The sequence below is a fragment of the Calonectris borealis genome, chromosome 1, assembly GCF_964195595.1.
Source record: "Calonectris borealis chromosome 1, bCalBor7.hap1.2, whole genome shotgun sequence".
NCBI classification, from domain to species: Eukaryota; Metazoa; Chordata; class Aves; order Procellariiformes; family Procellariidae; genus Calonectris; species Calonectris borealis.
Window position 1 is genome coordinate 29,830,245 of NC_134312.1, and position 72,089 is coordinate 29,902,333.

The 72,089-nt window shown below is 39.3% G+C and overlaps 1 protein-coding gene across 1 annotated transcript; it reads left to right on the forward strand.

Moving 5' to 3' along the window:
* Positions 1–19,267: 19,267 nt before the first annotated feature.
* On the forward strand, positions 19,268–45,777 carry PPP1R3A (protein phosphatase 1 regulatory subunit 3A). The gene is made up of 4 exons (XM_075151882.1): positions 19,268–20,058; positions 39,841–39,899; positions 40,010–40,146; positions 42,365–45,777. Exons 1-4 carry the CDS (start codon positions 19,268–19,270, stop codon positions 44,915–44,917), a joined length of 3,540 nt encoding a protein of 1,179 aa, XP_075007983.1. The 3' UTR covers positions 44,918–45,777.
* The last annotated feature ends 26,312 nt before the right edge of the window (positions 45,778–72,089 follow it).

Here is a 72,089-nt window from a genome sequence, read left to right on the forward strand (position 1 = left end):
GGACACCATTCTTTTGCAATAGGTTTGCATATGTACTTTGCCTGGAAGAGTGAATCCCTAATGAGAAAAATCTTAGGTATTTTGTTAAGATACTATAGGTAAGTTTGCTGTCCTGCAGACAATGGGCTAATTTTGCTTTTCAGAGTAGCTGCTGTAATAGTTTTCAGAAAAAAACTTAATTTACTTTTAAAAAACAAAGTTTTGTTTTCCAGTAGAATTAAAATTTTGTTTCTTCTTTTAGTATTTGTACCCTGTAAGGTACTATTTAAATCACAGCATAAATTCACAGCAACATCTGCTGGCCATGTTAGGCCATATTTCTTCTTTGGTCTTTCCAGTGAGAGTATTCTATTGAAGTACAGTTAGAAAAATTAGCCTTTCCAGTTGCTTTTCAGATGTATACATCAAACTGCCATTCTAGGAGACAATTCATTGGCCTGGAGTGTTGGATCTTGGAAACTTGTCTTTGCTTTTGTTTGCTAACAGATTACTTTGTTAATTCCAAAGGTTAGCAAGCGCCTTATTTTTTTTCAGCAGAGTTTCATTCATCTGTTTTTGTTCTATATGAATGGATGTCTTCTGGTCACTGAGAGATAGGCCTTTGCTTTCACATTCATACATTTTCCCCTGGCTAATTGTTTGAAATATTTGATACCCCAGATGTACAAACAGTCACTGACCACTGTGGAGTTTGTCAGACTGCACATTGGCAATGGATTTAAAAAATGCATTTAGACATGTTTTGAATCTGTAAAACAAGGAATTCACTGTAATACATTGGGCCTGTTCTCTACTGCCCGTGTCATTCACATCGACACAAAAATCGGAGCTGACCTCGATGAATTAAGGATCAGGCTAGCAAGGAAAAAAAATCATAGTATATATTTGACAAATGGAATCCCGGGTTATATTCTCAGAGTTATCATGACCAAAGTGTTGTGGTTTGTTTTGTTTTTTTTAATTTTCTGTTGCTTAGATTCTTTTCTTAACAAGCTACAGTGCTACCGGCAATCTCAAACATTCACAAGTCGGGTCAGAAGACCAGAAGATTGTCTTGAATGTGGTCCATTTTGACTATAGTCTGAAACAATCAAAGAGGAAAGAGAATTGGAGAAAGGATAAGAACAAGTGAGAATCTGGCTTTGTGAATGTGGTTATGAAACTCCTTTGAGAGGCAGAGAAGATCTCTTCTCCAGATCCTGACCTACTGCGTATTTGGAGTAGTGAAGGATATGCTGCAGCAGGGACTGCATCTCAGACTTCCCTCCATGCTGGAAGCTGCCCCTTACCACTGGGCTGTGGGAACATACAATGTCTCGTTAAGCTCTTACTGACCGTGTGTTGAGTAGCTGCGCAATGCAGAGGAACAGCTTTGGCAGGAAGATCAGCGTGCCTGGGAAATATCCCGTGACTTGTTGGGTGGTGCACGTACCTCTAAACTGAGGTTCAAATCTTCTGGAGATACTAGGAATGCAGTTAAATGCTTTTGAAACCAAATTTTGATTTTTAATTTAAATAAATTGACACCAAAAAATAACACTATTTTCTCAGCTTTAAGGTACAGCAGGTTTACCTTAGTGTCTATGCTTGTGATTCACAGTAGTCATCAAGCTGGCTGCTGAATTATTTCCTTATAAGATCATTTAACTTCAAAACTTCATATTATACAGGTCACATGTTCTGGTGATATTCAGAAGGGAATTGTCACTTTCAGACAACTAATATCAGTCATTCTTCTATCTATATTTGGATTGCAGGCTCAGGAAAGTGTGATGGCAGTTATTAACTGCTCTCAAGAAATCCACTTGCAAGATGGGTTTATTTCTTGATTAATGATGGAGATTATTCAAGTATTAATTCCAGTTTTTTATATTGCAAACTTGATATCATCCTTGTTCTCTCCACCCTTAAAATTACTATGATTACTCTAATTGTTAGAAAGCTATTATTTGATTCAGATTTGCAAAGTAATTATCAGCTAGCAGCACATCTGCCATTTCTTACTAAATTTTGGTATGTATTGTTGTATCTCAATTAACAAAAGATCTACTAACTGAAGCATTGCTGTATGAATTCTAGTAAGGCTTTCAAGCATGACATAAATTTTGTCCTGATTGATTCTGACTCTTGCTGTGTGCTGTTTAATTTGTTGCTTTGCATTTCAGAATTGTTCTGTGAACCCAGTGCTTGATGTTTTATACAATTTCTTCGTCTGCAGCAATCAGATGTATATCTAGAGGAGCATCCTTTATGACATTATTTTTACTTCTGCTTTGTGAGTTGTATTCTCATTACCTTTTTTCTTTGGTTGTGTCATAGGCTACAGGGATTAAATAGAATTACCATTTTTAATCTCATCTTTGAGATGGTACTACTAATATAATGGGATAATTATCTCCACATGTCTAGCTTCTCTTTCATGAATATGAGGAGCAGTGAAGGCAGCAAACATATCAGCTATTAATACTGGAGCATCATTTATTTGCTTTTTACACCAGCTGTAATTCTTATATAAAGTCGTTCAACTTGTTGCAAAAATATAAACCATTTAAGAATGAGATTTTGAGCATTCATAAATATGCACACATGCTTATGTGCACACCCAGACACACACACATACTGCAAATGTCTGTGAACATTTCTATATTAGATAAACAATTTCAACAACTTATTACTGAGCTGTTTAAAATGTGTCTTGTACAGAAAATATATGAATAGTTCAGTTCATGTGCAATGTTGCTTTCTTAACACTGTAAACTCTTCTGGATTATGAAGTTCAGTTTATGTATATTTTCTGTAAAAATACTTTCACGACCTTTTTTAGAAGCCGTTATCAGACAAAATCAAAGTGTCTGCAGGCTTTTCTCAAACTCCTTCTAGTGTCCAGATTTAGAACAATCTCTGATTACAATGGTTTTCCTTTACAATTTCTTCTTATTTCAGTAATTTTACTTACTGGTTTTACACATAACAATAGCCATGAAAATGTTAATAGAAAGTTGAAAGTTAGAAAGAAAATTAATTTAATTTGTGGAAGTTATATGTAGGTTGGGAAGAGTGAAATATATGCTGTTTTGGTCGCGTTTAATGGCTGCTTTACTTGCTTATTTAGATAATTTTATTGTCCTTAGTATGTACATGTATTGCTGTCATACCAGGAACTCTAGCATGTTGCTTGTGTATTAGAATGACTAAATAATTCTGAAACCCTTGAACAGACTGGATTGTGATCCACAGTTTCAGAATTTTTATGGAAGAGGAGCAAAGAAGGATAGTAAAGTTTTCTCCTATAGCAGAGCTGTATATGCCAGGTGTTGTGGTTTAACCCAGCAGGCAGCTAAACACCACACAGCTAAACCACTCCCCCCGCAGTGGGATGGGGGATAGAATCGGGAAAAAGGTAAAACTCATAGGCTGAGAAAAAAACAATTTAATAGGACAGAAAAGGAAGGGAAAATAATAATAGTGATAAAAGAATATATAAAACAAGTGATGCACAATGCAATTGCTTATCACCCGCTGACCGATGCCACGCCAGTTCCTGAGCAGCGGCTTCGCCCCCCTCCCTGGCCAATTCCCTCCATTTTTTTGTTCAGCATGACATCGTATGTTATGGAATATCCCTTTGGCCAGTTTAGGTCAGCTGTCCTGGCTGTGTCCCCTCCCAACTTCTTGTGCACCTCCAGCCTCCTCGCTGGCAGGACAGTATGAGAAGCTGAAAAGTCCTTGACTTAGTGTAAGCACTGCTCAGCAACAACTAAAACATCAGTGTGTTATCAACATTATTCTCATCCTAAATCCAAAACCCAGCACTATACCAGCAACTAGGAAGAAAATTAACTCTATCCCAGCCGAAACCAGGCTATAAAGGTACTGCTTTTTTTGAATTGGAATCTAACCTTTTTATAATTTCTTGGGTTTTGAAACAGTACAGTATTCTAGTTATATATTTTGATTGTTAACATACTTTTTTTTTTTAATTGAATTGCATATTCTATTATTAAAAAATCCAGTCTGAGCACATGTGGTTAAGTCTAATCTGTTTACAGTACAGAAATACATACATATCTGTCAACATCAACAATAGAAGAATGGAGTATTTGAATTGCTTGCTGTAACACTAATTATTTCCTTTTAGACTTGTTGTGGAATTGGCTTCTAGAACAGCAAAATGTTTGAATTACATGTTAAGTCAGCTTATTTAGGGTGAAATTCACTTATTATCACATCATTGCTGTTTCTCATGTCCAAAATTCTGATGTGTAGCTGTGTGGAAGAGGAACGGTGCTCTCCTGGGCGTGGCGAGCTGGGCTCTCCTAGGGAAGGCCAACACGGGGGAGAGTGCTCAGGGTCAGGGGTCTTTGATTTCATAGTTCTGCACAACATTCAAGAGCTGCAGCTTCTGTTACAAGTTAGGTGGCCCTCTATTCCCTTGCCTCTCGCAAGTTGGAAAATCAAGTATATACTAACTGATACTTAGGGCTTTCCTTTTTTTTTTTTTTTGATTCTGGCTTTGTTAAGTGTCGTATCTTTACTAAAGCTTTCTCTTACACCCATTTGGACAGCATGGAAGCATGAAAACCCTTTTCCAGCAGGCAGATTAATGTCTTTTTTTCTTACTAATGAAAGTGGGGAAGCTGTTCTGTTGCAACTCACTGCTTAAAAAGGCAAATGTCTCCTTATCCAAAACAAAACCAATATTCTCTAAAAGAAGCCTATTCTCAGGCTATTTTTCACTACAAGTTCAAATTTATCTGATTTTTTTTCCTGGTGCTGAGGATTCCCCCATTATTTTTCTCTCTCTTCACTTGGAGAGAGGCAGCCATTTAAAAATCCAGCAGGCCTGGCACTTTGCCTTATTTCTACCTGATCAGATGTTCATTCTCAGCTCCAGACATACCAGACCTTAGAAGCACTAACACTTCACAAGTGTAGTGTAAACCACGTACTGTTTTCAAAGGACACAAGTAAGTGAGCTCTACATGCTGAAAATGCAGTTCTAAAATGAATGTTAAAACAGTTAAATAAAAATGCTGTGTTGAATGCTCCAAAGGGTTTTTGAATAGCTGACAGCTCTATCTGGAGACAAGAACTTCCCAGGAGCAAGTCCTTTAACTGAGACTTTGCTTGCTGAGCTATCATGTTGAGTCAAGTCTACTACAGAGTGTGCTGAGAAATCTGTCGGGCGCACAGGAAAATTAGTACGGTCTTATGATAGAAGTAAAGTCCACAAGACAGAGTTTTACTAACTTTATGCTCTGTTGCTTCCAATGAAATGAGTTCTTGTTTCCGTGGTTGTTGCTAGGATCAGAATCAGGTGCTGTATCATCTTTCTACATTGTTCTTACAGGAGTTGTTAAAGTCTTGCTCCAGTATGTTGACATAAGCTTAGTTCCATTTCTGATGAACTGGAAATATTGGGATCCAGGGTTCTGCTTTGACAGTGTTGGCTGAGCCATACGTAAGAAGGTAACAGAGTAGGGCCATGGGAAAACTTGAAGTGGGAAATTCAGACTGGAACTGGAAGACAGGAAAGTGAATGCAGACACAGAAGGACAGAGTAAACGCTGGAGGAGGAGGAGGAAGAGAGGATGAAATAATTAATGCAGCTGGCCAGATCCTCAGTTGTACTGGGAACAGGTAAGATGCAGAGGAGCCATTCATGGATGTTAGACCCAATTTCCTGCCTAAACATAATGTAAACAGACTGAAACAGCCTTAAAGATAACAGGAGAGTCTGACCTCCAGCTTCTTTCAGCCACATCCTCTATGCCAAAGTACTGTTGAGGCCAGGTGGTATGTGGGTGCTACGGTGGCCTTCTGCCATTTGAGGTGGCCCTACCAGGGCATTTCTGAGGTGCTTGGATGCACCTGGTGAGGAGTCTGTGTTGGCAACAAAGTTCAAAACTTTGTTCATGGTACAAAAACTGACCCATGTCCAACATGATCCATTTGGCATGACACTACACATTACTAACACAGATGGAATTAAATTTGCAAGTAATTATCACTATTTGGCGTATAATATAGATTAGGGATGTTACAATTGTTGCATGGTTTTAACATACACAGGCCAGGTGATGCAAACCTGGGAAGGTCCTGGTTACAATCACACTTCAAAGAAATTCAAAGGTTTAGGTACAGGAGGGCACATTTAAATCAATCAGCCATAGCTGTGTCCTACAGTGATGCTATATTCTTCCTGTGTGGTTGGGACATTTTCACTTTCATAATCTCATTTCCGATTACACCAACTCTCAAAGAGGTTTTGAGTGTTTCCTTTTTTTCTTTTTTTTCCCTCATGGTGTCACTACAGGCCAAACCTGACATATCCTCATGCATCCATGTACACAAGCCTCACCACGCTGGAAGAGGTATTTGTGCTCTGCTGCCTCCGAAGGGGAGAGTTGTCTTCCATGACCTGTTGCAGGGAGGACAAGAAATGGATAACTGTTGGGTGACCATAAATTAGTGTGCAAAAGTTTGAGTGGCTATACAGCTTAGAGGCTTCTTTTTCTACAAAGCTTTTATTTGTGTCCCTGGACAGTGGTTATTTTCAATATGAAAGAAGGCAAGTCTCAGAGTCAGCAGTTGTGCCGGGCAGCAAATGTATCAGAAATTGAATGGTGTACCAACTTTCTGGGCTTTATAGGCTGAGACATTTTATTGAACTTTTAGAATAAATATTTGTATAAACTGGTGAAGGTCAACTGCAAAGGCAATGTTATTATCTGGTTTAAAATTATTACCTGTAAAGTGTTGTTAACAAAAAGTTCTCATGTTCAGGCCTAGTTCTCTTACTGCTCATCATTAAGATACAGTTTATTGCAAATGTTAGCAAATGTGTGTTTCAAACATAATTTCATTATGCAGAAGTCATTTTCTTTAGTGCAAAAAGAAGAGGAGAGCAATTGGCAGTATGTATTTATGAGCGCATACGTGACCTCCATTCCAGCTATTTATGTCATACACTGGCATTTCATCTGTGTACTCCCAAAGTAGATCTGCTGTAAAAAGATGACCTCTGTCTTATTTATGGGCAGAACAGAGGTGACAATGGTCAAAATGCTGAGATTCTGACTTCCTGACATTTCTATCAACCCCGGTAATGCATTTCAGCTGGAAAATGCTGAAGCTGTCAACATGCAGTTTTTGGATATTGTGTTCACGTCAGATTTTCTGTAATTCAGCATTTGTAACTGTTGTTTTTACTTCTAAGGAGTCTCTTACACCACATGTACTGCCTCAGACATTCCTGTACAAGCATGTAATTCATCCATTTAATTTTCAGGAACCTTTCTGTCTTCTCATTAAATGGTAATTTTCTGTATCAGAAATTTAATGTCCTCTCTAGTTGTAGGATGATATTTCAAGATCAGAAAATTATTTATTTTTATATGCTAAGTGGATTTGGGGGTTTGGAAATCAGGTAGAATACATAACTTGATTTGTTTCTTATTGCTTTTAAATTTTTACTTTAGGTTGTTTGCAAATTAGTACTTTGACATTTTCATCACAAAATGACATACTAACCCTACCCCTTCAGCTGTGATGAAAAACATTATTAAGATTGCAATGTCAAGCTTTCAGCAGCTAGGGGGGAAGAAAAATGGCATCTTGTCTAAATTGTGCATTCCTAACTTGGCCCTTACCTCAGTTGAAGGCATTACAATATTGCCTTTAATTATATGAAAAAGTCTATTTTTCCCTTGCCTTATTTAATAACCAAAGTAGACCTGTTTTGTAGATGAATTTGAATTGCATAATGAAGAAATGCTGGGTTTTGTTGCAGAAGTTGGAAGGTATTTAGCAAACGCAGTTGGGGGTTGCAGGAAGAAAAAGGGTTGTCTATATTATGGCAGTTGAAGTTTGCCTTAAAGAGATGGATTCCTCTCTTTCATCTGCTGCAGTATTTCTGGACAACTTATTGAAATCAAACTTTTCACAGATGGTGACTGGTTTCCTTGTTGCTCGGGATCGTTGGGAATGTTCTGAACAGTCAGAGCTGAAAGCCAGGGCAATGGGAGCTGGGCTTTGAGCACATAAAATGCCACACAAAGATTTCACAAACGTGATGTCCAAAGTGCGCATGTAATTTTGACCTCAGTCTTTTTAAGCCTATGTTTCAAGATGTTCCCCATCTCTCAGAATATTTTGAAAGTAAATTATATTATGGCTTTCAAGGATAATAATCAAATCGTGATTGGGTAATTTTGTCTTCAGAGCAGTGTTTGAACTATGCACAGTGAGAAAGCCACAGGTACCCGCTGAATGATGAGGACAAAATAAATAGTTGCTTACTACATGAAAAGAATCCTCCTGCACTGCAGCATGCATTGAAAAAAAAAACATAAGAAAGCATACTGACAGCTACATAATCAGGCTGGAAATATCTAAGATGGGAGTTCTCAGGCTACGGTATGTGTACCACTAGTGGTATGAAAAATATTTCAAAGTGGTCTTCAAATAAAATCTGAGCGTCTGAGCAGAAGAATGTCTCCTCCTGCATGTGAGTTCCTCTTATCGCATTCCCACAGGAAACTGGGCGTATGGGTTGGTACATGCCACATTTACACCGCTGTCACTAATCTGATAAAATGTAATTCTTTTTCCAGAGCAAACTAAATGGTTACTCCAGGCTTAAAGGATGTCCTGTTAAGTGATAGGTCACATTACCTCAAGCAAAGTACCATGTTAAACACTTACTTCCTTCCTCCAACTCTTATTTAGCAGGGAAGACGAAGTCAAATGGCATTGTGTCCTTCTAGGAATATCCTCAGGTGCACTTCACAAGCTTTTGCCAAGTAAGCTAATGAAACCAGTGAGAACAAACAGGAGTAACTTGTTGTCTTGTGTAATTTTAAAGTAATTTGCTGACAGTGAAGAACTGTGAGTATTAAGTTCCATCCCAGGCATTCTAGTACATAAACTATAGCAGGCTGAGACTTTTCCCACCTGCTACTCCTTAAACCTGCCCGGACTCTTCTTATCCCTAGCTTTCATTCACATTTGATTGTAATTGCCTGGCATTCACAGTTTGTATTCCTCAGCTTCTCATAGCTCCTTGTTCCAACCCCAGTTATCTCCATCGTTTCCTCAGCCCAGTCTCCCCATCCGGCCAGCTCCTGAACCCCACCTTCCCCCGTCTTTGTCCAAGTCTCAGGTTTTGCCCATATGCTAGGGCTGTTTGTGACTAAGGCACAGCGGAGTCTTTACTACTCAACTCTACATTTTCAATGAGCAAATATTTCAAAGCAAGTTTTTCTGGAAGTTTAGAACTTAGCAAAAGCTGGATGTTTTCACCAGAATGCTTGCTAACTTTCCTGATTGAAAGTTCCTGTTACAATGAAGTTGTTGGATAGATACATACATTTAACAAATAGATTTAAGTGAGTGCTTTATATCATCGTGTGCTCTAAAACTATGTAAGCAACCATGTACATAAGACTATGTAAACTAAAAATATAGATATAAGCTTAAGCAATTTTGCGTAGGCGACATTATCTGAAAAATGAAAATTTCTTAAATTAATTATACCCAACTAATAGATAAACTTGTAATTAGTCATGCTGTCATTAACTAATCATTTAAGTAGGTTAATTAATATGTGGCTGTGCATTTAAGAAACAGATTTGAACTCAAAAATATATTAAAGATAATATTGCAGTCCTATTTCACTTGAAATATTTATCCATCTGAACATTTATTCAAACAGAAGCAAGTATCCACTTAACTGCTAAAGAGACATAAATATACAGTGATTTTTTGATCAATACAATACATTGGAATTAATAGTGCCAAGTGAGTCCTAACCAACATATAAAATTAAATGATTAGAAGAATAACTCACTCAGTATTTCCAACAGTATGGGAGGTGACAAGTAGCATTTCAAAGACATTCACAACTGACAAAGAAAAAATGTATTAATGTTTCATACTCAACAGAATATAAAAGTTAATATATGGGTGTACATGTTTGAATATGTAGTTATAAATACACATACATGTGTATTAATTTGAATCTAATAGAGCAGTAGTATACAGTAATGTGATTAATACAAGACAATTTAAAGATAATTTTATTGGGCAATCGGTGGTAATGGATTTACTCTTATACTAAATAATCTATGCATTGCCATTGATTAGTAGCATTATTAAAAACAGTATTCATTGTTATCATTTCAAAGCTAATACACTTAGGTAATAATCTTGGTAATCACTGGCTTACATAAGTAAGTAAGCTCTTTTGCTGTCTTTAAACATATGCAAATGTTCAAAACTGAGCAATATATATTAATATATTGTATCTTGACAGAGTTCCCAAACAGAGCTGCCTGTGAAGTTACTGCACTTCAAGTACTTTCTAGTACTTACAGATGTGTCTGAATGCTTCACTTTGCTGTTGCTGTTGAAAAGAGAAGAAAAGGGAATTAGGGAAAGCCTGTTGAATATTGAGGAAAATATTCTGCTGCATAACTGAAGTAGCAGGAGATCCGTAAAACCAGTCCACAGAAATGCTGTCTGGTTTATCAGTCTGTAGTGGAGGTGAAAACTTCCCCATGATTAAATCACTGTTTACATTCCATTTTTGGTATTCATGCACAAACTGCAGTCTGTCAGCATACAGCATTTTCCACAGAGGATCCATAAAATAATGTGTTTGGTAAAGCCAATTTGGTGCTGGGTAGGAAGGATGGTGTTCCCATGGCATGAAATAATTCACAGCAAGGCAGTGCTCTAGCTCCTTTTGACGCCCTCGCTTTCGTGACCTTCGATGTTGCCTGAAGTCCCCATGAACAAAGTCATTTAAATTTGATGGGTGGATACTCCAGTAGTTTCCTTTGCCATCCTCACATCTTCCCACCTTGATGAAACAATCATTTAGTGAAAGGTTGTGCCTTATACTGTTTCTCCAGCCTCGACCTTTGTTCTTGTAGAAGGGAAAATTATCTTCAATATATTTGTAGATAGCAGCTAAATTCAGTTTATTTGTAGGGGAAGAAAGAATTGCCTTTGCAATTAAGGCTATGTAAGATAGGGGTGGTTTTTCGAGAAATCTTGCTTCATCCACACTCACAGAAAGACCATTTTTGGCATCTATGTGAGAGCTGGGAATTCGGGGTGGAATCCTGTGAACCAATTTTCCTTCTTCTTTTTCTCCTATTGTACGGATGTCTGGACTTCCTTCATTGCTTTCAGAAAAGTCTTCACTCATTATAGCAGCATGAATTGTAGCATTTATTTTAAGTGTCCTGATATTTTACTGCAAGTAGTCAGTTGAATAATTGGTCCACTGAATATAACCAGCAGGAGAAATGAAAGTTGGACTTTAAATGTGCTACTCTCACGTACCCAGATTCCTATTTTATAGTCTGTTAAGTCAACATCCTTAACAATGAAAACTGAACTGCCTATGTTTACAAAAGTCAAGGTGCAAGTCCTAGCTGAATGAAAAAAAATACAAAATAATTATACTATGTTAAGTATGAAGATAAACAGACCATGACGTTAGCCTCTCACTTCATTATAATCTGAGAAAACACCCTTCAGTGTTCCCCATTGAAACATAATGATTAATGAAAAATTGATGGTGGCTAGATAGAGTTGTGAAAGGATTAGACCCTCCAGTGATATGCAGAACAAATTGAAACCAACATGTTGGTTCCTGTGTTCTACACTTAGACAAACATGTTGTATTTAGTACAATAAACATTTGTTTTACGCGCTAAAAGAAAGTGCTGTGTGAAATGAAACCTGCTATCAAATTTTGTCGCTGCAGGGTACTTATTCTTAGTGAAATTGAATTAAAGCACAAAACTCCCACAAACTGCTCCCCGTTTTTCTTATTAACTCTCTGATCCCAATTGTGCCACTAGTTTTCATGCTGAGTATGCATGTGACCGGTCCTGCTGACCCAGGAAACCACTTGAGGGAGCAAGTACCACTCAGAGGAAGTGAGTATTGTGCTCTGCGACCTTCAAAGCATGAACCGTTGCTTGAACTTTGACATTGCCCTCAGCCTCCTGAGGTCTGACACTGTTAGGGATAAGATACTCATCTCGTGATTAGTCAAGGAAGGTAATTAAATATGTTCTAAAGCAAAACAAAACAAAATGGTAGAAGCTTTCAAAGAAGACATATTGTCTTCTTTTAGGTCACTTCTGATGTTTCAAAATATGTATTCCCAAATGAGATCCATGTTTCGAGGCATCAACAACAGTCTCGAAGGTTTAACCTTATGAGGCTGAAGTTGATGTTGGTGGTGGTTCTGGTGGGTTCTGAAATAAACCTTGGTTGCTTCCTTCAGATGCTAATTCTGGCAAAGAGAGAGAGAGAGGGACTGGGGCACCCATTAAACTGATCCCTTTCCCTCTGAGCTTGAAGTTCACATCTGGCAGATCATCTTGATTGGGCACTTGCAAGCCTTTTCTCGGGCTTTCAAATCCACCAGCCTATGTTTCAGTTGGTAGCCACAATGTTTTTAGATCAGGAAACAAGACTCATAATGTAATGCTATAGTTCACATGGGTTATCCAGCATTTCTGTGTCAGGGCAGAATTGCCATCTACTTGCTTGCAAGATTTAATAGAGGACTTTTCCACTAACCATTGTGAATGGGATGTACCTGGTATTTTAACAGCCTTGGCTGTTCAAAAATCTTAGTGATGACATGATGAGCTACTAATTATTTTTCCTGGATCTGAAATTTCAGCAATGACTTCTTTTGAAGGCATTCATTTGACCTGCTCTATCCCTACCAGAAATTCTCTGCCTGGCACATCCCAAAGTTGCCATCATCTTTCCATTACTGGTGGCTTTTCATAACCTTCTGATGACTAATTTACCCAGTTTGTTCTCCTTGTCTCTTATTTGCAGCTGAATAGTTGCCAGATCATGGCAGAAATTATTGAGATTAACTCTGAAATGTGTGATCTGGCACTTTAGACTATTTATTAGAAATCATCCCATTTCTGTTGTTGCAACTGTAAGCAGGTCATGCCTAAAGGGGTTCCTACAATAATAACATCAAAAGTTTGATTTCAATTCAAAATACGGATTTGGAATAGATTATTAGGTTATTTCTACTGAGATTTGTGTTTTTATGGAACACTGCAATTGCAGACTGAAGAACAAATGCCGCCTACTGTGACAAGGACGATATATTCCTTCCCTCATATCTCCAACAAAGAAACAAAACATCAACCACATGTTCTGCTATTTTAGTAGCGACTTTGTAAATGGAGAGGATTTTAAAGAAGGACAAGGCACAGAGACTAGACTTTGAGTGCCTACAAATACCCAAATTAAATCAAGAATAAGCAAAACCATCTTATTAAGGTTTTCAATTTTAAGGGCAGGTTTTCAGAAACTGAGGAAACTGTGGTTATTAAAGGGAGCCAGACTGAAGAGTTCAGACATTTAAATGTAGTATATGCCCAAAAGTCGAAAACATGAAACTTGAGCTCAAATCCTAAGCAAGAAGAAAAAATGTGTAGGAAGGGCCTCTATACTTGAACAGATGAACAATCCTTTCAGTAAGTAAAGGAAGATTCTACAGGGAATGAAAGATAAAAGGGTGAGCAAAAAGAGCTACATTTGGAAGGGCTGAAAGCCGTGATCTCCTAAGTAAAGATTTTTTTTTCCAGATATGCCCTCAAAATATTCATCCCATACTTCTGGGCATCTTGCTTGTTCCTCCTTTCTCCATATTATTTCTAGAATTAAGTTTTGTTTTCCTCTGAGTCCTATCTTTAAATGTGAATGGGTGAAAATCTCGCTCTTTCTGCAAATCACGGTTCCTTCTAAAAAATGTAAGGTAAATTCCCTGTTTTACCCTTATTTGTGGGAATATTCTTGTCACTGCCTGAAATGTCTGCAAAGCTTTCACATCAGGGGGAGAACCACCTTCACGGGCTCAATGTTCAGTTTTATCTGAAAAGAAAAATCAGAGGCAGGGAAAGCATACTGTCTGGTCTTACTATACAGACTTTTTCCAATCTGGGGAAGCAGATTCTTCTTCAAATATCCACACACACCTTATTAAAGCAGCATTTTTGTTACTGCATTCTCTACAATACTGCTAAAACATTGGATGGTTAGAAATCTGAGATTTGCCACAAAACACCATAACAAAGAAGGCGCTAGCTTTATCAGCCAGACTAGTTAAATTGTTTATCATTTTGACTTGTCAATAAAGGAATGTTCTTCAAAAGATGAATGGGGAAACCAGAGTATTTGGAAATTCTGTTGCAGTAATTTAATCTGTTCTGAATTTTCACTGTGCAAAGATTGTCTTTTCCTCTGCCAGCGTTTGGCTCTCTGTCATTGTCCTGGTTTCGGCTGGGATAGAGTTAATTTTCTTCCTAGTAGCTGGTATAGTGCTGGGTTTTGGATTTAGTTTGAGAAAAATGTTGATAACACACTGATGTTTTAGTTGTTGTTAAGTAGTGTTTTACGCTAGTCAAGGACTTTTCAACTTCCCATTCTTGGCCAGGTGCACAAGAAGCTGGGACAGACCATAGTCAGGACAGCTAACCCAACTGGCCAACGGGGTATTCCATACCATATGATGTCATGCTCAGCATATAAAGCTGGGGGAAGAAGAAGGAAGGGGGATGTTCGGAGTGATGGCGTTTGTCTTCCCAAGTAACCGTTACGCGTGATGGAGCCCTGCTTTCCTGGCGATGGCTGAACACCTGCCTGCCGATGGGAAGTGGTGAATGAATTCCTTGTTTTGCTTTGCTTGCATGCACGGCTTTTGCTTTACCTATTAAACTGTCTTTATCTCAACCCACGAGTTTTCTCACTTTTACCCTTCTGATTCTCTCCCCCATCCCATTGTGGGGGGATAGAGGGAGCAGCTGTGTGATGTTTAGTTGTCAGCTGGGGTTAAACCACGACAGTCATTAATTTAGATTAAAAAGAGTTTTGTCAATGACTTAGCTGTGATTGTATGAATGCGGGCTATCCCCTTACAATAATTCTAATGTTTCTTTTTTTTTATATTTACAAAGACTGCAATTTTTCTGCTTGGCACTGTGAAAACAGCACAAATTTTAAAGAGTGAGCTGGTTTCTACTCTAGCTTACAGAGTAGATCAGTCGCAGTCATAGGACAAAGTTTCGTAAAAAAAATCTGACTGCTTACAATCTGTAAGAGCAGAAAACAACTGAGGGCAGCCTTTGTCCTCACTCAGCCTTTATTACTGATATTTAACTTCAATAATGTGTAATTTAGAGAGAAAATCTTGCTTAAGTGAAATGCTGTGCTTTCTTCCTTAGCTGCTATAGGAATGAATTGCTTTTTCAAAATACCTCTCGCAATATGCCAGCAATGTTTTTTTCTAAAGATATAACCTTTAAAATCTTTCTTCTACCTCTTGTTCAGCACTTTTGACCATTCAACAGTCAGCTAGAATAGTGTTCTCTGCAAGGAGAAAATGTTTTTATGCCTTATCCTAATAGATGTATTTAATAGCAGTGAAGTAAGTAATACATCTCATATTCTCAGCTGAAGAATTGCAGTTTTCTAGGGCTCTAGGGAATACACTGTTAGGAAGCCAAGTGGAACCAGATTTTATACTGCTCATCTTTAGTCCATGCTCAAGACATAATTGTTTTTCAGTTGACACTGAAAGGTATATTCTCCCTCCTTTCAGTTAAGGCCAAGAAAGATCAGCTGGCCAGTGTTAATAATAGATATGCCAAAAACATAGGCAGGTGCAAGTATTTTTTTTAATTAAAGGTCTGTTTGGCTATTGCTTTTGTTGCTCTGCTGTGTGTTTAATTAAGTCCCAAGCCTGCTAACTCTGTGATGTTCTGCCCTGTAATGTTTACTATGCTGTTCAATAGAGAAGCTATCCCGTATAGAGCTGTCTTATTTTCTACACAGTCTTCCTCAATTCTACCTGTTGTTTCCACTGTTACTTAAACAGTGTTTAAGAACACCTGGAAACCGTTTGTCTTGATTCAACATTTGAATTTGGTGTGTTCAAACACAGTAAGGAAGATGAGGCTTTAGAAAAGAAGTGATTAGAGAAGTTGTTCCATTAAAATCTTCTAAAATTACCTGTTGCTGTTACAGTTTGAAAGGAAATAATTACTCTGTTGTCTCATTTAGGTATTTTTGCAAGATGCAGAGAACAAATGATATCATTTTTCATTACAATATTTTCACTCACACTATTAATGCAATTCTTATATGTATAACTATGCTTGCTTTGGTGTAAGTCTATATACAGTTTTGATAAAATACTTGCACTGTCATGAAAAGTTGAATCCGGTGCAAACTGTCTAGGCAAGTCCTAAATCAGGTGGAAAACAGACATAAACCTCTACCCCTCTGCACTGAAGAAGATGAAGCTTGTGGATAGGAAATAGCTTTCCACAAGAGTGTGGCCTTCCTCTGTTCTCAGCTATGTTTGTTGGTCTCCACCCTTATATTTCTTTCTTGTGTGAAGGCAGAATCTTCTCCCTCTTTTCCATTGTTTATTTCTTATACCACATTTTTCTGTTTCTTATTTTAACCGACCTTGGTAAGTACACGTTGCTTCTCTCACTAGATAATGGCATGAGACCGAAGATTTTGTCGCTCAGTGGTAGCACTTAGGCTAAACTGCTAAATAACCCATGTTTCTTTAAATTCAGGACAGAAGTAAAGGATTTGAACTCAATGAATGGCAAGACAGTTATAGGTGCACAGAATAATCTGAGTCAATTAAAGTCACTGATATTACTTGGTTTAAAAAATAAATATTTGAATACATCTTTTTTTTCAGAACATCCTGCAGCCCTTGTCGTGGCATGTAGGGATTTGATGGCTTGGGCAGAATGTCTAACCTAGTGCCTGCTGAAGCCAATAGAAAGGGTCTCCTTGACTGAACTGGTGGTGGACTAGATCAAGACAAATCATTGCTTGGTTTCAGCAAGCATTAAGAAAACAAAAATTACAACAAAAAATAACCAACAGATCAAAACCCTCTTTAGCTGGACTTCAACCTATCTTCATACAGTCTAACAGCAATACCAGGTTCCATGGTTTTTCTTTTTCTGCTTTTCTCCTTCCATTTTCAACTAGAAATGAACCCGTTCTCAAAGCATGCCTTGGTCTGAGATACACCCTTCCTTCCCCGAGCACAACTGGTGGGCAGCCCTCCTCCTTCCTGCACCTTTTACCTCCGTGACCCACCAGAGTCCACTGGGGAAATTACCTTCCCATTTGCATTTTTCTTTGCAGATTTTTGTAAAGAAACATACAGAATGAAAAAGGGGAAATGGCTTTTCACAGAAATAGGTGTAACCATTAGGGTAACAGTGTCATAAAGAAGTTCTCCTTGTTTGCATAATTACTACAGTAGTATTTTCTTAGATTATGTTGACAGAAGAAATTGAGTTGCCATTAGAGCAAGAAGCCTCATTTCCCAAACTGTACCTAATTCACACAGAACAAAGCCAAAATGTGCATGTGGCAAATCAGCTCTGCAGCTATGTGCAGAGCAGTAAGTGGAGCAGGCAGAAGTGAAGCTTCTGGGATCTCACTGAGAAAAACTCTGGACTCTTCCATGGGAGGAGCTTTGGAGATCTCACTCCTTTCTTAGACATTCATGAATACATGGCTGGATAACACTACCATCTATCTTTGAACAAGAAATCTTGAATGCTTTTACTGTTGGCCCTTGTTGAAAAATACAACATGGTACAGTACAGGTTCAAAATCAGTAATATCCCAGAAGTTTATAGACTGTGGTAGGGGTTATGTAGTTTATGGTAGAAAGCTATTTTATAAATCTCTCCTTATATGCCATTGTCTCGCAGTGTGATGGTGCTAGGGTTGTATGAATGTTTTTACAATAGCAGGTGGGATGGGTATTGAGAGGTTAAGATGGAGAAGCATTGGTAAGGCCTGGAGATGCTCTCATGGTGTGGGAAGATGCCTCATCAGAAAAGGGGATTCATGGTAAGATGTGGTTTACCTTGTTGTCTGTTAATAGACATACCCAGGTCAGCTTTACAGTTACCAGTGACACTGTAACAACAGGAGGAAGGATTCAAAGTGGCCTGCAAGACCTGAGCCATTTGGAAATGTGAATGAAGAGTTAGGTTCTGGCCTGCGCTGAGATCTGTGATGATGCCACTAATGCTGTCAGTCTCTGACATGGCCAATTGCCAGCAAGTCCTGTTATATTTATTAGCTCTTACTGCACCATTAGATTATAGTGTAGGCTTATCCTTTGAGACAGACACAGGGAAAACAGGAGAGGTTAAGCAATATGAAGGAAAAAGGTGACATGTTGAGTTCATGATCTATGAGTCCCATAAAGACTGCATCTTTCCATGCGTGGAATGCCATAAAAGTAAAAGCCAAATGCTAACTGATTAAGTTGATTGAGAAGCCACGGTTTCATTTCATATCATGGGAAGATGTACTGCACAAAGGTTGAAAACCCTTTAAACATTGTTTCTTCCTCCTGTTTATAGCTGTGTGGCACAGGGTTTGTGTTTCAGGGTTGGCTGCACAAGTTAATTCTGCAAGTTGCTTTTCTCTCCGTTTGGTTGGATGATGCTAAACGCAGTCTAGCACTAGATGATTTCATAATCCAATTAGTGGTGAATTTAGTCATACTTACAATGATGCATTACAAGTTCATCTCCAGGGTACTCCAATGTTTTATAGCATTCCTGATTCATTTAGGTTGTGATGGCTAATCCTTAGCTAGAAAAAACTGGCATAGTCCTAGGATCTGGCCCACTGAGTTAGCATGGTATAAAGCCAGGGCAGAATGTGACATTACACTTTTATATCTGAAAACATTGTGAAAGAATGGCCTTGAAAATATATGCAGGATTAGTTTACAATATAGCAGCTATTTACCTGATGAAGTATACATCGTAATCAGAGATGAATAGCTCTTCATTTGTGCAATGTGATGAATTTGTTGTGCAACATAAGTTGATCATCTAAAAATAGCTCAATTTGTGCAGTTTAACAATGCAAAGAAGTTAGTTTTTAAATACTATTTTTCTTAGCATGTAGAGCCACATAAAAATAGGGAATGCAATATTTGAAATGTATCATTGAAATTATAACACCTAATACTGTCAGATGGAGAACAGGCCAACATAGCTCACACATCATAGCATCTATTAATAGGCCTGACTCCCTTTTGCAATGTCAACTGTAACATTAATCCTTGTTCTAAATCACAGTGTCTCAAATATCAGCTGCTACTAGTTGTACAGTTCTCTTTCAGTTTATATCAGAGAGCCCAATGGAGTCTTTTGAAGGACGTAGTCGGGTTAGCAGGGCTAACTTAGAAGTTCCCACTCTAAATGATTTCTCTTCAGAGGACGAAGATGTTAAACCTGACATTAAACATCGTTTCTCTCCACTTCCACGAAGGCGGAATTCTGCTTCTTCAGAGGAAGAGGAGGCAGATACCCCCAACACCATCGCAAGAAAAGTTTCATTTGCTGATGCATTTGGGTTTGATCTTGTGTCTGTTAAAGAGTTCGATACCTGGGAAGTTCCAAATACAGGACAAAAGGATGACATAGAAGATGAAGTTTTCCCTCAGGAGGAATATTTTTTCTCTCAACTGTTTACGTTACCTGCTTCACAAGAAGAACTTTTGCAAAAAGTGCGAGAGCAGAAAGTACTGTTGGAGTCAATCGTGTTCCTGCCTGGGATTACCTGTATGAACGGCATTATACGAGTCCTCAATGTATCCTTTGAAAAACTGGTGTATGTTCGAATGACACTGAATAACTGGCTCAGTTATTATGATATCCTCGCCGAGTTCATGCCCAATTCCTGTGGTAGTGAAACCGATCAGTTCTGCTTTAAGATTTCTTTGGTGCCTCCTTACCAGAAAGATGGAGCTAAGGTGGAGTTCTGTATACGCTACGAGACATCGGTTGGTACCTTCTGGGCAAACAACAATGACAAAAATTACACACTGATTTGTCACAAGAAAGAAACTGTGCCCAAGGTGGATAATAAACCACACAAAGAGATTACTGATAGACATCTTAAAGGCTGCTTAAAGACGACACAAAGCAGGTGAGGTTACACCTTAACTTTTGGTAATTTAAAATATAGCTGGCTAATGCTAACTTTCTAAGTGTGCTTGCTGGAGCTAAGACTGCCCATGCTGCTTTCTTCTATTGTGTTTTTTTAATGGTAAATTAGACCAAGACTCGTTTTCAGTAAAGCTCTTGTATATATCAGCCAGTAGTTTTCTGCAGGCAGATTGGTTGGGATCATAGTTTTAATATATGGCGTGCATGCCACTCATTTGAAAAGTAGTGTGAGGGTTTATAAATTATGGGCTGTGTACCGATTTTGATCTCTGTGGGATATAAATTGAGCTGACATCAGTGAGAGCTTTGCTCCAGACTGAGGTAGCTGTACAATTAAAACACTTTACATCCGCTTCCTTGGTAAGTCAACAAAAATTTAAAAGCAAAACAAATCCTGGGTTTTCACATGATTTATTTCATATTTCATTCTCTACATGCAATTATTAAAACAGAAATGGCTTCCTGGTGTTTCAGGAAGCTGCTAACTCAGGGAAGGATCCTACTGCAATTAGAATAGCCGGTACAAACTTTTGTGCAAGTGGTTGGGCTGTTCTGCAAGTTGTATATTAGAGTAATAATTCCTTTTTCCTGCCACTGGTTGATGTTTCTGCTTCACAAATGGTGAAATGAATAATGATTTATAAGGCAGAATTGGTAGTATATTAAAGAAAAAAGATATATAGAATTTATCTTGTATATATTATTCTAATTAAATGTAGGCAAGTATTATGTTAATTATAGAGTAAAATGGCAGTGGTTAACTTATAGCTTAACCCCACATAAAGAGAGACATGCAGCAATAGCAACTTTTGGCTTCCTACTCTGTTTTTAACTCCTCTTCTTTCTGTAAGAAAAACCACGTTGTCTGCGAAAATCTAATTCTCAATTTTTTGCTCACCAAATTTGCTGTAAATCAGTTGGAGTTCTGCTGAACCAAATCTATATTTTACCTGCAGCATCCTTTGCAATGCTTAGATCCCAGAACTGAATTAATGTTGAGTGTTTGGTTCCTATACTCTTTCCAAGTGAGGCAGTGCTATTTGATTCCCCTGGTGCTCTTCCACTGGACTGAACTGGTGGGAAGGGGGAAGAAAACTGCAGCAGTGGTGGGAGCTTAAGGAGAAGCGAGACAGCCAGGCTTCTCCTGTGCAGAACCTCCCTCCCCAAAACCCGACTTGCTGTGCCGAGAGCCTCTGCTAGCCTTAATCGCACATCAGCCCTGTGAGGAGAGGCGCCTGCATCCATACCGTGGTGTAAGAGCAGCCCCGGGGCTAACCCGAGGCCCAGTTCATAGCCAGCCCACAAGTGTCCCTTGGGCCAGCTCTGGGGCCACCACGATGATGCTTCCATGGGGGAACATCCTGGTATGTCAGAGGGAACAATGCCTTTACCTGCCGTGTGGTCAGATCCTGACATTTGTGCCTGGTTCTGTACGTTGTATCTGTCCTTCAAGAAGTGTCACACGACCCATTCTGGGTAAATAAGATAGCCTGAGGTCCCCTGCAGAAGGGCTGTGATATCAAATACCACAGGCATATGCAGGCAGTGTGGCTTCAGCCTGAGTTCAGGTAGCCCACATAGAGCAGATGATGGACACGGAGAGCCGAATCTTAATTTAATGAGCCCTGGGCTTCCAGATGCTTTCAGGACTGACTTGCAAATTTAGATACAATTGGGCATCTGAGGTCGAATGAATCCTAAGAGTTTAATTCCCTGAAGTCTCCTGTGACATACCTAGTGCTAACATAAGTTGTAGAAGCATTTCTTCTGGGGGATCCTCTTTTACATGTATATGCTAAATGTATTATACGTAAGTCAGACAGAGACGTATTTTAAAAAATGGGAAAGGAGATAACATGTCTACTCCTTAACATAAAATTGCCTCGTCTCTAATCCAAGTGTAAAGTTGTCTCCCTCCATATCAGGCTGCAGAGGAATGTATATATGTATATATGTGTGTGTCTGTGTGTATACAGACATATATGTATATACATATATGTGCATATTTGTTCATATATACACATACACACATGTATATTTGTGATATTAAAACCAAAGTGGTCAGATTCTTGTTTACATCAAGATGTGTTACACGTTTTTGGCAAACAGTTAACTAACGTGCATTTTCAAGACCCTCTTTAGTGGCAGAAGGATGCAAAAAGACCTTACAGCAAATGCAAAAATGAGCTGAAGGTATTTTTGGAATACGGTTTCAGTGGTCACCAAGGCTCCTGAAAGACAGTTCTGGCAGATTGTAATCCAGGACCAATTTTATGCTACAGGGACTTCACTGACTTCACCGGAGTTACCAGTGCAAATGAGGTCAGCATCAGGGCCTTTCGTTTCAAAAGAACTAAGGTGCCAACCTCCATTGCTCACTTGTTTTTCAAAGCGTCTTTGTACACGTTGCCCCTTTGAGTGAGGAGGAACACCCTGCAGACATCTGCAAAAGTACCTCATTATTCTCCTTCAGACCCTCATTAAAACTCCTTTGCTTTGATGTCTAGAAAAAAGTGCAAGAAAAACAAACCACCCCAAACTGGCAAAGTGAGGCTGCTGGTGTGCTGTGACTCCACCGCACCACGTTGAACAGGGCTGCCTGTTTCCCTGCTCTCCTCCACCAGCCTGTCTCTCTCTCGCCTCTTGTTTTACGTTCAGATGATAAACTCTGCAGCATTTATATATGCTGTGCTGGATGTTTATAGAACATTTAGCAAAGTGGGGGTCCTGGACCATAACTAGCTTGTCTTAGGAGCTGCAGCAACGCAAACAGATATATATAGAAGTAATAACAATTTTACCTATGGTTCACACAATAAATATGCAAGTAAATAATATTGCTATCCATGCCCATGAGCTGGACATCTTAAATTAAAGATTTCTTTATAGCAATCTGAATAGAAGGATATTTTAACAGGACACTTATTTAGATCCCTATTTCAAATTTAGAAACCTGTTACAACTTTTTTTTTAAGAGTCTTGGCTCTGAGATATTTATGCTTTCTCTTAAAATGTGCAATTTACCTCTTCAGTTAAAAAATAGGACTGTTAATGAATTATGTTTTTTAAGCAGAGAGTCTGATCCACTCTAGGGCATACTTGTGTGGCTCATTAAATGTCATTAGTGAGGATTAGTTGCGTTAGTTAAGTGAAAGGAATAATATGCACTTTCAGAGGAAGTTACTGAGGAAACACAATATGACTGTGTCATGTTACCCTTAAGAATATGAGCCATGACAAAGTTGTGTGAATGAGGGCAATGGGGTGGCTTCTGACACCATCAATAAGAAACAAAATAAAAATGGACTTAACCCTCAAAAGTTGCACCTGAAAAAAATGATAGTGAAAAGCAAAACTCCATGGAATAATCAATGCTGAAAACTGTCTGGATTTGGATATTCAGAACCACTTGACTTAAAATCCTTCCTCTTCATTATATGTTTCATTTGCTTTTGCTTCTATGTCTAGGCATGAACAAAAAGTCTTCTCTTAGAGTTTTATAAAGTATTTGCTTCTAACTGTATTTTTCAAGCTAAAATTCTTTCCAACATAAATTTTAACAATCTTTGTGTTTTTCAAAAATCTTGAAAGGATTCACAGGCACAAAATATAGTTGGGAAAAAATAACATTTGAATGAATTAGTTCATGTTTTAGTCTATCTGGAAGTGTGTATTTAACTTATACATACTTATAAAGATACTTTGGGGGAAAGAAAAGACTCTTAAAATTTGAAGGCTGTCACTGGAAAAGAGAGAGCTTCTGTCAGTAAACAATCCTGATTTCTATCATATATATACATATCTAAGCATTCAGAAAAATGTAAATTAATTGTATTAGCTCCATTCTTTTCTCTTTTTGTTTGATTCTCGTGCTTTTGGGACATGGATAATTATTCTGAACACAAATTTCTCCTGGTCGTCAGGTTTGGACCACATGATTTTGTTGTGGACCCCAGGCTCCTGCATCGGTCTGATCAGACAGGGACTGGTTGTGTGTTGCATGAGGCAAACTCCTGTAGATCATGCTGCACGGCGCAGTGATAACGACCTGCAAACCATTTCCCCCATCACTGGTGAGGCTGCGCCCCATTTCTGTGCTTGGTCCTGATTTGCCATCTGTCAAGAGAGCAGCGGGAGCAAGAGCACAAGGAAAATGGCTGATAAGCATGAGAATTGCTTTACAAAAGGGTAAAATGTGGATTTAGATTCCCGTCCTCTGTCAAGGAAGGGGAGGCTAGTATTTTTATCCTAACTGTTAGAGTTCTCCTCCTCTTGCCTCTCCGAGCCCACAAGTGTATCACTCAGAACTGATGTTGGTCCTGTGCTTTTTTTTGTAATTGCCAGACTGTACCTTTCTTTGAGTGGTGGTACATCATTTCACTTCCCTCCATGGTGCCACTTTAAAACAGAGCACAAAATAGGGCGATGTCTCATACAAGAGCTGCTCTATGTACAATGCGCGATGAGAAGGAAGAGATTAAAAACCCCGGGTCTGTGAGCTGCCCATGCCAACTTCAGCAGCATAAATACTGAATGGTCTTAAAGCAATTGCCACTGAGAAAATTTCTTCTGTGTGTGAGTACTCTCCAGTCTTCAGCTGCTGTCTCATCCCCTTTCTGATGGAAGGCAAAGGAAGTAAGTTGCTGAAGACCCAGCCTGGCAGGACTGCACTGTGCTGGGTCAGTCTTCCCCAGGCTGATGGCAGGCCAGTGCCTAGGCTGCCTCGAGAAATGCAGTTCTGCATCAGCTCCTCTCGACCTTTCTCACAAACCCATGATGTGATTGAAAAATCAAAGACTTCTGAGGAAGATGTTTGGAAATAGTTTCGCATGTACTTTGCTATGAGGAACAACTGTATTATTCCCAGCTGATCCATTTAAAATGTGGCGTTTAAATTATGTTCCCTTTTAATCCTTGTTCTTTTGATTATTGCACATCATAATCAGAAAGGGAAAAGGAGAGCAGAAAAGGTGTTAAAACACACGTCGTCTTTGTGTACTGCTATTTAATCTCAAGGTTGTTTCTGGCATCTCAAGTCACAAGTTACACCTTGATCAGCATACAGATATGGGATTTGACTAAAGTTTATTACTATTATTAGGAAGTGACTGCAGTCACTGTTTTTACCAGGAGAGCAGCTGCTAGAGAAGCTATCCATTCACAGGGAGCCAGCTAAAAGCAGCACTCCTCTGCTGTTCAATCTGACCTAGTATTCCCAGCCCTTCTCTTGCCTCCTGGTCATTGCCAGTCTTTGCCAGTTGTAGAAGGAGGTAGCACTGGCACCAAAATAAGACTTCTCCAGGTACTCAAAGACCATGATTATCAACGACACAGGATAATTATTTAAGGTGGTCTAAAATATATTATTCAGACAACTAGGGTAAAAGCAAGCTGTGGAACTGAGGCTGAGTATTAGGACATGCTTCTCAATAGCGACTCGAGTTATTTTGTAAGGAAATAGCTGCAGCCTTACTCTCCAAAGTAATTTAAAATAAGTTAAGATAAACCACTTGAAAAATGTTCTACAGGGAACAATCCTACTTGGCCAGGAACTGTGCTCAATGGTCTTTTTTCTTTCTGTCTAATCATAATATTTCAAAATCCTGGCATACTTACTATTTGAATTATGGAATACATTAAAGACCCTAAAGATAGATATCTAAGTTAATGGCATGAGGCTTTGAATGCTATCACAGAAATGCCAAAGCAACAGGTGGAAGTTATGGATGAGAATGGCATGCACAGAGCAAATAGACACCTGCTAACCATACATGTGGTCTCCTAATTGGAGAGTACCTGCAGACTGAAAAACTGTCTCATTTTTACTTTTGGTGATTGTGAACTCTGCTACCCATGCGCCATCCGTTTATTGCACTGGAAATGTTAAAATAACCTTCTAAACTTTTAAGTAACAACATAAGAAAATAACACGTTCCTTTGCTGGCAGTCTTAGTGTAGTATTTACTCTGGATCTTACTAGTATCAGTGGTTTCTCACTGACTTCCATGATCTACCTTAGAAACTCCTCTCACCAGTCTTACAGAACAGAAATTTGTGCTCTAATGTATGGGAAATACTGGTTGCTATAAAGCTTTTTTGCTTATTTGCATAAAAACATATAAAACTGATGCTTTGTAATCTGAGTATCATTTCTCAACCATATGATAAGTAAGTACTTGTAATTATACACGCATTGCTTGGCTGTACGCTTGTAAGATTTTTTTTACAGTTGCTACAATTTCATCAGTTTATTTAAATATGCCAATACTGTAATACTATTACAACTGACTCTTAGAGGTCTTTAATGCGGCAACTGGCTTGATCCTGCAATAGGCACAATAAATAATTTAATGAACATCAGGAGTCTCACTGAACTTTGTAGAACTCTGCATGTGTAAAACTATCCTCGAATGCTAATATTTACAGGACCAGAGCTTATTTCTATACTCTTTCAGATCACCGATTAAGGACCTTTGGACAAATAGAAATATATCACTAAAGAAACTCCCGTATTCCATTGTTCAATGACTCTTCTGTTTAGTGAGATACTCTTTTGCAAATTGAACCAGGCTGGTAATGACCATTTCAATATTCTGTCTCCTGTCCACTGTTCAGGTATCACAGTTCATAAACGTTCAGTTGGGAAAAAATTGTTCCATTACATTCACCTCGACTTGGCTAAATGTTAGTCCTGAAAAGATGTTTAAAGTCAGTGAAACATTAACTGAGAGCACTGGAGTCATATTTAATCAATGCATTCACTACCAGTGTCATTTGAGCTGTTTATTCTGGTTATGAACTTTAAGCCATGATCCAGCCACAGCACTGCAGCTCTGAAATTGAAGCAATTGATTCAGCTACAGTGTAAGTCCAGAGAAGAAATTGCCCATTGTACTTTTAAGATAAAATGTGTATTATCTTTTCAGTTACAAAAGGTAAAAAAAATGGTCCAAACAAATACTTTGCAAGTTAAATGCAGTCCCTGCCTTAGTGCAAAGGAAGAGATAAGAACTTTCAAACACTGTGAGAGCATGCTAGAAGGGGCTATTTGATCCTTAGGCCTTCAGTGACACACAAGGAAACATTAGTTGATATGCCAAAGCATAATGGGGGGCTTGGTTTTCTGACTCTCTCTCCACTCTCCTCTTGATCTGTGTAACCAGCTGATACCTGACGCTAAACCCACAGATTTACTACTGCTGGTTACTAATAGCAGTCCTAAAGAGCACTGAGCTACACAATTGAATGTGAGCTAGGTAAACCTGGCAGGTTTTTCTTACCTTGCATTTAGGTGCACCAAGTGGATTTGCAGTTACATTTTGCTTTGCTGCATAATAATTGTCCCTGCAACAATGTTTATGGCTGTTGGAAGATAAGCACAAGATGTTCAAGCTTGGATCACTTCATGACGTGGTAGAGGGTTGGGGAGTTTGTCAGTCTTTCTCTCGCCCCAGCTACCCTAGTAAATCTGCACCAGTGTCTCCTAGGTTATATTCCAGTTCTTCTTGATAGAAATATTGATACGTATCACACAGCTGCCTTCTTACTATGCGGTAGTAAGACAGTATGTGAAAAAAAAAAAGTTATAAAAGTCTCTTTTTGTCATGATAACACCTGGGAATTTTATCCTCTTGAGATACTTATTGAATTTACAATTGCTTTCCAAGATTTAGATCACAGTTGTCCTCTCCCAAGGGTGATTGGCTAAGGCTTTTTGTGGTCACCCATTCTGTTCTCCTCCCCAGGGGTGGTATCTGTGTCTTAGTCTCACCTGACTGCCATCTATCTATCTACAGTCTCTCTAAGGCATCTGTCACCTTCTTGTGTACGTGCCTCAGCATATTGCAGTCAGTCTCGAGGAAATGACTCTCATGACATGCCAGTAGGCGACTGCTCCTTCTCTTTTTTTTTTCCACATGAGATCCACGGAAAGACCAGGTGCCACATAAGCTAAGGTCTTTTTCCTCTCAGATGTATCCAAAATAGATACAACTTGGGAGAAGTGCAAGACCTATTGATGGTACTTGGTTTACTCTCCTTCCATCTTTTAAAACAGTGGGAGAAGGAAGCAAGAGAAGAACAGAGGAGCTCTACCCCCAACTCCTTTCTACGCCACCATTTTGATATTTGACCATGGGCCTTCCAGACAAAATAGCAACCTAAGAAGTGTCTCCTCTGACCTCAGGCCAAGCTTAGCCCTTAGGAAACTTGACTCCTAACTCATCTTTTCCTCTTGTTCAGTAGCCTGACCCTGGAGATAGGCACCCTGATAGTAAGGTGCTGCATTACTAATTCACAATGGAGCTGTCAATAGATCTTCTGACCTTGTCCAGGGAAGTCTTTTCTGAAGAATGTTCTTGTTTCTCAAATAGTTAGCGCATTCTGTCGAGGGATTTATGCAATTTTCTGACGAATCTGCATACAAAACAGCTGTGTAAAAAGACTTCTGAACTGGTTTCTTTTCAAAATTGTTATGTGCATATCATAATAAGGTACAACAATTATGACAGCTATAAAAGGGTCTGATAAAAGTTGCAATCTTCCTGTTCATCGTTTCTGTAACTTAATTTGAGATATAACTGACTTATTATGCATGGGTTTTTCTGCAGTCTTCTTACCTATAGTCATAAGAATTGGGGATAGACAGGGCTATATTAAAGGTTTGAGCCTGGCACCAAATTGGTGTTGGGCTCCTGGTTCAGACTGTATGGAACTAAAATCTTCAAATGGGCAGATATGCATCTATATTTTTAAAAAAATTGTACGAATGTTTTGCCATTAGAATTCAAGGTCTTTTTTAATGAGCTAGAAAATAAAGACTAATTTCTTGGGACTCTGCTTGCTTTGAGGCTATGATTATTCTCATCCCAAACCAGGCCAATGCATTTTGTTCTGTGCCACCTATGTCCCTGCTTCAATCATAAACTAAGACTGAAAAATGAAAATATTAGTAATTGGAAAATATAATCCCCGGGATAGCACCAATCCAATAATCTTAATAAAAATAGGTTTATTACAAACATTGCCTGAACCCTACTGGGAATTATCGTTTCAGAAAAAACACGCAAATTCCCTTACAGCTGCTCTCTTGATCAATTGTCCCCCTCGATGCTATTAATCATCATACTATATACTGCTTATTCTGAGCATCTTTTTCCACTTTGCTTTCCAAACTTCCTTTCCAATTTCTCCTTGTTTAGAAGCTACTGACAGTCCTTTATCACCCTTTTGCAGGCCCATCTTTTCTCTTCTTCTGATGTCAGCCCCTTTTGTTAGATGAGATGACCAAAACTAAGGGGTATTTCCTCAAGGTGGGGAAATACCGCAGATTAATATTCTCTTCCTCAGATTTCAAATATTTAAGTAGAGGTTCTTTGTGGCTCTATTTTTGTGCACAATGCTTGTGAATGTTGCTAGACTGGCTCTCCTGGTAATGCAATCTTCTATTCACAGCGTAGTTCCAAAATGGTAGTTGCAGTGCAAACCTCCATTGCCATGCCAGCGTGCAAATATCCTCACCTACTGCTCTAAGGATGAGTGGGTCACTCCGTCTCCGTGCCTCTATTCTCTGTGTCCTGACTATCAACAAGGGAGCTAATTAGTGTCAGTCCTCTTTGTTTGGTGACACCTATTTACTAAGAACTAGACTGAGCCTTCTCTAATGCCGCTGGTAGTTGAAGGTCATATAAGAAAATCAGTCTTGCCTACATTTGTAATAAGGGCTCTGATTTTATGTACGGCTTCATTCTAATAGGATCACTTGTAATGGCATAATATTTGAAAATATTGTTCAGTAATTTCTACCTAATGTTCACACAGCTATTCATTTATGGCTGTTGATTTTCTTTGCAGTTTTTGCTTTAATTTCTGAATCTTTTCCTGTGCGGTCTCAATCGGTTTGGAATCTGGTAATGTAATTTAAATTATTGTTTTCTGCATTGTTGTGCTTCTATTTTTAAATACCTCCTGAAAAAATCAAACATATAAACAGAAGGCAATGGTACTGACACATGTAACATGCAATAGCAACATTGTGGTTCAGACACACATAACATGACATCTCCACAAGGAGGGATCATTTGAAGCCGAAATGCTCTTAGGTAGGAATTTGCCATATTTTCAGGTAAAGCCATCTGGCAAATAGAAATTTGGGTGTGTGCGTTAGGAGCCCAGAACTGAGGAACAGTGCTCCTGAGCTTCAGTCGCCCTCTGCTTTGTTGTCAGCACGGACAGCAATGCTCCACGCCGCGCTCACACCGCTCTCTGCAGTTTCTTGGTCTGCCTGTGATGTGTGCAGCTGTTGGTGTCTGCTCTACCTCAGGCCTGGTTCCCCGGGCTCTGCCTCGAGGTTTCTTAGGAGGCAGTTATTTCAGCCCGAGGACGCAGCCAGCTGCCCAGGCCCACAGCCCAGCCACCTCCTGAGCTCTGCTCCCCAACACCTCCCTGAACTTTGGTCCGGAGCCATCAGTTTCCAACACAGCTGTGACGCCCCTACCTAGCATTAAGATCAGCTTCTCTTAACGGTATGTAAAAGCCTGAAAATGACTTAGAGCATTTCCCTGAAAGGCGGTACAGCTGAGTACTTAGTTTCCTTGCAACTTTCTTTCAAAGCCTCTTTACTGCTTTTTTTTTTTGCCCTCCCTACTAATGGATTTGGTAATTCAGAGCTCACACATGCTGCAGCGTTGACACTGACTGCCTTTTGCTGGTTGTCGTCTTTGCTGCTCACTTTGTCCTTTCCTCGCAAACCCTGGGGAGACTCTCCCCAGTTCTGATTTTATGTGCCCAGCACCTCTGCCTTCTTGGCCAGTCATAATTCTGTGTCCAGTTGTTTAGGGCTCTCCCTGGGGTCTAATATTTGAATTTTATTTTGTGGGTTTTGTCCTTATGTCCTATCTTAAAAGAGCAGAGGACTCTCTAATTTTCTCATGCAGTAATGTCACTTTTCTTATATTTTCTTCATATCTACCGTAGTCTATCGCAACACGTCTTCTTGGAGGGTGCACATCTTTTTTAATGCACCCTAATCTTCATATGCTGCAAATCTGGTTTGAGTGATTGAAATTCTTTAGCAATCATAAAAAACCTTATTCTGTATTTAGGTGATTCCTAAGAAAAAAGTATATTCCCTTAATTTCTAGCAAATTCTTATCAATACCTTTATATACAAATTGTTATAAAGATAAGCTATTCTTATCTAATGGTTTCTAGGAGTTTAAGAATGTCTCAGCAGGAGTTGCTGAGGGATGAAACTCTAATGATGATTTAAAGCAGTGAAGTGTGTAGGCTGAAACTGAAATAATTATTGCTGTAACCCTCTAAGCACTCTAAGTTCCTCAAGAGAAAATACTTTGTTCAGAACAGACCCTGAACAACAAAATGCCAAAAAAGTAAAATAATAATAGAAAAAAAACACTTGGAGCAGGATGATAATTTAGAACTAGAATCAGTATAATGTGAGGATGTTCTCAACAACTGCTCACAAATGCATCAGACATCACAATTAAAAAGGAATAATAATTATGGCCCCATTCTAAAGTATGTAATATTCTATTCCATTCAATAAGCCATGAACACTTTAAAACCATCAGTGTAATCCACAAACCTATATTTACAACATTAAACTGGATGTTCTGCCTTTTCAATAACTGTCATCTCATCTCTATTATTTTCACCTCAGACTCTAATTGTTTCTTTTATAGGAGCTAACCTACCAGTGTCCTTGGCAGTACAGTTTATGGCTCATGCATTTACAGTAATTGTTTGGGCAATTTGCCACACAGTATAACAATCTTCACATCACAATCAGTTTTTATAATAAACAGCATTAGTTGTGAAAAATACAAGTGATGCATGATTCTTATGGTAGATAAAGGGCACTGAAGATGCCCTTTAGAAAAAGAAAGGAAAATGCTCAAGCCTTGAACTGCTTGAGAAAAATACTGATGTCACAATAGAGCTAATTAATTTGATGGTACAAACAAGAGGGAGAAAGGGCCTTGCATTCATTAGTGTCAATTCCAAATGAGAGCATACTGTTCATAAAAATAATATTCTGCCTTCGATTAGACAAAATGTGCAGGTAAACAAGTCAGAAATAAGCACCAGTTCCTGCAACAACAATGATTTCGCTCCTTAGCTTTATCAAGGCTCTTTCTCTTCTTTAGCCGCAGGGAGCTCAAAGCCTGGGCAGGTACAATTTGCAGGTAGACCTCTGGACGAGGTCGGATCCTGTTGCCCACCAGCCTGGCTGGCTCCAGTCTGGCCAGCACTGCCATGCGTTACTGGGCACTGGAGCCTCTGTGCATGGTACTGGTCTGCTCCTGGGAAGCTGAGCACTTAATGGCTTCTCTCCACAACCCATAGGTGGTTGCACATAAAGATGCCCCATCACATGCGGTGCTGCTGAAAACATTTTGTGGCCTCTCGATTTTCAAGTGCCCAGAAATAACAGGTCAAGCGTTGCTTGGTGGGGAGGCTGTTTGACACACCTCCAGCAGGCACAGTCTCCCGCGTTACAAATTCTCCAGAGGAGAAATAAGGTATATGCCCTCTTATGCTGGTGCACAGGCAGGTAATCCTCAGTCTCCCTGTCATCTCCATGCCACCTGACAGCACTGGCTTGTGCTGAGGCACAGTGAAGGGAGGCCCCAGGAAGCACAAAGGTGGCTTCAAGCCAAGGTTGTACCTCCCGTTCTCGAGCGAGACTGTGAATTCTCTGGCAGCACTAGGGCTTGAGACTAATATTTATAGCGTGCTGGAACCACGTGTGATAAGAAATCATGGAGTGGTTGTATTATAAGACTATAACTTCAACAGTTGATAACATGGGCATCAATTTAAATCAGTAGGAGACTTGTCCCTATAGTGAGTTTTGGACTGAGCCTTATGGAGGTAAGGAATGAGTTTATCTTTACTTGTTAAATATTTAGTTCATACATTCAGTGAAGGAGATAGATAGAATAGAATTAACTACGGACACCCCTTCACAAGAGAAGTCAAAGTCTGCACTTTGGAGGTCCACACCAGGATCCTGGGCGGCTCCCGAACGCTTTTTGTGAGTTGTCCTGCAAAGACAGAGAGGCCAGGACACGGTTTGGATCTAGATCCCAGAGCGTGGGTGGGATGTATCTTCAGTGGTAGTCTCACCATGATAATGAGACCAGAATCAAGCTTATGTTTTTAACATTTTTTTTTAATAGTACCAGCTTTTTTTCCCTTCTTGCATTTTCTTCTTTCCATGAACTGGCTTTTGCTAATATTTTCTCCCCTGTCCCACTGGTATTTTAAGACCAGTATGAATAGAGCAATATTTTAAATGTAATTTTCCAGTAAGCCAACTGTTTAGGGGGGGTTATGTTAGTAAAAAAAAGAGTTGGATTCTTACTCTACTGTGTCTTACAAACAATTTAATAGAACTTTAAAGCTCTGTTTAGAACTTTACACATACACAGCCTTTCCTACTGCTTTCCAAAATTCCTTCTTCCTTAGAAATTTATTTTTATTGTGTGTTCGTGGATTTTGAATAACATTGCATACTACGAAATAGTATAAAATTGTTCAGGCTGCATTAATTTCAAGAGTTTTACAGGTACATTTTCATCTTTCCATACTCTGTACTCCAACAATTTTAGCCTTTTCCCACATTCTGTAAAATAAATATCTTGTGATTTAGGTATTAAGATCTAGCATAAGTGGATATAACACAGAATAATGTGAACGATGCTGCGGGTTATACAAACATACAGACACAACTTCTGCCAAATACTGGTGTGTGAATTAAAACCACAACAAGCTATAACAACCTGACTCATTATGAAGAGATTAGTAGCTCCTGGCTATAGTCCCAAACCTATTTCTGACCAGAGCAAAGTACCTGCTGTTTCACAGTGAAATGTGCGCTCCTGAAAGCATAACTCTCAGGGCATATAGCTGCATAGGAGTGTTTGAAATAGGGCTGGACTGGGACTGTGGGACCATGAAGTCTTATCCCTTGGGAAAAGTGTTGCATAATCCCGTTCACAAAAATATATTCATGTTTCCATCTGAGACCTTCTCAGTTTCTTGTGCCTGGTACTTGCCCTGAAAAATTACAGGATATACTTTTCTAATGCTTACAGATCTTTTAAGTTTCCACAACAAATGTTTTTGTGAACTCTTTCTATTAATAGATTAACAAAGTCTTACTGATTAACATCTTTTCTGCCTCCTCAGTATTTACCCCTTTGCTATATGAATAGAGGGCATTTATTTCTCCTCTCAGACTTCATTTTGCTAGGCTGAAAATAGAAATACTCAATTTGTCTCCTTGGTTAATACAGATTTTTCATCCTGCCAGTCTTCTTGTAGTCCTCTTCTGCACCTGTTCCAGTTTGAATTAATCTTTCTTGAACATCGTATGCAAATATTCCAGAGGAGTTCTAACTAGTGCCTGGTGCCATGACATGAATATTTCTTGGAAATCTTTCATTACTGGGAATACCTTCTCTGACACATTACTGCAGAACTCTGTCTTGTTGCCACGGCCATCTCACACCGGTGGCTTGGAAATGTTTCCTGCCAAAAACAAACTCAGATTTTTCTTGTTCGCCTGTTTCTTCCAATTTCTGAACCCTCATTTTGTCGCAAAAACTCAAATAGTCCTAAATGTATAACCTGGCACTTTATAATTTTGAATTTCATCCCTTATCTATTATTCTGTTCCTCCAGGCCACCCATTTCTTTCAGTCCTCCTCTGTGTTGGTGATGGCTCCCAACTTCCTATCTGCCATGGATTTAATTTAACTTTGACTTTTTGTGCCTTGGTCTGTAATAACATGACTGAGTAAGTCTGATCACACGACCGGTCCTCTCCAATTCACCGGCAACGTCTGCCAGCTCCGCACAGCCCAGCTCGCGGGGCCCCGCTTGGCACCGAGCCCCTCTCCCACCGCCCAGCTCTTGTACTCATCTCCCTCTTCTCCAGTTTAATTAATAAATTTCCCATGTGGATGCACAACAAATGCTTTAATGAAGTCCAGATAGATTAGATAACTGATTTTTAGACAAGGGAAATATAGTAATCTTATCAAAGACAGTTATTTTCAGGTGAATCCGGCATTTTTATGCCGTTTTCCATTTATCTGTATTTATTCCCTCATTTAAGTTTTGTCCTAAATCTATTGTGAAAACTTTTTGAAGACACCTGGGCTTGTAGGTGCCCTGACACTACTTCTCTTCTTTTTCCTAAATATAGATACTGCTTTTCCTACTCTTCTGATACTGTTACAGTAGTATCAGGACCAATTTGATAGATTTGAACAGCGAAGATTTTAAACCAACGTGTGATTTCCTCTGTTGGGTCTCTCAGTATTTTGGGTTGGAGATTATCTGCTCCTCTTAATTGGAGCATATTTAAACACCAAGTTCTGCTCCCATACTGGATAAAATAATATAATTTTCTAAATCTCTGTTCCTATCAGTTATGCCCTGTAAGATCTCTGTTCCTATGAGATTCTGCCCCACTACTAGCACTGTGGTAGAAAAGTTTAGGAGAAGTCTTTTGGTTGTGGGGTTATACATAGATTATCTAAAATCTTGATCAAACCTCACTTCTAAAAAAAAATCCTATTTAACTTAAAAAAGACTAATTTCAAAGCCCTGACATGTCTTACTTTATCCCAACCCTTTCTGAAGTCAAAGCAATATTGTTTATTGGCTAATTAATTTTTTTTTCTCATCACTTATACATTGTCTATCTACTCTTCACATCTTTAAAGTTCAAGTTTAACATTTTTTCTCTGTTGCCAATTCCACATAACTTTGGGACTTCTGGACTCCTTCGCATAATGTCCACCAACTTTTCAGTCTTCTCAGTCCTACTAACTAGTCCCTGAACTTACCATTTGTTCTTTCTAAATGCAAAATTATCATGATAATCTGTTTTCATTCCTGCTTTCTTTTTATCACTCAGTCCAAATGAATGATAATTCCATCAAGAATGAATCATATGAGCATAAGTATTTTTTCTGAAGCTGGTAGAAATTCTTAAGTTCCTGATGTACTTTATGAAGATGTGCCCCATTCAGCTGAAGGAAAAAAAGCAACTGAGCTTCTGCAGGTATACAGGTACTTATGTTGGAGGGGAACTGCATCAGCTGATATAATGGATTTTCCTAGTTCGCATTGTTGTCAGAATAACTGGATCACTTAAAAATAAAACTAAACCTTTTTAAACAGAACACAAATTTTTTGTCTCTCACTACACAATGTAGGCACACTTAGACCACCCTCCACAATGCAGGGAGATAATTAATTTAGAAAACAAATCTTAATTAATATTACAGTTAAAAAATCTGCTCATGGAATTCTGATAGTGAGCTAGGAACTTTTCAGAGAAATATAGAGAAAAAACAGTTAGTCAAAAAGCTTACTAACTAGACAAACACCTTCTAATTGCTGCTGTTTGATGAAGGGGCTAATTTTTATTGGCTTTTGGGAAGTATTACAGTCTTTCAGAACAATTGCGATTGTTCTGTAGTTATATGCACCTGTAGTCTCAGCATCTTCATATCACTTCTTAGATTGAAGTTAAATGACTATATTTTTATGCTTCTTGTGATCCTCAAAGACTGCAGTATCAACATCCTCAATTTAGGTTAATTTTAGATTTCCCACTAGAATAATTATATGAGGACAGATATTTCTGACATAGCAGTAAAATAAGGAAAATAGCTGTTACACTGACTTTCCCTATACTCAGGTATTTGCAGGACAGGTGTGCACAAATAATGGGCTATAAACCAGCAATCTTTATAAAATTCAGTACAACATGCAAGAAGTTATGTTACAAGCCCTGCAGTGTGGATCCAGGCTGTGAGGCTGTATTATCATTGCTATTTATTACCTATGTTGCAGTTATGAAAAGAAGCTTGCGGACCAGGGCTCCAGATGCTACTAAAACACGAGTTAAGGACATATTCAACGCTAATAACAATAAAAGTAAAACTGAGGGGCTCAGGTCACACACTCTGCGTTACAGCCCCAGCCACTAAAACTCAATAGCGACATTCCAGTTTGAATTTAGAGTTACAAGGTGAGATTCACTCAGCTGATTTCCGTTATCTAAAATTTACGGCTCCAGCCTAAGGCAGTCACTGTAGGTTCCCTTTATGGTAAGTCTCTTCCAGGGGCAGAAAAGCTCCTTTGAAGGATATGTCACTCCATCTCACTCGTGATGACCATGACAGAGGGAACGAACCTCTCTTCGGAAGTGTTAATCTCTCACTGCTGGTGATAGGCATGATGTACATGACTGCCTGAGCATAGGTGCTTACAAAACTAAGGCTAGATAAGGTGAACCCCATCCTGGCACATGCCCATAAGCATCCAGCTTGAAGCAGCTTTATATTTGTTCATTTAAAGGTTCAGAAAAGAGGTACTCCTCCTTAGCATCCTTATTCCAAGACTGTGTCTATATTTAACACTGCAAAGTTGTTAATCAAAACCAAAAATCATCACTGGATAGGGAAGATAGGGAACAGGAGACAGTATCCAGTTTCTCTTTTCTCCAAGGAATGAAGAGTAAGCTAAAGAGTAAGGATCCTGCTTGTACATCCAACTTCAAGAGCAGTAGGCAAATCTGCCCTCCAGTTTCTCCCCAAATGGTCTGCATCCTGGTAACTTGGGTATTTTTTGGATGTGTGTGCAGTGGGGTTTTTAATCTCATCAGGGTGTGGTAAAAGCTGAAAGTGCCACTGAATCTTGGAGCTCTGGTTGCCGGTAGACTGTTATGTTAGATGTGGGCATGAGCATCTCTCCTTCTTCTGGGAATGCTTCCTGAAAGAAAAAAAACCTGTCAAAGTCCATTCCTTTAAGAAGTAGATGAGGGCCCCTTCTAGTAGCAAAGGATGCCATCCTTGCTCCCCGAGAGTCACATCCACATGGCTGAACGCTGCAGGTAGCCAGCTACATTCAAAGAAAAGCTTTGAGACACACTTTTTCCCCCCACTGGATAGCAGTAGAAGGTTCCCTGTGCAGTTTTGGGATCATTATTTTGGGGTGACTGACTCAGCTCATGTGTTATACATGTCTTGGCTCCTAATTCAGGGCTTTTGCAGACACCCTATTAGCACCTAAATGCTTTAATGCATCTGTCTCATGGTTAAGTCCCAACCTACAGAGTGTCTAGGCTTATGGAAGCAGGTGGGTGAAAAAGATGCAAAAGGGCAGAAGAAATCTGGGAACTAGATGTAACACTAAAACACGCATTTGAACAGTGAAAAAAAAAAGAATAATGATGTATAAATAATAAGCGGTAATGATTTACCTTAAAATCCCCACAGATTTATTGAAAATAAGGGCCTGGCTCTGCCAGTCTTTTCAGGATGAAATGCAGATTATAGCAACTGCTGGCAGGGGAAAGTACAACTCGGTGTGAGTAGGAGAGTGAGAAACTGCAAAGGCTATGCATGTACCAGAACTCAAGAGTGACATGACATTCATATGGATGGATAGCAAAAATATTCAGCATTATTGCAATTAATGGTGAAAAAGAACTGTTGAGAGCACGTTAAATCTTGTGCTTCAAGGACAGCTTCTAACAATAAAAAGGCCAAGAGGAAATTTAATAGGGCAGTGCAAATTACTCAAGTATTTTCCTACAAGAACTTTGCACCTTCCCCTGAAGTAGCTGATGGTGGCCAGTGTCAGAGATCAGATGCTAGACTGGCAGGATCTTCTGTCTGCTTATTCTGGCAATCCCTATAAAGGCTGGATTTCAAAAAGTTGGTGACAGTCGATGTCTAGGTTCTTTTAACAGAGTATAAATTTAGCATCCTCCTTCTGAATTAAGCATTTAGGTGGCAGAGTTAATGTTATATCAATTCAAAAGAAAGACGCTAGGAGAAAATAGAAGTGGAAAAGATTAATATTTGAAAATTAGAAAGTAATTTTCAGTAACAGAGGTGGACGGCTGGTTGAAAAACGCATAAATTAAGACCTACAGAAAAAAAATTGCTCCTCATAGAGAAGTCATTAGGAGTGATATAATAATTTACATTTTACATAAGTGACATTCTTTTTACATTTTTTTCCCCTTTTCCACTAAAGGTTACATCAAACTGCTATCACTTTGCATTGATATTGATGAGGACTGCAGGCACTCAAGCATCGCTCTGTAGGTGTTTGTCGTGTTGGACCTGGCCTTTGTTTTCACAGCCAGCAAAACAACAGCAAAAATTGCACTGGCTGCAGGGAAGCAGAATTCATTCCTGCTGGCCAGGCATAACTTAGCAACAGGATTTATACTGTATCCACGCAGGGAGACTCTTTTGATTTATTTCAGGTAACAAGGATGTCTTTTTCCAGCGATCTCTGTATACATACAAATATTTGAAAAATATAAGCAAGAGAGAGGCCCAGTCTCCTGAACACATATATCCTTCCAGACCCTTGCCTGACCCCAAAGTTATGCTCTCCTGTCACTGACCCATCTAATCACCTTTGTGCTGCTTTCTCAGAAAAGGCCTGGGAAAACCCATCAGCTTTGCAATGTAATCTGAAGGTCAACACATTTTCATTTTCTTGGCCAATTCTTTCTTTGACCAAGACTTAAATCAGGTCACTCAAAAAAAGCTACATTTTATAAAGCTGTTATTTTCAGGATTTCAAACAGCATTCAAAATTTTGTGTAATTAACTAGCAGTCTTTATAGCTGAGTCTAAGAGGAATTAGAACAGTAATTTTTGCAGAATAACACAGGAAGTTTCTTTTTGTTTAACAGCAAAGAAGAAATATTGGCAATGTCTGATGATGACAGATGGAATAATTCAAGGACTTCAGGTACAACACCCGGTTTAATTAGCTCTTCCTTACTGCACATGTTAATTAAAAAATAGTGTAACAAGCAACCTCATGGAAATTATTCAAGTATGTTTTTGTTAACTCTTCAGACACAAACATCCCAGAGATTGTTTATTCACAAGCAGAAGACGAAGACACCAAACCAGCTAATGAAAATATAAAAGATAAAAATGCAGAATACAACCAGGGTGATCACGAAGATGATGAAAAAGAATTAGAGTTGCTGGTAAGTGTTATACAATTATATCTACAGTATTAAACGATATGAAACCCTTTACGCTTCAAAGCTGGTGAAATGCTCCCTTTTAACAGAGCTGACTGATGTACTAATTTACAAATGTAAAGCCTTCGTCTATACTTTCATTGAATCTCTAACTGATTCAACAATAGAAGGTGCTTTGATTTCAGTATAGTGCATCAACTTTTTCTGGTCTTAAATTAATGACTTCTCCCTTTTACTTCTTTACCGGAGGCTCTAAATGACAGTTTGAAGGAATTAGAAGAGTAGTATTTCAAAAATCTCCCCTCCTAGTCTCTAGGATGGGAATATTCTTAAATAAATGCTTTATATTTGGTAAAATTCTTATATTTATGGTACTGTTTGCTTTTGGGGTTTTTCAAAGGGTAACTATGTAACATGCTATATGAGCAAAATAAATATATATATATTTATATTAGCAGATTTTTCTATATCGGTATTTGACATCAAATTTTTTATAATAAATTTCACACTCAGTGAACACTCAATCTATTTGGATTTGTGTGTGTGCATGTGTGTGTGTGGTTTGCCTTGCATTTTTCAGTATGAAAGAAAAAATGGCAATAAATGAGACACGTACAGCAATCTATTATTCTCAGTGTCTGTTCTCAGCTCATATCATTTGGGTGCATAGATTCATAATCATAGATTATAATAGCTATCACCTGTGAAAATGTGAATGCTGAATCAGACAGGAGAGGAAGATGAGAACCATTCTTTTTTTTTTTTTTATTGATAGAGAGAGAATAAATTCCTCTTATTTGAATATAAATTTTTCTTGTCTTTTACTTAAAAGAAGTTGAAAATTGTTGCCTATTGTGGGACCTTTCACTGCCTGAAAGTTAACATCTCTTTTTTTTTTTTTTTAATGGTGAAACATAAAATCCCTTGTCGTTTTCAGTCCACCCTGTAACAAAAAGTAGGATCAAATATAACCATTTGTTTATCAATTGCCAGGATTGTCCATACAGTAAACGAAGGGGGAGCTATAATTTAGATGTTAATTTCCACTATGCACTCTTTAATGAATTAAACAATGAAGGCTTATAATAGATGGAAATACAACCAAATCTTTAAAACGCACAGGCATTGGCTCACAAGACAGCTGTGCAGTTGACAAGTAACATGAGCCTTATGTGAGAAGAAGGGGAAATCGTAAGATTTGCATATAATTATTGAGATCATGCAAATGTCAGTTATGAGGAGGGGAAAAAAACACAGGCATCTCACTGTTAAATCCTGACAGTTGGCATCACCGAAGAACTCAAATACACTTGAGTACTGGTTGGCAGAGGGTCATTAAAACAGAATTTGCAGAGACATTAGCTCCCTCACTTTTCTTTGAGTGACGTTTTACTATTAATAGTTTGCAGAGGCTTTGCAGAAAACATATTAATAAGAGAAACTATAATGGGGGTATCTGCAGCAAGTGCAAATGCATAAAGGGGTGCCCAAGCAGCTAGCCTCTAATTGATCAGCTAGTGCTATCACTGTGACTATGCTAAAGTGAGAAGAGAGTGCAATGACAAGCAGGCATAGCTGAATAATACAATATGATATTTGGGAGCTAGGAGGGAGAGTGATTAGTTTCTGGCCTTTTACTTCGCTAATCTCATTTCCAACTCATGTCTTACCAGATTGTCTAAAACCAGTCTGGTTTGAAGCCTGTAAAATGGTCCCTGAGAGAAATGAAGCACAGATAATCCTTACAGTATTTGTCAGTGTGAAATGTGTCTTTGTTTTAGTGGACAATACTGTACATTACCAGGCTTTGATGTACTGTATCAATGCCCTCATTTAAGCACCAATCCTCCCCCCTCGCCCCACGCCTCCCTCTCTCCAAACCTAGAACTGAATGTATAGAGAATGAATTAGCTTTCCTTTAAGGGAATATTCTCTTCAGATTTAATTTGTATAAAATGCACTAGCAGCTTACTGAACTCATGAATAAAGAGAGAGGGTTCTGAATGCTATTTTATTTCCTGCTCCTTTCAGCACCACCATAAAGCTCATTACCTATGTTAAAAAATACATACAATGCAAATTTTGCAAGTGGTTTGGAACATGTTTCCATAAAAGCTTTGTTACTGAAAACAAAACTTTCCATAACGAAATCCTGCCTCCTTTATTTGGCATATTTTTGCAAAGCGCTTTTTGATCATTCTTTTCTATTCTATTGTTTCAGCTAAATCAGCACTTCACAGGGGCTAGAGTTACCTCTTCCAGAGATGAAAGGAATGTATACACAACAGAAACAGTTAATTTTCCACGTGAAACTGAAAGATTGGAGAAAAAGCTAACCTGTATTGAAAGAAGCAGTGACTTGCTAAGGCACCCTGTGCCTATCAGTTCCTCATCTGAAAACACTTCACAAGAGATAGGAAGAGAATTAAAAGATAAAGTTAAGTATTCCCTAAGAGATTATAGTAGTCAGCCATCAGGGAAGGAAGTCATTGCTGGCTCGATAAACAGCGGTGAGCGGTCTTTGGAACATACTGGTACCAGTGAAAGACTTTTATCAGAAAAATATTTTCCCGGGACAAAGCAGAATGAGGCTATCGATATTGCGGCTACCGTCTCAAGCCGACAAGGAGAGAGCCACACAGATATTTCGAAAGGTGAAAGAGATAGTGCCTTGGGAAGTAAGATGATGGAGAGGTTATTCATCAGTGAGGATGCTGCTGATACCTTGAAAGGGGCCTGTGAAACGAGACCAGAAACCATTTCTCCAGAGCATGATGAATCCATGCAATCAAATGCATGCATAGCAGGAACGCTGGATGGCAATGCTAATCCAGCTCCAGAGCACCAGGCGCCGCAAATGTCTCACCAAATTCTGGATTCATTCTTGTCAGACGCTGACAAAAATGAAGGAAAAATCAAGATGATTGAAAGCAAAGTTCGGGTACATTTAAGAGGAGATTTATATGCCGACACTTTTGCACATGCTGATGTCTCAATAGATTCCACAAAAAGCCAATATACGCAAAAAAAAGGAGTTGGTGAAATGTCAGGAAAGAACTATAACAGGGATGATGCAGGGAAGGAGAAGAGAGTCATCGAAGTAGCAGACTTAGCACTAATCGGCGAGGAGGAAGCACCCAAGCCTTTCAAGTCACACAGCAAACACGCCGCCCAAGCGCTGAACACAACGCCTCTGTCGGCCAAAGACAACGAAGAGGTACCCAGGTCCACACAGCCAGGTCCCCCGGCATCCTCTCCGGGGGATGAAAGGAGAGCTGAAGACACTCGGGAACACAGAGGATTCACGAGGTTAAAAGCCAGAGGAAAGTTAGACAACACAAATAAAGGCAGACTGACAGGGAAGGAAAGCAAAGCACACCCCGCGGAGCAGAGGTGGCAAGAACTGGGCAGCGAGGTTTGGTGGGGAGCGCGGGGGAGCACAGGGCCTCGGAGTGCGGCTCCCACAAAGGAGTTGTTTACCTGCCCGGAGGCAGAGAGTTGTGAAAAGTCTTCTGTCTCCGAGCAGGGTATTACAGAGGAAGCAGAGGCAGGTACGGCTTATATAATTAAAACAACATCAGAAAGTGCTCCAGAAAAAATGTCTGCCAGTGAAAAAGCAGTAATTGCTAAGCTACCTCAAGAGACTGCACTAAGTGACAGGCCCACAGAGGAAAAGAAAACAGCGTTTGATACACATGAAGAGAGAAATGATGGTTCACATTATGCTCTTTGTCAACTCAACACAGTGGGTGTATTATATGACACTGAATTTGAAAAGGAATCCGTTTTAGGTATTTATAATGCACGCGTACATGAAACACTGCAAGGAGAAACGATGTCTGTATGCAATAGCAGGGAAAAACGTGCCAAAGCACAACCAGACATCGGCAATATTCTACCTGTAGGAGAAGCAGTAAAGGCTTCTGCTACAGGAGAGAAAGAAGATTTGCAGCAGGGTTTATATTCAGAAGTATCTAAATGTCCCTCGAGTGCCCAGAAGCATCTATACAGTGAGGAAGCAGAAGCGCTCTGTAGGGAAGAAAGCCGTGTTGGTGCACTTTCCTCTTTACGTGCTGAAGCTGAAACAAAAATGCCACCTTCTGGTACAAATGCTGTGCCCAGTTACCATTATAAAAGCTCGCCAGTGGTATCTTCTGAAGGGTCCTCCGGGGCAGGAGATATGGAGCATCTATATAGACATTTTGAATTCAAAGTCATTGACAAGGTTGCTGCTGAGTCAGGGTACGATTTAAGAATACCGAATGAAATGACACATCTTAATAAAAACCTCTCTCCTGAAGCTGAAAAAAACCAAGTACCTTCCACTTCAGACATAGCGATTTCTAGAGAAGGAAAAGGAAGGAATATAGGTCAATGTTTCCATCAAGCAGAGTTCAAACAAGCGAAATCATCGAGGTCAGAGGTTTTAATTAGTAAGCCTACCGAAGAAGTTGGAGGGACAGGCTCTCAATCTGACCGTTTAATAACTAAGGAGGAAACGGTAAACTGGCTTGATGACTCACAGAAGGAAAGCCAGCACATTTCTGATTCTGCAGATATTTCTAACCAAAAGAGTGAAGCACTTAAGTTACCTAGTGAGTCTCCAGGTTTAAAACATATTGCTTGCAAAATCTTTTATTTCTTCTTCTTTCTTTTATTTGCTGCAACACTCTACCACTATGATCTGATGGTTTGTCTTGCACTCTACCTGTTCTCCTTGTATTGGCTATACTGTGAAGGAGGAAGAAACAAGGAGTCTGTCAAGAAGCAATAACATTGATTGTCAACTGTGCTCAAAATCCATGGTCAATAGTCTCCAACCCCTCCAAAGCATTTCACTGTTAAAGATCTTATTCATTGTTAGAACCAATGCAAGTTTTCCACTGAAGCATCTTTTTTAAAAGATTACATATGAAGTTGAGCCTTCATATAAGTAATTACACTATATAGGACCATTATGTTTGGATCATTAAATACCTATATGAATATGAGTTCTGAAGCACGTCAAGTTAAAATGAAGTACAGCTGTTGCTCCTTAGCAGGATATGAAGAAGCAATGCTTCATATCTCTTTAGTACTTAAAAACACCATTTTCTTGCATTAATTTCTTTTGCAGTAAAGCTTCATATTTTTCTGGGAGTTTTTTCTAAGGTTTTGTGTAGTACATAACAACACAAGGAACAGTATAAAAACTAACTCAGTATTTTGGTACTGACATTGCAGTTGATAATCTGCTAGTGTAATTAGCCAATGCTCTAAGAAATATGACATCCGTTGATAGGTTAATATTTTATTTTCCAAATTTTTATTTCATTGTTTTGACTTAGAGCTCCAGGGGTACCCCTGTTTGAAAAATGTGAGGCTGTGACTTCAGTAACATCACATAACTTTCAGGATGTAACTGCGTAGCAGTATAGATGTGCTGTTTCCACTCTGAAGAGATTGAAGGCCACAGCCACAGACCTCTTACCATTCACTCATATGCACGAATGGTTTTGGTTTTTGTACATGAGGACTTGTGTAACATGAGTAAGAATTTCACTGAACTAAATGTTATAGCAGACAAAGCCATTGAATGACATTTTTTCATCAGTGTTGCTTTAGCGTATCTACAAAGCATTAAATAAATTTTACAAAGGAGTGCTATGACTGTGTTGAGCATGTCTGAATTAGGTTTACTGCTTTTTTCTGTGGCTTGTTACCTAGAGATAATCAAACACCAAGAGAAAACACAGGGCATAGCCCTGGCATTCAGTGAGGATGCTTTGTGTGGTTTGGGTGAGGCAGAAAAAGGAGAGCCCAGATTGATCCCGCGCAGCAGGAGTCCCACTGGGCAGGAACACTGGCAGCTCCGCTGTTCCAACATCGTGGGTCTCCCACGTAGGGTCATGCCCAAAGTTTGTCCGGAAAGAAAAGGATGGATAAATTATGTTGCGCTTCAGCCATTTTCCAGATGATGGTCACAAATGTCGTCATAGGTAGTCTGTTAAAAGAAGCACCAAGGCTACATAATTTTACTGGAGCCCTAGAATTTAAGATAGAAAAAGAGTTGTTTTTAAGCTGTGTTTGTTTCCCCCTCCTCACTGCCACTGTGAAATACCACATCAACTGTGAGAGGCTTGGTTGCAATATATGGCTGAAGCTACATAATAGTGAAGTTATTTAGTCGTAAGCTTAGCTCTGAAATAAATCTTTTAAAGTCGATTTAAAACTTATTCACAGGTTTCAGGGTGTTAGGAGATTCTGCTACAGGAGTCACCTTGGCATTCCTGTTCTCCAGGGGGGCAAACTTCAGAGCATTGTGGGAGCAGTGCGTTCAGTGGGGTGACCAAATGTGTGGGTGATCTATTGCTGATATGCGTGCTGACGGCTGGATACCTTGACAACTTTTGACAGCAATCCATGAATGAGTTATAGTGATGGGCTAGAGGCATTAAGGAGCGACATGGAAGGCTATAATACTGGTCTAGATGTTCAAAGGTATATAGGAGCTAAATGTTCACTGAGATAAAGAAATTAATTCAATAGGCTTTAGGAGCTAGATCCAATAAAAAGCTTAGGCTTAAACTTAAAGCAGGATTGAGGTTGAATCTGTGTAAGTCCAAAATTATGATCGCAAACCCTTCTTTACCCGGAGACCACAAATGCTGAAAGAACTTAACCTTTTAATGATGTTTATAGGCACTTTTTTATAAAGCATGACATTCCCTTACTTTTGGCGGTTCGCTCTCTGCAGTGTGACAAGTCCCTGGTCTAAGTGGTTCAGAATTTCAGCCTCACTGGGATAGAGACATCAGGTACTGCTTCGCTTCCCAGTACAGTGGGGTTCTCGAGTAGTGTCTAATATATTCTGACAGGATCAAGGTCCTCAGTTAGAAGGCTAAAAAGGTGAAGAAAGCACCCTGTCCTGCTGAAACTGTCACCATGCAGCCAAGTACCAGACTCCTGGGGCCAAAAAGAACAAGCACATAAGACACATTTTAGTCTAATAGTTAAACCCACCATGCCAGAAAGAAGAATCTTTAGATTCAGTTCCCCTCAAAGCCTTCTTCAATCTGATTTACCCTATAACTGTTTAAAGCAAAATTCATAAAATTCAGAGCAAGGACCAAAACCCAGGTTCATGTCCTGTTAGGTAAATGCTCTATTCACCAAACCACAGGATTCAAACCCATGTTTGAATATCTTCAGCTTTACCAAACCTGGGACTTCCATCCAGCAGGATGTACTTTAACCATTGGACTATTATTGCTGTCAGGAGGATTCTGGTCTCCAGGGTTTGGAATTACCTCTGTGCATAGCTGGGTTCCTACTTTCTCAACTGAGTTAAGCTGAAAATGGTTCTCTGCTCAAAATAATAGCTACTTTGCTTTCCGTTTGAGGGTAGAGGCTTTCATTTGCAGCTCACATGCCAGGGGAGTTTTCTTCTCCCAGAGCTTTGGTCCTAAAAGACACATGTAATGTCTATTTCTTAGGCAATCTAAGTCAGACGTAGTCAAAATGCTTAAGCATCTGAGATAGCTAAATAACTTTGAATATCTTGGACACAGGCCTTATTGCAAGCAGAGCTGAGCAGTTCAGCCACCACGGAAGCGGGAAAGTCTGGTTGCGTTTTTTATTGAATCTTGGGGACTCCAAGGAGCGTGCATTTTAGGAAATCTTTTGCTCTTTTACCTGGGAGCCATGACATCCTGGAGCCATGGGAATCTCTGTGTGGTGGTCCTCTGTATGTAATGTGCAAGTTGAAAGTGGTTTCTCTCATTTATTTCAACCCAAACTATTTGGTCGGTTGTCAAAGATTCAGCTCAGCTGATTGGACAGCAAGAAAAGGGGTCAGGGATAATTGATGGGCCCAGGACTATGGGTGGAAGAAAGTCGTTGGATTGAATCAGTCTCTGGAGAACGCAGAAAAATGTTACGGAGAGCCCAGGAGAGTCAATATGACCTGCAAAAAGAATGCAGGGGATAAATAGAGAGGATCTATTAATACAGACATTCATTAAAAATTAGTGGGCTTTTAGTGTGTGTCATAATATATTTAAACCAGTTGCTAAATATCAGCTAAAATTTAGCTAAGTTACTCCAATCTCTACAGAAACCTAGCTTCAAACAGTTGTATTCCTGTGTCCAACAGGTTAAACATCTGGGTCTGCCATTTTAACGCGTACAGTCATTCAGAGTTGGAATTTAGGGTAAATACTTGAATGTTAGAATAAGCATATTTCATCTACATACAAGTGGAATACTGTTAGCATTTCTCAGATTTGGAATGGGATTTTATGTTCTATATTTAAGATATTTAGTCAGCATATTGTACCTTATGATTGCAAAACAGGACTCTCGACTGATCTGTGAACACAGGTGCCTGAACTTTTAAGTACTTATGTACTTAAAACAACAAAGCAAGTAATTTTATCTTTTTTATTTATCATTTGATAAGCTATCTTTTAAAAATCCTCTTATTTTTGTTTGTAGTATGAAAACAACACCTTTATAACATTGGCAAAATATTCGGCTTTTACTTATTTCAGGGAATTGCTTTTTTGCAATGATTCATATTTAGCTTGCCTACTAGACCTCAGTAACATATTTCTAGTTAATACTTTCATTTTAAGTAGTTTCTAGTTATTTCTTTAGGCTATGCAACAGAAAGAAGGTATGAAAGAAGGTAGGCTCGCGGTCATGAAAGGCTCAACTCTGATATAATACAGAGATTAAAAATAATATAGTGGGAAAAATCTTGCTTGCATTACTACAGGTATATGAGGTATACACATCCCATACCATCGGAGGTGTGTCCCATATCTATTATCTGAACTGTAAATGTAACAAATACTTGAATTTTCATATTGTGGCATCTATAATCTGTTGAATTTACTTAAATCTAAATTTGGGGCAGCAGGGAGAAGAGTGGGAGGAAGTTCTGTAGCCAGATACCTTCCTAGGAAATAGTGAGAACAAGCCACATCATTAATGCCTCAAATATTTCTTGTTGCTAATTCCTTGTTGCTTCTTATCCGTCAATGACTTTTGGCTCCACAGTAGATAGGCTACAGAAACAAGCTACAGGTTTTGAAGGTCTATTTAATATTGGAAATGAAAAATAAGGAAGACAGAGTATGAACTAGATCCCTAAAGGAAGGTTAATATGGTAATATTTGGAGTCAATACACTAAATTTTAGGTGCCTAGTGGTGTCTGCACCCCTGAATAAAACACATAAGCTGTCTTGTTATTAAACCTTTAAATAAGAATCAAAGCAGACAATGTGTTCAATAGGGAGCTGCCAAAGTTATCCAATAGGAAACCCTGATGGCAGAGTTGGGTCTTATACCCTTGCTCTGTCAGAGGGATTAGATACTTAATGCTGGGTTGCATTTTTTTTATCAGATCAGGTTTCATATCCTGCAGCCCTCTTGTGCACTGAGGTACGTAAGCTGCTGCTTTCAGAAACAGAACACTTTGCAGAAAACAATCCCAGAGTTTCGGGACTGGAGAAAGGAAAAATTTAATCCCTTAAAGCATGGATTGGGACATTCATCTAAGAGGGGATATTTGGATATAATCCCTGTTCTAAGAACAACTTGTGCATTTTATATGAAATTCTAGTTAGATAAAATACAAAACTGTCACCAAGACCTTCATGTCTCCTCAGTGAGGTCAACATGTTCCTTAGTCTATAAAGTCACTCTTCCAGGCCTACACCAGTGCCTCATGAACACGGACTGGAGAATTGTTCTAGCCATGAAGGTATCATAGGAAAACGGGTAACATCTCCAATGGCTGAGCCCACTGTGCTTTTTGAGGGGCTTGATCTTGTAACTGTACTTTAGGGTCAGGCCCCTCCTGATCAAGCACAGTCAGGATTGCTCTGCTCAGTTACATAGACTGGACCAAGGAACTGGACTGGTAAAATGTGTAAATGTCTAAAGATAAATGGAATTTGTGGATTTCTTTCTTAGACCTACAAATGTGCTTAAATCCAAACACAGTCCCACTTCAGGCAACCATGTCCTTTTGTGAATCTCAGCTGAGCTTTCTAAGACTTGCAGCTCTTCTGAGAGCGCTGTCTGCAAAGGAGACCAGAGAGGTACATGGATAATGACAAGACTCAGGATGCTTTGCTGATCTAGGAGGTCGTGATGCTGCTGAGAATTCAGAGTTGAGGTGGTAATCCAGAGCTCTGGTTCTTTGGGTATCAGGGGAGATATTTTGACCAAAACTACATATGCCTGAGTGAGGACAATATTTGTTAAATAGGGTGGGTAGGTTGAAGGGAACTGATAATTTCTGTGTTCTGAGCAGGCATGAACAAGGTGAGCTGAGTCATTTAAAAAGTGAGGTGTGTATGACTTGGTGGTACATACGAGATGTGTGTGTGCATATGTCTGTGGGTGGCACTAGGACAAGTGGGTGGAAAGGTGAGAACTAGATTTCATGGGTGAACGGAGAAGAAATAATAAACAGAATGGCTAATTGGAAAGTTTCTGAACAGCCTTCTCTAGAGATGTGAAAGTTTAATAAGTTCTGAGTAGGTTGGACAGATAACACAAATACAGTATTAGCTATATAAAGTAGTAAAAATTAAAGTATATGCTAGCTTCTTTTTGTAACATCAATTACCACTTAATGGAATTATAGTGGAGAATATCTTGCCCTTGACCTTAATAGTCAATGATTCAAGATTAGAGCAAGATAGCTCTGAGGACCAGAAACACAGGCTCCTTCTCAGGATGCTATAGCCCTCCAGGGAGGGACAGCCTCCAGCTGGAGCCACGAACCCCTTGTGGCCATTTACTCGGGTCAGTCCCCAATGACATGAAGTTTTGTGCATCAGAAGAAAACAAGAGTACATGTCAGCCTGTGGTTATTAGTGCAGAAATATAAAACTATCCATAAATAGTTAAGCTCCTGCAATCCCTGTGTTGTCTAGTATAGTTCAGAGCCACCTAGGAGCTTCTTTAATTTCTTTTTAGTATACATGGCTGCAGGAAGACATTCAGATTCCCGGGGACCAGTGTATGTATGCACTATCACATACATGTGATGGCAGGGAGATCATAGGACATATAGACTCATATGAGCCACTAAACTGGTTGTATTTATGTGGGAATTTCTTCTCCTCTCCACCAGGGGATCTTTCTGGGGCTGAGTGTGCCAACTGCTTGTGCTCCTGGCACTGCCTCCTCCAGGGGAAGACAGAAGACTGCTCCATACTGCCATACTTCCCTGGTGTCTCTGAAGGGGGAGTGAGAACTGCCAAGGGATAGACAGTGAAAAGGCCAGCTTACTAATTAAGGCCCCTTTATTATTAGGGAGGAATACCTGCTGCTCCCAGGGCAATCAGGGACAATGAGGAGCAGCCTGAACTCTTTAAAAACAACAACAGTGACCTGTTTGGGAGATAGTCCTGATTAAGCTTATCAGAAACTCCTTATTTCTTCATACAAGCTACATGTCTGTCCTTCTGTGTTATGGATGAGCCAAGATCCATGACTGACAGATGACAAGGGTAGGAGGCCTCTCTCGTGTAGGTTTCTTACCTCCTTGAACAGTCTAGGCTGTTGAATGGCTTGGGGCAGTTAGAAACACTGAGCAATGCTTTGACCATCCTAGGAACTAGGCAAACCTATGGGAAATGAGCCATACTTGGCTCATACCCGTCCTAATTTCATGTTATAGGGGACAGAAGTCAAGCTTTTATAAAAGATTATGTGTGAAAAAGAAAGACTGGTTGATAAACTACCGATTTATACATAGCAAAGTATTTGCCTAATAAGAGGACCTTCTAAGTACTAACTAGAAGTCTTTCACAGAATTTTGTGATGTAATTTTAGTGTATAATCCTTTATATAATGCATAATTTTTGTAGAATTATGGCAGAATTATTAACAAATCTTTAAAAACTAGAGGGAAGAAAGAAAGAGAGAGAGAGCTGGAAAAGAGAGAAAAAGGGGGCAAGCATGTGTCTGCATTGTTCTGTAGCAGGCAAGAGATTCAGAAATAGGAAAATTTTATTCTTCTAAGTTCAGGTTGAGCTTGTGATCAGCACATCACTGTTCTCTAAGTCATGCTGCACTCCAGAAAAGGGCACAAACCCAGACAAGCCTTTTCATTTCCCTGCCTTGTATGTCAGTAATAACAACAACATCAGTAATAGCAAGCCGATTGATGAAGGCTGTGTTTCTGGGGGTAAAGGCAATGCCTCTGTTAGCCTTGCAGGCAAGGTGGGCAGGCTGCTGTAAGTGCAGAGTGTTTGGATGGTGTGGCCGGGACGTGCTATCAGCCCACTTTGCTGGGACTCTGCTTCCAATTTCATGTACACCCATTCATGTGACCATTAGCAATCGACTAAGCCACCTATGTGCTGGAGCACGGACACTTGCCTTCTATCTTATGCTAACGTGCATGGTAAACTGCACATACAGTAATGCACTTTTTTATTCATTACATGATATATAATTTGGTATAAAGAAATGTTTAAATAAGCTCTTATCTTGAAATTATCAAACATTGCAAGACATAAAGTGCAAGAAACTCAACACTAGCAACAGCGTCTGCGACCTTTTAGACTAGCTGATCTGGACAGACTTACACCTGTAGCTGTACATCATCTTTTAGTGTAGACATATCAAGTGAAAGCAAACATTGTGATTTTTCAAAAGCGTGTTGTCTCATACTGCATAAGGCAATAGCATGACTTGCCATGTTCTTTCCTTTTAACTCTACAAAAGTCAAGAACTTACACATTCAATGAACATTGATTATAAATTAGATTCATGACAACTGTAATCTCATTAATTATATTTTTAATAAACCAGTGCTAAACCATGTTCTATTGTGTGGATACAAAGCTACTTTTTTTGCTATGCACTAGGTATCACAATTTTCATGTTTATTTGATCTGTGAGATATTTAAGGCAATCATACTGTTGTGGGCAAGTTTTCTTCACAGTCCACAGGCCTTGACCCAGTGGAGAGCTCAGGTGCCCACCAGCTGGGAGTGCAACCCAGAGCCCTGGGTAAGGCTTCTGTGCTCGCTATCCAATGCGATGGAAAATGAGCTATTTCAGAATGACATCTCAGAAACCCATTGAATATGGTGTCATCTCTCTTTTGAACAGAAAGGCACCTGGTGAGTCTAAATAAACCCAGAATTAGGTAGAAGCCATGGCTGAGTCTACACAGTGGGGAAGAGGTGCCAATGCTCTGGAGGGTCTTACCCCCAGAGAGCTTCCCGCTCCAAACTCCAGGTTGGGGAAGACTGGGCTACCCTCTGCACATCTGCGTTTCCTTCTCTGGGGTCACTGAGAGGAAGGGACATCAGGTATATGTCAGGTGTCCTGATGGGGATGACCAGGAGATCATAACTTGGGGCATGCTGTGGATCCTTTTTCACGCAGTGAAAAGCCATCATGAGTCACTGCATTACAATTTTGGTTTTACATATCTGAGCTCTAGCTAATTCTTGTTTTAAGCACCCAAGACCTTTATTGAATACAGGTTATCCAGCCTCTTCAGTGCATGAGAAAAGACAGTATTTTGGAATAGAATTTGTTACTCTTAATTAAATTAGTAATAAAAACTTGCAGTTCCCCTTCAATACCTACCTTGTTTCTTTCTTGACAATATTTTGCCTCCTGTCTGGCATCATAGCTATAATTAAGAGAACTTCCTTTTTAGGTGCCTGGTTCTTTAATACTTATGTCCTTTTAAATGTCCATACTCCACAAGCACTCCCATTCAATTTGACATCATGGAGACTGCATTTGGCTTTTCGTACTTCCGCTTAGCACAAAGGCATATTTATGCAAATATTTTACTCATATGCAAATAAAAACCATAGGATTATTTAATTTATTACCATTACATTAGTGGTAAGCAAATCATGTCCCAAAACAGACTGATGCCAGATAGGCTGATGCTGGCAGTCAAGCAGATGGAGCTCTGTTACGGCGAGTCTAGAGAATAGTGACTGCAAGAACAGAGAAGTCAAACTCCGGACCCTGCAATGTCTATTGAACGTCTTCTCTTCTAAAAGGACGGGAGCTCTTCCAGTACTACAGATGCTGAAGATTTCAGGGAGAATCTCTCTAACCGCATCATTAAAAATTGCAATCCCCCTTCAAATATCAACCTTGATGTCTTCACAATATTTTTCCTCCTATTTGGCATCAATGGCAAAGCTGTTTATTAATCTTGCTATAATTCCCCCTTTTGGCATGAAGCCTCCTGCAGAAGCTGTGCTGTGACTGTAGGTATCTCTAAATGGGGTGTTGCAGGCAGGTGGAGGCTTGGTCAGCTCAAACTCTGGGTCAGTATGGGGCTGCTCTCCGGCTGGGCAAAAATGGTTAAGCACATTGCCAAGCGTGACCAGTGAGCTCTCCCTGGGATGAACTACTCTGAACTACTGAGATGGGAAAGTGGTCTTTGGTTGGTGCAAAGTATGGCACAATGAGCCCACATCTGCTTGGAGGAAAGGAAGAAATAGCTCATATATTGACCAGGTAATGCTGAAAGTGCTGAGGAACTGAAGGTGGCTAGAGAGGCTTAAAGTCGTGCCAAGCAAATTATTCCACAAATCCCAATCTGAAATACATGAACTTTAGACAAATTCTTCACATGGATTTGCTCATAAAGTCTTATTGACTTCATATAAATTAAAAAAATGTACAAATTATAAGTTTCATTGTGTCATTTTGCAATGACACAATTGCAATTTCAAGAAATTGATTAAAATTTCACAGTGATACTTATTCTCTCAAAGTATTAGTGGAAAATCTTTCCAGTAAAAATCTAGGCATTGGACAGCACTGACAAAAAATTCTTATTTAAAAACTACATGCCTAGGACACAACCTGTGGAGCAGGTCTGTGTTGCCTGAGGGTGACTGGAAGGTCTAACAAATCACACTGTATGACTTTTAGGGTAATTTTGGTTATAGTCTTTGTAATATGCTACAGTGATAATCTATTTCCTTACACCATATTAACAGCACCTCCTTGTTGTTATTACTTGTGCTCTGTATTATGAAGACTGTGTATTTTGGGGTGAATATTTTCCAGTAACAAGATGCTTGAAACCACAGCTTGAAACTGAGTTCATCCCTTGAAACTGAGTGGAAATTAAAAACACCAAACAAAACTAGAGATGATACAACAAGGACATTTTCTGAGGATCCTGGCTGCTCCCTGGGAGCTGCAGACACCTCCACTGAGCTATGAAATGAGAAGAAAGCAGAAGAGAGGATAGAGAATAAGCAGAAAGAAACCGTCATAGCACAGTCCCTTTGTGCTTGGCTGGATTTCCAGACAGAAATCCCTACCTGACTTATAAGTACCGCTTAGGCCAGCAATAGCTCCCCTACTATCCTCCTCCAGTGCCTGGTGGATGGGGCTAAGGTAGGCTGGAATTGGGTGACAAATCCTCAAGCGGCTGGCTCTGTCCTTTAGTGAGTGCGGGGACATCCCCTGGGCTCCCAGATCCCCTGGTTATTTAGGTGAGAGGCGGGTCTAGTCCGCACCCCCAGCCAGAGCAGCAGGGGTGGGAAATACTTAGGGCAGAAATGGGGAAAAGTCTGCATTGGAATGGAATTTGGCTCACTGCTTTGCAGCAGGTATGTAAGCTATTCATTCCTGGGACAGCATTTAGTTCAGTGTTTGAACAACTCTTGGCACAACAAGGTCCAAATATTTAAATCTAAGAAGTAACAGCTGTGTTTTTAAAGGTATTAGGGTAATGAAATCAATGAAAGATGGCTAAAACACCTCTTAATTGGGCTCCTACATCTTAATAAAAGATGCGGGATAACTTTTTCTTTTGTAAAACATTTTCAGAGCAATTACTATATTATTTTTATTCTAACAAGTAAAGAGATTTCAAGGCCCGGTGGAGGGGTGTACTAGGGCAATATGAGAGATGCAGACCAAATGGGGACAAATATCTCTAAAACTTGTTGGCTGTTTCATCTGCAGGAAAGAGGGATTGCAGGCTGATGGCAGCTGACAGGAGCCAGAGCTCAGGGATGTGGTATGTGAGTGTCGCAGGAGCCAAAATGTTCTTTGACGTCTCTGGCAAAAAATGACCATCGTTATTATGATCTCCTGCCTAGCACAGATTGTGGAACTTCAAATAATGATCCCAGGATAAGAGGCAGTGTCTTTTAAAAATGGACCTACTCTTGATTTAAAGAAGGTGAATGAGAATGTATTGTATCCTTTGATAGTCTATTCCAGCGGTTAATTATTCTCCCTGTCAAAAATGCATGTCTTTTTTTCTTGTTTGGATGTATGCTAATTTCAAACAGGTTTTTGGTTTTGACTGCACAATTAAAAAACTGTGGAGAAATCTACAAGGCACTTTAGACAAATGGAAATTCTGAAATACTTCTTTATTATAAAACTTCACAATTGTATAATTATGATAAAACAGTTTTTCACCTCTCCCTTTAGCTGGCTTGTAATGATTTTTGAAAGAATTTGGCACTTTAAAGCTATAATTAGGAAGTAAAGATATAAGACATTCTTATTTCTATAAAACAAATGTAGATTTTATTTCAATTGGGAAAAACACTTTAAATTAGTAGTTTATTACCAGCTTAACTGTTATAAGGCTACAGCTTTTGCCAATCAAAATGGGACTGCACTAAATGTGAGATAAACCATTCTGAGCCAGCCCCAAAATAAAGGTAGTCTCAGACCCTCATTTCTCAAAGAATAAAATGGGGAAAAAATGAAGTTATAACAGGTTAAGACCCATGTGCTGTTGTTGCGCCAGGTACAGAATCATAGTACATGCCCACGATACCCTTTCCCCACATCCATGATCCTACAGTACATCTCTGGCCATCTGAGAGCATGCTCTGTGAGCTCTTGGCAGCGATGCTGCTGCCTGCCGGCAGATACCACACACAGCCCCTGGCACCACATGCAGCTGCATCCTGCTCTAGGAAAAGCAGAAGTTCTTAGGGACACTACTTAAGGTCCAGAAGAAGGTGTGGAGATCAGCCATGCATGGTGGTGATGGTGGTGGTTCAGACTAGAGCCTGCACAAAGCTGGAGTAATGTGGGCCAATGTGATGGGAAATGCATCTGCCAGCAGGGCACGGCGTCGGCCTCTGCCTTCTGCAAGTTGCGGCTGGGAGGATGCTGAAGTTTGGTGTGCTGTTTGGTGTCTGTTTATTATTACGGCTTCTCTCACCAAAGCCCAGCCTTATGTCCTCAAGTGTATGTCCTGGCATATCTCGTATGAAAGGTCTGTGTGTATTTCCTTTGCTCTTCACACGCATTATAAGCAATGAGATCTTGCAGCATCTCAGAGCAGAGCAGAACTCTGTGAATGTAGCAGAAGCATCCTCTCTGGATTAAAAACCGTTCTGGACATACAGGACATGTAGTTTGGACCAAACATAGTTTGTACTGCTCACGTCTTTCCTTGCAGTTGCTCAAGAGGTAGCAGAGAAACAACCAGCAGAATGGGAAGCAAAAATCTACTTGGCCGGACATATTTCTTTAGTTTCTTAAGTTTCCATGGCAGCTTAGATGTGCTGCACAGCAAGCTCTTCCAGCAAGCCGTCAGGTCAAGATGTGACTTTAAGCTGGCCAGTGGGAAAAAATGATAGGGGAGCTCGCAAGTGAAACGTCAGGAAAGAGACATAACATTTCGAACGTTTGTGAAGGTGCCTTGTGATTTTGGGTGCTCGGCTGAAATAAAATATGGGCCAGGCATCTTCGATGGGCACAGGAGTTGCTTTTGGAAATATTAGCTGTAATGTCTCACGACGATGTAGTCACGCCGTAATCAACAGGGCACTGTGCATCATGACATAGCACAGAATTTGTACCTGCAGTGTTTGCACAGAAGGGCCCACTGCTGTTCTCACACCTGTGTAAATCAAGATCCTTTCCAAGAGTTAGGATGTTGACTTGTATAAAATTAGGACAAATAAGATCATGTACTGAATAGCAATTGTAAAATTCTTGAATTATTACAGTTTACACTAAGACATAACAGCATAAACTGAAGTTTGCATCACTGTTTTCAAAGCAGTTTGATCTTAGATTTTGTAATTGCTACTAATTCCACAGTAAGCCAAGCTAAATGAGAATGAGATTTTACAGGTGGTTAGTTTAAATGTTAATTTTTCATTTATTGTTATTTTTATTTCACAAATTATTGTTGCATCCTGCAGTGCTCAGCAACTTATTTTATAAAAGTATTATCTTGTTACTATGAGATGTGCTTGTAAGTCACACCGCAGTGAGAAAAACAATGCGATATTAGTCAGCCCAGCGGCACTGAGGTAGCTATAGAACAGAGCTGTGTCCCAGGCACTGCATGAATCTTTAACAAAGGCTATCAGTACTCCACCTAGATGCTATAGTTATGGTCACATTAGGAATAATAGCTAAAATTGTGCAGATATGTGGCTTCCAAATCATTATTACTGATGCTTATGTACTAGATTTGGCAGAAAGAACACAAATTGAATTTTAAAGGTCCAACATGGTCAAGCTGAGTTGTCAGTGAAAAAAAATTGCTTTTGACCTTGTAAAGTAAGCACATAATTTTCTTATGTGAATTTATTCAAATTCTGCATTTTAAAATAATGTATGTGCACCTATAGTTGCAAACGGTAAAAGTAAGAAGGTAATAGGAAACTAAGAATGCCTGGTATGTTAAATGACACAAGGTTCTCAGGTCTCATATATTACTTTCACAGTCTCGCTACCATTAGCCTCAATCCTTTTTAGTCCACCACACCAGAGAAGTGGGCTAGACAAAGTGAGTAAGTGAATTCTCCATCATTCACTTCTTTATGTTATTGTGAGGATCAATAAATGCCCATTCAAAGGAACTGAGGTTAAGCCACTCATTAATCCTGCCTCCCAGAGATTCTAAAATATTATTTTCTTTTCTTTCTCCTCACCTTTAAAGCATGCAAAATGCAGTTTATGGAAAGTGGGAGTAATATAGAAAAGAACTTGCTGGAAGATTAAGCAAGTATTTGTATGGGGAAAACTCAGTGTTGATTGAACCGGTCCTCTGGTAATCTGTGGTTGGGCCACTTGTAACACCTTTTTTCTTAGCAATTTCTTCGCTCTAAGACCTGTTTTCTCTCTGTGCTTAGTTGTTGTTTTTTTTTTCAAAAGGTTTGTATGGCTTCACAGATAAAAAATGTCCTTGAATGTAAACAGTATTTGACAACATTTTTAACTAATAAACTTGGAATATAAACAAAGGGATTGTAAATGCATCAGACCAAATTCAATGAAAAGCTGCTCAAAACTTGGACAGCTCAGAATGGCTTTGCTTATGCATCCTAATATTTTTTCACTCTATAATTTTTATCTTCTGTTACCTGTCTTTTCAGTAAAGAGGGAATCACTGCCACTGACGTTAGGCTCTAAGGTCCTTGAAACACCAAGGCACAGAGCAACTGTTGCAACTCTTTTGTCACCTGTAATCAAAATGCTTTACCTTGCGATGCATATTGCAATCCATTTATGTTTTCCCACCCGGACTTTCAGTGCTGGGACTCGCAGCAGCAGGTGCTCCAGCTGTTTGAACAGTGCTGTACAGACCGGCTATCAGGAAGGTCTGCTTCTGTTTGACTTTGTGTTTATTTTGGCAAAACCCCTAGAGTTAATGTTTGTTACTCTAAAACAACTTTAAAACTCGCTTGGGAGTGAACCATTCAAGGTATGTACAAACAGATATATATCTGTGCTGGAATACAACTCTGGCTTGGACACTGGGTAACTACGTATGCCTCAGCTAATAACTTACCTTGGAATACGAATAAACCAAACTTGATTTGGTTTGCACCTATCTACTCAGATGTGACACAAATTGTCACTGAGATCAGGGTCCACCTGGAATGGCAGAAAAATAAATAAGTTGCTAACTGAACCCATCTCACCGCACAAAAAGATGCTCCAGTATGAAGAGAGGAAGGAAGCATACAGCTGGGGCTGCGGGGAGGCGGCTACCTGCCTTTCCAGCAGCAGTTTGCTCTAAAGTCAGCTGTCAGCATGCATCCCAACCATCTAATAAAAAGTGAGAGATTTAGTGTAATACAACATTATAAACCAAACATTTCAAAATAAATGCATAAAAGGCCTTAATGGGAAATTATTTTATTTTCTTCAAAATGGGTATTTTTAAAACCTTCAGGATTCTAGCTTTCTTAGCGAAAGAATTTACAGGAGTAGCCATGTTGTATTTCTGTGAAAAGTTGGTGAATTTGTATGAAAGTCTAGTCACATACCCTGCATGAGTGATAGAGAAGTATGTATAGAGCTTCTTGTCTAGATAATTCATTGCAGTACCAATCCTATTCTGTAATGTTAATGGGATACTGTACAAGAGTACCACTGTATAGGAAACCACTCTTAAATCCATTCATCTCCTTTCCATCACAACCACAGGAAGAGAAAGACAATGGTGGGATGGATTTTATGTCTATTCAGTTACATTTTGTACACAAAGAGAATACAAATATATTGTTAGTCTTGCTCTTTATTGATTGCCTCACTGGCTATTGACTCAAGCTCAGGTGGCATATTTTTCAAAAGCATTAATAACCTCTTTGTGTTCTAGGCCAGTATTCCTCAGTCTTTTCAGGATGATGATTCCTCATTTCAAGTCAATATTACCACCACCCTTCCAACATTTATTGTAGAGTAAGAGTAAAAAATGTTTACACACGGTAATAGCAATGAGCTGGTTTAACCCAGTGTGTTTTGAAAGAATGACTCCATCCATGTCTAAAAATCAACCATAAATGGCATGCCTGGGGCCTCTGTATCCCGACTGCCCCCATCTTAGACGTAACCCACCTGTGCCCTAAGAGGTGCCCAGCTTCCCTACCCACGCAGGAGACCAAGACAGATGCCATGCACCCAGCTCTTGTCCCAGTTGAGACAAAAGAAGATTTTTGCACCCAGACTGGAGAGCTAGGAAGTGCTACACAGTCCAACATTTTGAGTTTTGTGAGAAAACACTGGTCTTTTAAAGCTGAAGTCCTATGGAGACTGAAATAGCAAGGAAAGGTCACTTGTGATGGTTGAGGGGAGCAGACCTCAGGTACCTTGATGGTTTTGATATCCTGAAAGTTATTCTGGGACTTCTTTTCTTCGACATGGATTGTACTCATAATTTCAGCTCTTTGCAAACCCACTAATTTTGCAGTCACAAAGTATCACAGGGTAATGATGGTCCAGCACTGCTGCTCCAGGCAGATGGTGGCTGCTGGCTGAGGAGGTGTCTGATGTCTGATTCTGCAGCTCTGCCCCTACTCACAGAGCCCAGCATTTTCTTTGGAAACCACACACACATGCAGGTTCAGTCACGACTGCAGTGCCTCGTTTCTTTGCACCTCAGGCTTCCCCTGGCCTTTTGATTTTGTGGAACCCCATAAATTCTCTTCCTGCAGGCCAATGTTTCTGGCACCAATTCACTGCAGTCACCTCGGCAAGCCAGAATGTACTTTGCACTTGAATCCTTCCCTCCTTGAAGCCATTACAGGGTAGTTCAGTCACCTTGTAGAAGCACAGTAGCATTAATTCAACACAAAAGCATAGCAGAGAAGTAACAGCTTTCCATATCTGAAATAATGGGTAGCCAGTGCTTGAGGTTGTATTAAAACTCCGATAAAATAGCTGAAGAGACTACAGGCACTCTGCTGTTTGTGCAAGAAGGCAGTTGGGTGCAGCTGGGCTTACTGGTTTTATTTGTGTTTCTGGACCTCCTCTGGTTCCCACAGAGCTAGGAAGGAGCTCTGTGCTGTCATTGTGCATTCAACAAAACTCTCCAGGCTGGACAAACTGCTGGTCCTGAGATGGTTCCTGTGTCCTAATAGTACTCAGACGGAATTAAAAGTGTCCTTGCAGGATAAGTACTGTGGAGCATGAGAAAAGTTAGCGGAGCAACATGGAATCAGTTCAAGTCCTACCTGGCTAGAGCAAGTAAGAGTGGTAAGAGCCCGCTTGATTCCAGAGGGATTGGCTGGGTGTTGCTGTGGTGTTTCTAAGTGCTTCCAGCTCCGAAAGTGCCTTGCAGGTTTGCATGAGCTCATTCTCCATGGAGCCAGCTGGATTTGTTCATTCCATCTCTGAGCCCTATGGAAAGGAGTCAAATCCTTCCTGAACCTGCAAGCCAGGGCTGGGAAGGGATGCTCTCACACCCCTGCCGGACCTAAACTGTCATCTGTATCTGGGGCATGGACGATCCACAGACAAAATCATATCATCATGGATACAACCAGCTCAAAACAATTTATAACAAACATAATTTACTAAGTTGTCCTTTATCTTTCATGTTCTGATATGCCTAAAGGACTTCAAGTGTGATTGCATGGTATGTTTCAGCCTAGTGTTTGCTAGTTTTCATGCAGCATATCTGTGGGGCAGAATATAATTTAATGTCTCCTTAGGCACCTTCACCTAGGTAAATGTAGGTGCTTCCTCTTCAGGAAGGTGAGTTTCTGTGACCTTTCAAAAGGCTTTTTATCATCCGTCTTTGGCTGCTGGGGATTTGCCTACGGCCTTTAGAAACGGCAGTAAGTTCTCCTTGTTGTGGCCACTCAGACAGCAACGTTAGAATCTGCAGGCCTCTAAAGGTACATTTGTACTGTGCTCTGCTCATGGTGTGTTTAAGTAGTCTTGGGTTCTGTAACACACAGGTTTAAGGTGATATCAGGAACATTTCACCCAGGCATCCATGGACTTCAAACATCTGCTTTAAATTGGAAATACAACCCATGGGGTGTGGCTCTGAAGGTAATTCCAGTTTTTATCAAGTCAGATGTTTAGTTTAGCACTGTATTACGCTCTGTAAGGGAAACCTAATACGGCACTCTGTAGAACAAATTCAGATATGGTGGAAAAGTATATCAGTGTTCCCAAGATAAGGAAAAGTACAGTTTCACGTGCAATATTTGTACTCAGACTTATTTTCTGCCCATGAAATAGCAGTGTGTCAAAAGACAGATAAAATCACTTGAAGTGAATAAGTCACAGTTCCCTCTTGATTGTTATCTTCTGTGTGGAAACACCACCTAAAGTTCATGGTATAACATTACATTATTATGGTATTTTTGCATAAAAACCATGCTGCAGTAGACTGAATAAAAATACTGACAATAGCCCTTATTGAATTTCTTACTCTCTGTAACTAGTACCTACTGAAGAATGGAGTACCAAAAAATAAAATAGAATTGTATGCTACAGAAAATTGCTTGTCTGAAACCAGTTTACTACTATCAAGTGTATTATTCCAGCAGAGTTTGCATAGTTGCCATGTCACAGAGTGACACATTTCAGAAAACATCAACAAAGCTGGAGTTTGCATTATGTCTCTAGGGGATTTTAGAAAAGGAAAATAAAGTAGATGTATTTTTTTTTGTTTGATAGGCTTCTTCACATTAGCTGATCGAAGCATTTTGAAGTAACAGTGAGAAAAACAAAAATTATTATTTTTATTTGTCAGTAATCTTTAAGGATCTTTGTCTTAATTAGGCTAGTAAAAGCTTTATAATGACATATTTTTTGTATCCAAAAGGCCTTCAGAATATTTAAAGTCATAATGCAACAAAATAAGAGACTGGACCATAAAATATAAATACAGTATGTACAGATGAAACAGTAATATACATGAATAGAGGGGACATAAAATTCGCCATAAAATATGATTAACCCAGTTCCAAGGAAAGACTCACAAGTGGTGATCTCATTAGTGAGTTATGGGGGTTTCCACATGAGTGAGGAAATCATGTATAATGGTTGCTCATTACATACCCTATTTATTCATAGGGCATCTTTAGAAAAGGCTTTATCCCCGATTAGGTTGGTACTAGTGGAAAAAAAAAAAAAAGGCAAACAGGAGATTCCCCAGAACTTCAATTTCTTTGATTGTATGAGTTCTTTTCACTGAAATGGAAGTTTGTCAATGCAAAAGTAAGAAAATCAACCAACAACAAAGATCCCTAAAACCCAAACTCTTCTCTTTTTTACCAGATAAATGGAAAGTATGCTGATTTTAGAAGTTATTTGAAAAAGACAAAAGCAACATGTCTGCATAATGTCTCTGCAAGCTTTTTTAGCATTAAGGTTTCAACTTCAAAGATAGACATTTATGGCAGTAAGACCAAGGTATGAGTCTACAGTATCATTACGTGGGCAAAACTGGAAAAAAAAACCCTATTTTATATGTACTAAGAAATATTTTCCAATCAGTAAAAGTAAATGAAGAATTAGATCTATTATTACTTTGGAACTGAAGAACAAGACAAAGGCACAGAAATACCTGGGAGGAGTTGTAGGCTGTGAAAACATCTCCTAGCTGACCTCAAACTCTGCTGAGTAAGGGCTGCTTAAGTATCGATAACACAAATGTTGAGTTCACAGATAACAAGATGCTGTGAGATACTCCATTAGCCAACCCTCAACCGAGTAACATGTAACATCAGAAGTTGATTTCCCCCTCCTAGGCTTAGTGGGAATATTTACAAACTGAAAAGGGGAATCTTGATTTTTTTCTTCTTTAATTTTCTATTCCATGGCATTTTTGTGCCATGAAAAGCACTTAATGAAATCAGTCAAATGTGGAAACTCATACACTTTTAATAGAATAAAAATGGAATATCAAGAGCTGAATTAGCATTTTTGGTACAATTCAGAGCAAGTGACTATTTATGAAATAGTGAGACTCTTTTTGGAAACATACAGTTTTGAACATTGCTGATGTTCCATGTTTCATTGTTCTAAGAATTTCTAAAAAACGTCAGGGTACCTTTTTAATATATGCTAGGACAATTTTTCTCTGAATACAGTTTTCCTTTTACTAATAATATCAGTAAAATGAATATTTTCAAACAATTTTCACTGCATTAATATTTTGTTTTCTCTCAGTGAGAGTTCTAACAAAATCGATGGTATTTTGGTAATGTTGTTTAAACTTGAAATACAGAGAAACCTTTCACAATAAACCTCACATTATACCCTCAGCAGAGAGGATACAGTTTGGGCTAGCTTGCTCTACTCCTAATGGAAGAAAATGCTTTCTCTGTGTAGTCCCTTTTCTCACCTATCTGTCTTAAAAATAACAGCGATAAAGATGTGATATGCCAGTAATACTCATTAGGCAAGACCTGGAGCAATTCATACTGTGGATTAAATTTCTAGATATTGAAAATTAATCTAAAACTCTGACACTAAGTAACGCTCACAATAGCATCATAATATTTGTATTTGAAATGTCCCAACTAGAAGAAGTGATGTGATTCACCGGCTGATCCCCGTCCTGATGGACAACACGTAAGCCTTTCTGGTCAGTGAAACAGGTAACGCAGCTACTTGCTTCAGGAAACGTGCCTGGCTGCTTACATTTCACATTTTCCAGGCATGGAAAGCCAAGATCTTGATGAAGAAATTCATTCCTAAATGAAAAAAAGGAACGTGCCTGCTTTCTGCATGCCACTCTATATGAACAGTCTGGCACATTTTTTAAATTTTAGTGATATTTTCTGCAATACAGCATGTACTACAGGGAAAGTAACAGCCCTTTTCATATATAATCGATACTGTACTAACCCAGTTCAAAGATAAGTCAGACTAACAATACTTTGAGATAGCTGGCACATTATGCATTCTGGAAATTCTAATTTTATGTAAATTTGAGAAATGTATGCATGTGCCAGAGTTGCTCTTTGTTCATGCACTGTTTTAGCATGTCTAAGTAGGAGAGGCTGCCATACAACATGGGTTGCAAAACAGCAGATGGGGGTGATTTAGTCTCTGAGGAACTCTAATTTCCTCTGAAAAAGTACTCAGGTTTGTTATTTTATTACTATGGGGAAATATAGATTTTAAAATATATTAATAGTTAGTGCTTGTCTAGCTGGAAAATATCTCAGAATACCTTTAAGAAATAGTTCTCTGTGTGGACGCTAATTCCTCTGTAGGAGTCCACTGTGAAAATGGATTAAGTTAAACTGGAAAAAAACCCTGAAGTCTTAGTGTTGAAGAGCATCTACATAGAGACTTAGAGCACAGCAGTTATTGTGCTTGAAATTCATGCCCTGACATATTTTGTTGTAACTTCCCCACACAGACAGACCCATACTTTATTACCTCCAGATGGAGTTATGAAATGCTACTATTTCTTTCTGTACTTACTGATAAAATTCTACACTGAAGACTGATTAGGGGTGACAAAACTTTGCAGTCAGAGGTTGAATAGTGCATCCCTGAAATACTCATTTTATGCAGATTTAGAAAATAAATACATTTACAATGGTTTCCTCTTTGTTCTGCTACTGTTCTGGCATGTCAGATTAGTGGTAGATGCCACACAGCAGGAGCTAGGAAATTCTGTCTGAAAAAGAGATGAGGTTTAGAGTCATTTTAGTCCCTGTCAAGCCCAGAGTTCCCAAGTAAAGGGACACATTTAATACTGTTGTAATCAGGATATTTTAAACATTTAAAGGGTTCATGTTTGTGTTGTCAGATTATTTGCTGGAGTTTCATACCCAAGCAACTGTGTGTGTGTGGCAGGAGTGTGGGAAGAAAGGAAGTTTGTATTTACTGTGCTCTTTTACATTATTTCAGCCTCAAGCAGATTTGTAGCTAACACAACTTTCATGTAGAATGTCAAATTGATATTCCTGAAATCCTCATTTTGGTTATCACCTTTCAGATATAAAATGCAAAGATGGTTCTAAGTCTTGTTGGCAGTAGGATGAGGTCAGTGTACACAGGGCTTGATCCACCACTCGTCTGAGTTTGTGTAAAAGTTCCCACCGATTTTAACAGAATCAGGATATTTATGCCAAATTTATGGTGTTTGGGAAAAAAATATGATTAGATTACAGTGTCTGCAATCTATGACTTTTCCAGAATGTCAAGATGTATTTGCCTGCAGAATACTATGTTCAACTGGAAATCTGTGATTTGTCTGTTTTCAACTTGGATCTTTTGAACATATAATTAGGTAGCAGGAATCTGTTGCATTTCTTGGAAAAATACTCGTTGCAGTGAAAAAAAATGCTGAAATACTGTTCGAGGAGCAATCACAAAATGGTGATGAACCTTTAGTGATTAATAGGCTGGCATGAGTTTGCAAAGTTCCCTCACTAAGTATTTATTGGACTTCCGAGTTTGAATCCATGTATTCACTTGAACATTTTTTAGCCCCATTTGCTGAAGGCAGCCTTATAGGATTGTCCTTTTCCTTGGCCTCTGGCTTACATCTAGGCTTAGTGTCTACAAGGCACATAATCTTCAAAGTGAAACCCAAATAACCCTACAAGCGGCTGAGGCCCCAGGAACAGGCCTGCTAAGTTTCCCTGGTGATAAAAGTGTTTCTTCCTCAGAATAACCCTTTCATAGAGGTTTAAGTAAATATGTTTTAAGGAAATTCATTTTACTTTGCAGACCTCTAGGAACACACATATGGAGTCAGCTACCACATTTCAAACAAGCCACCACATTTCAAAAGAGAATATCACGCTTAGCAACTATGGAAGAATACAGGACCATTTTTATCTTTCTTTTTATAAGCATATGTGTATTAGCAGGATCCTGATCTTGGATTTTACATTCTGGTGGACGCAAGGACACAACTACCCTTATTCTGTTCAACTATGAAGAAATAAGTAACCATACATTGGATCAGAGAGAGAGAGAGAGATTCAGCTTGCAGGCTGGGATATGGAAGTCTCTTCGTTTTTAGTTTTCATTGGAGAGGATTCTGTTTCATTCTATCTGTCGCTCCTTATAAATCATTTCATAAATTTGAAATCCGAAGCTTGCTGTTGTTGGCATTTGAGCCTAATGTCAAAATGCTTTTGCTGCTTTACCTGTGAAGTAGACAATCTATATTGAATGTCCTTGAAATAGTCATTTTGGTAGACTCTGACCTTTTTCATGCAGAGCAGTCTCAGTTTAGAAGCACAGATAAACCAAATATTGTTAACATTCACTAGCCCACTTTCTCACTCATGAAGTGGGAGTTATGAGTATTAGCTATTAAATTACCAGCAGGAGAAAAATGGAATAGCCTGACTGACTTTCACAATCTGGCCGTCTTGGGCCCGCAAAGAAAGAGGTGCAGAAGCTTTATTTGTCCAGGGGCAGCACCGGCAACCCCTACGTCTGCTCCATAAAGAAAAGCACCATCTATCCCATGACTGTTTCACTATCTACATCTTCCATGACACTTATAATGCTAGTTTTATGTCGTCAGTAAATTACATTTTCTTATTTTCACAGTTCAGATGGTCTCGGATCCAGTCTTGGGACTAAACCTGATAAGTTTACCAGTGTGTAACTTCACAGTGTAGCTTTGCATAACTAAATATTTTCAACACGTTCAGTGGATCTGTGCTTCACATTAATTCAGGAACATGCATGATCCAAATAGGCCCTGGAGAGCATGACATCTGACTTTCCAGAATATGCAGATTATATAAAAATCCAAAGTATATCCTAGAGCATAGATGCAAGCTAAGAAGCCAGTATATTGATATGACTGAAGCAATGTAAGTATATATAAACAATCTTCCCATTTTAATAAAATATTTAGTTTTGCTCAAATTAGTAATAAATATTTCCATAGTGGAATAATAAATATAAAATAGTTATAATTTTATCTCACCACTTATACTTATTTACATTTTGCATTAGTCATATATTCTTTTTTTTCTTTGCATTTCCTTTTTCCAATGTATTACAATTACATTCTAGCACTTAGTTCCTTCAGGCTACTTCTACAGCTCACCGCTTTCCTGGATCCACTTATGAAGGGCGTATCCTTCACTGACAAAACTCAGTGCTGTTTTGTCTTTGATATTTCTGCTCTTGTAGCCATATCCAGCCCCAAAGACTGACACAATCACTGCATGTCCTATTGATGCGGTAAAAGGTACACTTTTTTTTTTAATGTTTGCATTTAAAATTGCAGTGTATATTAGGGTTCAGGTAAGGTTTTAAGCTGTGTTGTACACGTAAAAACTCAGATTTTGACGAGATGGACCGTGCAAGAGTTTTTGCACCCAGCACCAAAACATGCTGTATTTAAGCTCTGCTTTTCTCCTCAGATGAAAATTGCAAAGAGGGGGTGATGGGGATGTGTGGGTGTAATTGTATAATTAGGCACTTACTGCTTTATTTTAGCACATACTGTCCCCTGCTGGGAATAATCATATTACTGGTAAAAGTAATCTTTAAGTGCAGGTATGTGTTCATCCTTCCACCTACCATTCAAAAAGGTAGTCTGGTAAGGCCTTCTTTGCCTTTCCCTCAGACAAAATATGGCCTCCCTGACCCATCCCTTGATCGCCATGATGCCAAGAATGTAAACATTTCCATTTGCTCCCATCAGATAGGATCGCTGTACGCAGGATGCAGTTGAAGGCACTGCACAGGCTCCCACAGGAGGGGAATAGCATAGTTTGACCTTTCCATGGGATGGGCTGCCATATGCCCATCAGCATGTCTGATGTCCAGATTCGTTGCCCTAGGGAAAATCTTCTCATAGTGTTAGTGATTGCCTGCTGGCTGCCCCACACAACCCTCAGTGAGCTTCAGAACCATTTTATTATTCCAGAAGATGTCAAATGGAGGGGAGTACTCTCCGCAACAATTCCCTGTTTTATTGCAGAAATGACTGATGAACATTTACATTTCCCTCTTCTTCTTCCCAGAGGTCAAAACCTTCCCTCCCCACTGCAATGCAGAGCAGCAGGTGATCAGTGGAAAGCAAAGGTCTGGGGTGAGAGGGCAGCCTGGCTGCCATGGCCTGGGGCCTGGGAAACATAACAGGGCTTCTGGCCTGACAATGGCTCCGTGCCCATCCCTGCTCTTGCCCATCTCTCGGTCACTGGAACTTCCTGGCTGATGGTCTCTGAGGTTATTTCAGTGCTCACACTCTCAGCAACTGCACACCGATGCAGTCCTCTGGTGAATAGCAGGATCGATGTCATTAATGCAAAGCTGACACTGGTGGGAGTCAGAGGTTTTTGTTTGCTTAGAAGATACAGTAGGTTTTTTTGGGTGCGTCTGGCTATTCAGTTTAAAATAGTTCTTTTGGTGCAGCTTTGCCAGACTTCATGAATTTGTTTATGCTCCTCTTTTTCTTCTCTAAAATTTGATTTGTTAGCTCTATGCACATGAGGTAAATTCTTGCTATTCATTTCTACCTGGCAGTGATGAGATGAGAAGGTTCAGGAACTGAAGCTCCATACATCCTTCATCAACAAGTTTTCTATTTTGAAGACTGAATTTGTGACATTCATGTGGCATTTTCTATAAAACTTAGCAATGCATCAAATACGATGACTGTCTGGTGAAGGTCTTACAAAATTATGTACATCTTGACAATTATGCAGCCTGTGTGTTACTTTCAGAAACCAAGAACAATTTTTGTTAGCTGCATTTTATGTTGATGTCCCTCTGATTGTTAATTACCATTTTGTTTTATCTTTCTCAGCAGCTGTTTGTCTTCCCTTTCAGAGGACAGACTGTATCACAGACTCAACGTGTTACCAAATATTTGTTTTTCTTGCAACCTCAGAACTGAGTGTTTTGGATAAGAAAATTTTTCACTGTGAACCACTGTTCAGATTCTTTTTCAACACATTGTGTAGATAATATTAATAAAGCTATAAAATGATGTCTGAGTAGGAATCCCCAGTATTATTTGTTCCCTTATTTAAAAATATAGTAACAAATAGGAAATCCAAATTATCCATTGCACATAGAGATTGATTTACAATGTCAGCCATGGGACGTGTTGGCACATTATATGGACTTTACGTGAGTCCATTATTAGAGGATGCACAAGTTTTTTTTTGTTGTACATTAGTAACTTTAATAATATAGACTATAATGAAATGGGAATTGTAGGAAAGAAAATAGTCTAACTCAGAGGAAACATAACTTCTGGGACATTTTGATTTTAATGTATTTTTTCTTTGTCCTTAATGCCTCATCTCTAATGTTTCTTTATCACTTCCCTTTTAAAATTATTCGTTTCCTGTTAAAACAGAAACAAGAGAATAAAAAAATTAAAAGGAAATGGAAACGGGAAAAATTCAAATCAAGTGCCATATACGTGCATGTGGAAACTGGGTGCTCTGTAAGACTCTGTCCATATGGCAAGGCAATGTATTAGACAAAATCTCCATTCAAAACCTATTGATGTTCTTTAACTAAAATTCTTTTAACAATTTTTTCTTTTCTCTAAAATATTAAGGATTTATACAAAGGATTTCAGCATCCACCAGGTTCACAGGAGAGACTTGAACCATTGATAACTGCTTAGCAGGACTGACAGCTTCACTTCTGTGTCCTTCCTTAACTTACTGGTTCTTATCCACCTTGCCTTCAGCTCACGTTGTAAAAAAGGTATGAGATAGAGGTGTTATTTTTCAAACTAAAAATCTAAGAGTTACATTCACAGAAAAAATGATCTTTGTGGAACATGGGGCGCATCCATGTGGAAGGTGAGACCAGACTGAGCTCTTGTCCCTGCTCCAAGCTGCTGGAATGGGGCCGGATTCAGGCTGGAAACTGTATAGCCATGCAGAGGTGACATTACCTCCATGCTAATATGCTGAAAGAGAGGTCATATTGGTGTGCACACTTTTTTTTTGTTCTGTTTTATGTTCTCCTGGAGTTGGCTCATTCCGGCAGAAAAGGTGAAGTTTCACTGTAAAATACCCTAGACCCTAATGCTTAAGGTATCCTTCTGGAAAGTAGGAGATGTCAGTTGAAGTTTCTTCATTGGCTGGGGAAGCTCTGCATGTTTGGTGCCTGAGGAACCTCACTGGTGAAAGTAAAAGATATCCATGATACCTCTGAAACATAAACCCAAGCCCCTGCATCCCCACTGTCTGTCTTGTTTGGGCATGAGTTTTGTTTTAACAGGATTGGGTAGTTTGGAGTC

Excerpts from the sequence above, each read along its gene's own strand:
- PPP1R3A (XM_075151882.1), top strand. The coding sequence starts at position 19,268 with ATGGAGTCTTTTGAAGGACGTAGTCGGGTTAGCAGGGCTAACTTAGAA. Across the intron at positions 20,059-39,840 it reads TTAAAGACGACACAAAGCAG|CAAAGAAGAAATATTGGCAA; the intron begins GTGAGGTTACAC and ends TTTGTTTAACAG. Across the intron at positions 39,900-40,009 it reads GAATAATTCAAGGACTTCAG|ACACAAACATCCCAGAGATT; the intron begins GTACAACACCCG and ends TTAACTCTTCAG.